Source organism: Macrotis lagotis, chromosome 5 (assembly GCF_037893015.1).
Source record: "Macrotis lagotis isolate mMagLag1 chromosome 5, bilby.v1.9.chrom.fasta, whole genome shotgun sequence".
Taxonomy (NCBI): Eukaryota; Metazoa; Chordata; class Mammalia; order Peramelemorphia; family Peramelidae; genus Macrotis; species Macrotis lagotis.
In genome coordinates, this window is record NC_133662.1 from 10,222,312 (window position 1) to 10,294,400 (window position 72,089).

Genomic DNA, 72,089 nt, shown 5'->3' on the forward strand with positions numbered 1-72,089 from the left:
AATTCTATTTATCACTAAACTTTCTAATATTTTAATAAGAATGGATGTTGTATTTTATCAAAGGATTTTTCCAGCATCTATTGAGATAATCATATGATTTCTGTTGGTTTTGCTATTGATATGGTTAATTATGTTGAGTGGTTTCCTAATGTTGAAACATCCCTGCCTGCCTGGCATAAATCCAATCTGATCATAGTGTATTATTCTGTTAATAACCTGCTCATTGCTAAAATTTTATTTAAGATTTTTCCATCAATATTCATTAGGGAGATTGGTCTATAATTTTCTTGTTCTGTTTTGGTTCTTCCTGGTTTAGAGTTTCTCAAAACTCCCTTTTCTCCTATTTTTAAAAATAGTTTATGTAGAATAAGAATTAATTGTTCCTTAAAAATGTTTGGTAGAATTCACTTGTAAATATATCTGGGCCTGGAGACTTTTTCTTAGAGTGTTTAGTGATGGTTTCTTCAATTTAAGTAATTTATTTCCTTTTCTGTTAATCTGGGCATTTTGTATTTGTGTAAATATTCATCCATTTCACTCAATTTGTCCAATTTATTGGCATGTAGTTCAGCTAAGTAGCTCCAGATTATCTCTTTAATTTCCTCCTCATTGGAGGTTAATTCACCCTTTTCATTTATGATACTGGTAATTTGATTATCTTCTTTCTTTTTTAAAATCAGTTTAGCCAGAGGTTTGTATGTTTTATTGGCTTTTTTTCATAAAACCAACTCTTAGTTTTATTTATGAGAGCAAATGTTTTCTTGCTTTCCATTTTATTAATGGATTTTCAGAATTTCCAATTTGGTATTTGTTGGGGTCGTCCAATTTGTTCTTTTTATAGCTTTTTTTAGTTGCATACCCAATTCATTGATCTCCTCTTTCTCTATCATCTTATTCATATAGACATTTAGAGATACAAAGTTTCCCCTCAAAACCACTTTTGCTATATCTCACAGATTTTGGTATGATGTCTCATTATTATCATTTTTTTTGGATATAATATTATTTCAATTTTTTGCTGTTTGATCCACCCATTATTTAAGTTAAAGCTATTTAATTTTCAGTTAGTTCTTGGTTTGTTTTTCCCTGACCCTTCATTACATATAAATTTTATGGCATCATGATCTGAAAAGTGTGTGTTTATTATTTCTGCCTTTCTGCATTTGATTTTAAAATTTTTGGGCCCTTGTGCATGGTCAGTTTTGGTGAAGGTGCCATGTACTGGTGAGAAAAAAGGAATATTCTTTTCTATCCCCATTAAGTTTTCTCCAGCATTATATCATATCTAAGTTTTCTAAGATTTCATTCACCTTTTTAACTTCCTTTTTGTTTATTTTCCTGTTAGATTTTTCTAGTCCTGAGAAAGGGAGATTGAGATCTCCCATTATTAAATTTTTCTTTTTATTTCTCCTTGTAATTCGCTCAGTTTTTCCTCTAGGCATCTGGATGCTATATCACTTGGTGCATACATGTTTAGTAATGATATAGTTTTATTAACAATGGTGTCTTTTAAGAAGATGTATCCTTATCCCTTTTAACGAGATTGATTTTTACTTTTACTTTTACTTTGCCTGAGGTTTGGATCATTACCCCAGATTTTTTTTTACTTCTGCTGAGGCATAATATATTTTGCTCCAACCTTTTACCTTTACCCTGTATGTATCTCTCTGCTTCAAATGTGCTTCTTGTAACCAACATTTTATAGGATTCTGGTTTTTAATCCATTTTGCTGCTATCCACTTATATTTTATGGGACAGTTTAGCCCATTCACATTTACAGTTAAGATTACTAATTCTGTATTTCCCTCCATGCTATTTCTCCACATTTATTTATCTCTATCCTTTTCTCTTAGTCTTCCTCACCAAAATTTTAGTACTTATCCCCTTTGACTTTTCTTTTAGGAATTTAACTTTCAGTTTATTTTCACTTATACCTTCCCTTTTATCAGTCTCTTCTTCCCTTATCTTTCTCATTCCTTGTCCCCCTCCTTTCCTATAGATTAAGTTAGGTTTTTAAACCCAAATAGGACTGTATCTTATTTTCTCACTGGGCCAAATCTATTGAATAGAATTTACTCAGCATTTGCATTCTCCCTTCTTTTCCTCTAAAATTATAAATCTTTGTGTCTCTTCCCTTGGTATCATCAATCTCAGTTTGATTATTTGATTGCTTGATAAACTATTGTTATCAAAATATCATCACAAATTGTTTACTTGATTGCTTGATAAGCAGCATTGACTCAAATTGCATCAAATTGTAATTATAGCCATTTTTATCTAATCCCCTTTTCAAGTATCTTTCAAGTAAACAGCACTCCTATTCATGAGTCTAAGTATCATCCAAAGCCATATCATTTCTAGATCTATTTGTTCCCCTTCCCCTATTTTCTTTCACACTTTTCCCATCTCTCCCAGGGCATTTAACACATTGTTAAGTGAAACACCAGATGTTGATCTAATTAAGTGTAAGAATCTTGCAAATCTCTTAAGTACTGAGAGGCTCTGGAGGTCTCACTGAGAACTTTATGAATGATTTTAAATAAGAGACAATGTCTCAGATCTTTGCAGTTTATGATGCCCTCATTAGACAAGGTGCTTAGCCTCTTGTGATTAAAGTGAGCCATAGTATAATGAGATAATTTGAAGTTAATACACCTGCTTATTTTTCAGGGCTTTTTGTCTCAATATCGTGATGTGATCCTGGACCTCTTTAATTGAGAGATAAGACCCCATTGTACCTCTATTCTTTAGATTAACTCTTATCAATTAAATTCCACTTTTTTAATTTTCCTTACAGAAGTAAAGTTCTAAAGAATTAGAATTGTTATATCTTCCCTTTTAGGGAACAACATTTTTTTTAAAACAATTTTGTTTTTTGTTCCCTTTTTCATTTACCTTTTTTAATACAACTCTTCAGTTGTATGTTTGGTGATTGAATTCTCTGTCCAGTTCTGGTCTTTGCGTCAGGAAGTTCTGGAAGTCCTGTATTTCATTTAACATCCATTTTTTCCCCCTGACAGTATATACTGAATTTTGCAGGGAAGTACATTCTGGGCTATAATCACAGTTCCTTAGCTCTCTGAAATATGTTGTTCCAGTTCTTCCAATCCTTCATTGTTGTGGATGTTAGGTCCTGTGTTAGTCTTATTGTGTTCCCTTTGTGTTAGAATTCTTTTTTCCTGCTTGCAATATTCTCTCTCTTTTATTTGAAGGTTCTGAAATTTGGCTATTCCAGCCCTTTGCGTTTTTCTCCTGGGGCCTCTTTCTGGAGGGGTTATGTGGATTCTTTCAATTCTTATATTGTTATCTTGTTCTAGTATACTGGGGCAGTTTTTCCTTATAATTTCCTGCATGATGTTTTCCAGGTTCTTCTGTTGGGCCAGAATTTTTAGTATTCCAATGATTGGTGGATTGTCTTTCCTAAATCTGTTTTCCAGTTCATTCATTTTCCCTAGAAGGTACTTTACATTTTCTTCAATTTTTTCAACCTTTTTATTTTGTTTGATGCAAACTTCTAGTCTTGTAGATTCATTAGTTTCTAACTGTTCAATTCTAATTTTAGGTTATTTTTTCAATTATCTTCTGTCTTTCCTTTTCCAGTTGGTTAATTTTACTTTTAATGGAGTTGATTTCTTTGGTCAACATGTCACAATTTTCCTGCATGACTTTCATTTCTTTTTTCCATTTTTCTTCTTCCTCTCTTCTTTGGTTTTTGAATTTTTTTTGAGTTCTTTTATGAGCTTTTGCATATGAGCCCAATTTATAGATTTTTGATACTTCTGTGAGTAATTTTTCTGTTTTCTTCTTCATACATGGCATTGCTGTCATCTTTATCTGTGAAGTATTTTTCTATAGTGAGCAATCTTTTAGCTTTTTTGTTCATTTTTGTTTTTTTTATCTCTGCTGCTGGGGTATATTCAAGCTTTTATTTTGCTGGAGCTGGGTCTGATCCCTGTTAAGGGAGCAAAGATGTTGTTGGCAAAGATGTTACCTATGCAGTACAGGCCTTGTCTTTGCAGAAGTTTGTTTCTGTCATTATGTTCAGGTTCTTACTTAACAGAGTATAGTTCCCAACCCAGTCCTGCCTTTTCCCCTGGTGCTCTCAGACTTTGGGGTTGGAATCCTTCCTGCTGGCTTGCTATCTAGCTACCAGAACCTCAGCTATTATTAAGCTGTTGAGACCTGGATTGCTCTGTGGCTAAAAGCCTCCTGCTGGCTTTATCTGTTCTCCCATCTCCTGGACTTTACTTACCCTTTTCCTCCAAAGAGACAGGCCTTCACTGAAGATCCTCCACAATGTCTACAGTTAAAAATTTCTTTGAATCTCCTCTTTTTCTTGGTGGGATCAGTAGCATGAATGTCAGAGTAGACGCTTCATTTATCTTTGGTAGGGAAAGGCTCCAGGAGCAGGTTAGCTTCACACCACATGGGACATCTGAAATTCCTCATTTTTTTGATATTCCTTCTATGGTTTCCTTTCCTGTAATATCCTTATATGCAAGTCCCTGCCTCAATCCACTTTGCAGGTGAAAAAATTGCCACTTTCAGTACTCTGGCAAGAGTTTAGAAGGGATTCAGTATGGGATTCAAACCTTTTGTTCTCATGCTTAGCCTTTCCCTGGCAACTAATTGCTCTTAGGGGGTCATACTTCAGACCAAATCCTGTCCCCAGTATCTGTATACCTATATCTGTGTCCCTATGCTGAGCTGAATTGGTCAAAGAATTCACTGTGACTTTTTCTGAATTTCTTTTCTAAGGCTGCTTCTGAATTTGTTTTCTAAGGTTGCTTGGAGGAGTTTGGGAAATAGAACTTGTGATATTCCTATTACTTGGCATTCTTGGCTATCCTCACTTATATTTCTGGAATTAAGTAATTAATTAATAGTTGGGATATTGTTTGCTTTCTCCCTGTATTTATTAGGAACATGCTGAAAATGGAGAGATTTTCTTGGTCACATGATTGCCCAACTTGTACATTTTTTTGGCAAGGCAATGGGGTTAAGTGACTTGCCCAAGGTCACACAGCTAAGTAATATTAAGTGTCTGAAGTTGAATTTGAACTTAGGTACTCCTGACTCCAGGGCAGGTGCTGTATTCATGTAGCTCCCTCCTTCTATTTTGACTGAATTATATAACATCAAAGTTGGATGGAATCTTAAAATTTACTTAATCTAACCCATGCCTGAAGCACAAATCCTCAATATAACTTTCAAAGAAATTAACAAACATTTGTGTCATAATATTCAATAGAATGTAAGCTCCTTCAGGACAGATTTTTTGTGCCTAGCAGAGTGGATAGATACAGAGTAGATACTAAATAAATGACAGTAATAATTGTTTAAAAATAATTTTCAAGGGGCAGTTAGGTGGCATAGTGGATAAAGCACTTGCCCTGGAGTCAGGAGTACCTGGGTTCAAATCCAGTCTCAGACACTTAATAATTACCTAGCTGTGTGGCCTTGGGCAAGCCACTTAACCCCGTTTGCCTTGCAAAAACCTAAAAAAATCATTTTAAAAATGGAGACAAAAGGCTTAACTAAGTAGAATTGCAGGCACATTTTATCAAAAATAGTAAAACACAAATTCTTTAAAAATATTTTGTCCAGCATATATGTAAGATAAATTGATATATTCATATTATATATGTAAGAACTTAAACATTAAGAAAACAATTTATATCATTACTCAAATTAAAGCTACAAATTAAATTATTTGATTATCAAAGACAGACTGAGACTTGGAAAAACTACACTTCTAATTTATGTTAGTCTAAGGACATGGTTAAGGAAGCATCATTACACATAATAAAAACATACCTCTAAATTTGAATGATGCAAAAGGTAGGTATTTTCCTAATAAATAATAAATTAATAAATAAGTCATTAAAAACAAAAATAAACTTTTCAAAAAAGAGATGACAGATGACAGTAAATAAAATGGCAGTTTAATTAGAAAACGCCAAAGCATCAACAAAAGGAATAACTAAAATAAGTAGTTATTTTGGTGATGAAATGGGATACATAATAATCCTCCAAATCATCAGTATTTCTGTGTAATAAAAATAAAATTCAAAAGAAAGCAATAAAAGGGACTTTCTATGAAGAATAGTTACATAATATATAAAATACATAGGTTTGACTTACCAAGAGAAATCAAGATTTTTGCAAGTGCAATTACAAAATACTCTTTAAAGAAACGATATCTTCCCTATACCAAGATAAGATCCAAATGGATACAGGATTTAGACATAAAAACCAATACTATAATCAAATTAGAAGATCAAGGACTAGTTTACCTGTCGGATCTATTGAAAGGGAAGCAGTTTATGACTAAGGAAGAGATGGAAAACATCACTAAAAACAAACTAGATGATTTCAATTACATTAAATTAAAAAGCTTTTGCACAGACAAAACCACTGTAGCCAACATAAAAAGAAATGTAGTAAACTGGGAAACAATCTTTACAACTAATGTTTCTGACAAAGGACTCATTTCTAAAATATACAGAGAACTGAGTCATATTTTTATTTTTTATTATTTATTTTTTATTTTTTAATTTAATTTTATTTTTTTGCCAAGGCAGTGGCCACCTAACCACTCCATGAGTCATATTTTTTTTTAAAAGCCATTCCCCAATTGACAAATGGTCAAAGGATATGCAAAGGCAATTTACAGATGAGGTGATCACAGCAATCCATAATCATATGCAAAATTGCTCTAAATCATTACTTATTAGAGAAATGCAAATTAAAGTTTCTCTGAGGTACCACCTCATACCTCTCAGACTGGCCAATATGACCAGAAAGGATAATGATCATTGTTGGAAGGGTTGTGGGAAATCTGGGACACTATTACATTGTTGGTAGAGCTGTGAACTCATCCAACTTTTCTGGAGAGAAATTTGGAACTACACCCAAAAGGCAACAAAAATGTGCATACCCTTTGATCTAGTAATACCACTACTGGGTCTATACCCTGAAGAGATGATGAAAAAAGCATAAAAACATCATGTGTACAAAAATATTCATAGCAGTCCTGGTGGCAAAGAACTGGAAATCAAATAAACATCCTTCAATTGGGGAATGGCTTAGCAAACTGTGATATATGTATACACCATGGGACACTATTGTTCTATTAGAAACCAGGAGGGATGGGAATTCAGGTAAGCCTTCTATTAGAAGCCAGGAGGGATTTGCATGAACTGATGCTAATTATAGCAGGAGGCAAGAATGTTACATTTATGAGTCATTTGCTTCTATATAGGGTACTGAAAGTGAGGAGGGAGAATGGAACATTGAGGAAACAAGGGAATAACAAGTGATAAACTCAGGAGAGAGATCCCTAAGGATGTTTTACTTCTGTATCAATATGGATAAGAAACATTTTAGTCCTCCCCACTGGATTAGCTGCTATCCTGGGGCTATATTATTTAAGATTCTTCCTATTCTTTTAAACTGCATTACTTTTACCAAGGCCACCACCAGACAGATAAAACATTGCTGAGAATGGGAAGGTCTGTAGGTTTCCCAGCACCCTGCAATCTTTGCCACACCTCTTAACATTGAGTACTTTTCTAATACCTGGATCAAAACATATGATCTGGTGGGAGGAAGATGTAGGAAGATCACCTTTTCTAATTTAATACTTCAAGACTTGAGTGCTAGACCAAAAGATCCTGCTGATAATTCACTTGGTTCTAGTAGGAAGGCCTACACTTTAATCTTTCTTTACTTTTTAATAGATATAAAAGGAGTATATAATTTCTTTTCTATTATTGCAATATGCTTGGACCTACAGGTTTAGAATAAGGTCCATTACATTGTTTAAAAATTTCAGAGGATCATAACTTCTGATATCGTCCCTCATTATCTCTACAAAACTATAATTCTAGGCTTAGATATTATTAACTCTTAACCTATGTGAAACATAAGATTCCCAGATTGACATTTCATTCTCTTAAAGCAAAAACAAAACAAAACAAGTTCTCTTAAAGTTAACCTTAGGTCTCAATATCTTTTACACAAATTTCTTTCACATCTCTGTATTATAAGCTTATTTTCCTTTTATTAATTTCTAAAAGGAAATAAGATTCTATGAATTTTGTTTTAATATATATATATATATATATATATATATATATATGTATATATGTATATATGTTTTTTTGCAAGGCAATGGGGTTAAGTGGCTTGCCCAAGACCACACAGCTAGGTAATTAAGTGTCTGAGGCTGGATTTGAACCCAGGTACTCCTGACTCCAGGGCTGGTGCTCTATCCATTGCATCACCTAGCTGCCCCTAATATATATATATACATATATATGTATATATATATTTAATTAAAAAAACTCAATGTAAAATTTTTTCCAAAGTCAGTGTTAAAAGATACATATATAATTTTTAATAGATATAATTTCATAAACATGAGATGGAAAAACTTTTTACAAACTCTCTGGACCAAAAAACCTTGAGCAATATAATCTGTTGGCAATGATTTCTCTAATTTTCTTATAACAAATCTTTACAAATGTAAACCTTTACTTAATTTATTCATATTTTGTTATTGTAACACAAGTTTACATTTTCAAAAAGTTGTTTGAATCTGTTCTTATACAGTTTACTAATTATACATAATCACATTTTCAATTTAAAGTATATTCCCTTTACTCCCTAAAACTTTGAAATAAAAAATTCTTAAGACCAGCTGTTTCTAAAAATTTTTATGATTACAAGATTTTCTTTATAGTGCTCTTAATCTTATAAATTCCAAAACTCATATTCAAAATTACCTTAAATCATTTTCTTTTTCAATATATAAAAGTTTTCAAATTCTTTTTATCTATGTCAGTGCTATTCTGATTTCTCAGAGTCTGTGCTAAACAAAGGTTTTAGCAGAGTCCTGATCCTCTATCAAGGCCATTTTTGACTCTTTCTATTGTAGTATTCCCAATAGTTCTTTTTCCACCTTATAACTCTGGAGGAGCCAAAATATATTATAACCAAAAATATTACTATTATTTTTACAAATCCTTAATTCAGTTACATGTATTTTCAGATAACTGTGTCCACTGGATCGCACATTATAGATTTAACCAATTTGAAGAAACAGTTAATATTTATTTAGCAATTGCTTTCATATCAAAAATTTTCACTTTATGGGGATTATCAGTTTTCCATTCAATTCACTGCCAGATATTGCAAAAGTGGTGGTTTAATACAATTTTCAGATTATTCCAATCTCATTTAAACACATATCTCCATTTACTTTCTCTTCTTCCTATTTGATTTTGAAATGATTTTCTGAAAGATCCCCATATTGTTAATATACTATGTTGAACATATCCCCATATTGTTAATATACTGTTCCATTATTCTTTATCATAAATTCCTTTATTAAGACCAGTAAAGAAAAATAATTTTAAGGACAATTTCAATTTCTACTAGATTCCTTATAAGTATAATTTGCCAAATCAGTAAGTAAAACTCTGTTAGACAATCAGATCAAAAACAAAAAATAGAAAATAAGGCAAATTAATAGAACACCTTCTCTCCCCCCCCCCAAAAACATTATTTCCAGGAAAATCTCCTGTGGGCCCAAATCATGGGTTTTTGGGAAAAGGAAAAGATCCAAATTTGAAAAGAGAGAAAGGAAAGAGAATTGGCCAATCAGAACACAAAGATATGACCACAAGTCTGACCATGCAGAGAGAGCTAAGAGCTTTCCTCTGCCTAGATTTTAAAACAAACACATAGGAAACACATAAACAGAATCAGAGCACATTAAACCAGAGAGCCCCCAAACTCCAGGGAAAGCCCCACCTAATTCTCACAGTAAAGAAAATGCATAGAACATTTAATATATCATAATACATTTTTTCATAAAAGGCTATTAATATTTTTGATACTTCTGGATTATAACTAGTATAACTTTTGAGAGGGCAAAACAGTCATTTAAAAATTTCTCAGCGTAATAGAAATACCCCTGTCCCCCTTCTTATTTTAGAGTAACCTAAATAACTTCTTTCTAAGGGGACAAGTCTTAAGTTTTTTTCTGGGGAGGGGGCTGGAATCTTTTGTTCTTAAATCCTCACCTGACCCATAATTTTCTGTAATAGCTAACATTATCAGAATCTATATTGATAAATTCCTGAAACTATAATGTGATGATATCATCTTGGTAAAAGATTAACTATTTAGTTTCCCCTTATTTCTTTTATTAATTTATTTTTGGCATTACTTAGTACCCAAATTATGTACTTTAGAATTAATCTGAACTCTCTTGTCTTTTTGGAACATTTATTTCCCCCAAACTTTATCAAATTAAAAATAGTATTTCTATATATACATATGTGTCTGTCTGTCTGTCTGTCTGTCTGTCTGTCTGTCTCTCTCTCTGTGTGTGTGTGTGTGTGTGTGTGTGTGTGTAAAACATATTTGGTAATAAACACTGTCTTTTCTGATTCTTTTAACTACAAATAAATTTTCTTTTTTGACATTTGTTTATCCAAATCTTCATGAAGCAATTCTCTCTTTCTCTGGCTCTCTGGCTAGTAACTCCAAGGTCACAAGGTAAGAGCCAGATTGCAAAAACAGAGAAGTCACAGAGAGGGAGAAGGAGTGGGGAAACATTCTGGCAGAATTACAGTGAAGAAGCGGGGAAGAGAAAAATTCAACAGTATTTTATCATATTGATATTCATTTATCTGTTCGATTCAAAGTACCTTCTAAGCTCAATTCTCCTTTCTTTAGGAACCATGGAGAACATCATAAACAGTCTGTAAAGACTTATTTGTTTTTTGATAATTTCTAAGCCCTTCTCTTTAGCCAGTTTCTTTAAGATTTTTACATCCTGTCCTGGCTTTTTTTAGTTCCTTGGAAAATTCCTTCCCTTTTACACCCATGTACCTGCTTGGAAACAGAAAGTAAAGAGCTGAGCTGCCCATGGCCCCACTCAAAGCCTTCCTCTCACCTCAATCCTGGGATTCCTTGAAGCTTAACCAGGGAGGTTTCTTCTTCTGAAGGACTATCTCAGTCTCTGCACGACTTCAAGTCCCACACTTACCCCATGTAAGGATGCCAAATGTGATCCCCAGACCAGCAGGTGATCCATTCAGCTCAGGAGAGAAAAGAAAACATGTATACACCTGGGTGGGGAATACCAGAAGGACAACTGACAGAACTGGTTTATTGAAAACATCTAACAGTTCTTGTAGAAGAAAACCACAAAATTAGCATACAGGATGAAAGCAATGATGTAACTTTGTTATGGGCAGGAATTAACCCAGCAGGATGTGAACCAGGTGAAGAAGTTTAGAAACAGGGCTTATCAATGAATGATGCAGTTGAGTTATCAAATCAGAGCTCCATGGAAGCTCTCAACTCAAGGGCCACCAGAGTTTAGGTTTTCCAGCCTCTTGACCCCATAGTTGCTTGAGCGGCCTCTACAATCTTTAAAATGCACTTTCCATAATAGAACAAAAAGTAAGTCTCTTGTTTTCTATACCTACTGAGAAGTAGTTTTATACTCTAAATCTCATTTTTTGAGGGGGAGAACTTTTCTTCTTTCTCTAGATAATGGAGTTAGGTTTACTCCAAGAGTTAGGATTTGGATCATAAATGATAATCCAAATTCCTATTTGAAAGTTTCTATACTATAATTATTTATATTTATTGATCATTTTTATGGCTCACATATGCCTCACTTTATATGAAAACAAACATGTGTGTGTGTGTGTGTGTGTGTATGTCAGTATGCACTCATACATATATAATTTTCTTCCTCAGAACAACACCAAAAGGTAGTGTGGTCACTTAGTCCATAGCATTTCTTTAGTACCTATTATATTATAGGCAGTCTTTCAGGCATTGTTCTCTAGGAGCTCATTGTCTAATGAGTGACATAATGTGTAAACAGCTCTATACAAACAAGACCCACCTGGGGTAAATAGTCTCATAGGAATGACACTAAGATTCAGGAGAGTGTAGAATCATTTGTTTGGCACAGAGGAGTCAAAACACCTTATTTCAAAGATGAATAAATTGAGAGTTTAAGTGATCTGCTCAGTTCACTTGGACCCAGGGGTATGTCACAGAACTAGGATTTGAACTCAAATGATGCCAAATGTGACATTCTTTCTACTGTAGCCTGTTTTTCTTCAGTACCCTCAACAAACTATTGCATGTATTTTCTCTCTTATTTTCTTGACCAGCAGTTTTAGAATCAGTCAGATCATTAGTGATCACCTAGGCAATACCCTGATTTTACAAATGAGATTAAGACCCAGAGAATTTAAATGACTATTTCAAAGCATTATAGGTAGTAAATAGAAATATCTTCATTTGAATCTTTCACCCCTTATCCCCAAAATCCAGGGATATTTCCAAATACTCCCCCCTTATAGAGTCAGAAAGGTGTAAAATGACCTGAAAATGTCTATTAAGGAGCAGAAGTAGGATTTGCTCCTTAGTTCTTCATCTCCAGTGCTTTTGTAGTATATTGGATGATATCTTTTCATGCTTTATAGACTAGTTTTGAGCAGCTAGGTGGTGCAGTGGATAGAGCACTGTCTTGTAGTCAGAAGGACAGGAGTTTGAATCCAACCTTCAACACTTAACACCTGCTGGTAGTGTGACCTTGGGCAAGTCATTTAACCCTGACTGCCTCACATCCAAAACCATCTCTAATGGCCCTGATTCATATCTGGCCACTGGACCCAGATGACTCTGAAGGAGAATCTGAGGCTGGTGTCTTAGCACACTACTTATCCCCTCACTCAAATCCAATTCATGTGCTTGTCATGGCATCACTTCCTTTTTGTCAAGGATATCTTTGAAAACATAGGACAAAAATCATCAAATTAGTTAATTTGAGAAAATTTCAAAAATATTTATTAAGCTTTATTGCAAGGAGAAGTCTGAGGCAGGTACTGGAAGAGGCCTAAAGTTTAGATGAGTAATGAACCCTGCTCTTATGAGGTTTACGGACTCTTACCGATACTATTTAGAGGTCAATGTCATGGAGAACAAGAATCACTTTACCATATGTTGGTGCCATTTTTAGCAGTAGAATTCCAAGCTGGATCAGTCAAGGGTACATTATAGGATAGCACTTATCTTTTTCATGTTCTTTTGCAGCAACCTTTTGCAGTACCTCTGTGAATGAGTTCCTTTTCCTGGGAATAACAGACATTCAGGAACTGGAACCTTTCCTCTTTCTAGTTTTCCTCATCATCTACATCCTCATCCTCACTGGAAATGGTGCCATCCTAGTGACTGTCATCTCTGAGCCTCAATGCCATTCTCCCATGTATTTCTTCTTGGGTAACTTCTCATCTGGATATCTGCTATTCTATAGTAACATTACCCAAAGTGCTTGAAGACTTCCTTTCCAACCGTAAAATCATCCCCTTTGTGGGCTGAATTACTTAGCTTAAGTTCTTCCATTTCTTTAGTAGCACAGTGGCCATCCTTCTGGGTGTTTTTTATTACTTCATGGCCATCTGTAATCCCCTTCACTACATGCTTCTTATGAACCACCAAGTGTTCCTCTGCTTGGCTAGTGTAACCTGGATCATTGGTTTCTTCCATGCTTTGCTCCATTCCATTATGTCTTCCAGTTTGACATTCTGTGGATCCAATTATTTCTACTACTTCTTCTGTGACATTAAGCCTCTACTGAAACTGGCTTGTGGGAGCACTGAACTCAATCAGTAATGCTTGAAATAGTCTTCTTTATACTCCTCTCCTACTTCTATATTATGTTTCCTCCTTTTCAACAGTTGGTCATGTACAATGCTTCAGAAAGTACTGCCAACCTGCGCTTCCCACTTAATGGTGGTCATTTTGTTCTATGTGCTTGTTGCTTTCACCTACATTCATTACACCTCAGACAGTCCCATGGATCAGGACTGAATAGTGGCCATCATGTACAGTGTTGTCACTCCAGTTCTGAATCCATTGATCTATACCTTTAGGAACAATGATGTGAAAGGCGCATTAAACAAATCCATTAGAAATAAACTGTGGTCTGAATATCTTTTAGAAGGAATATTTTCTGAGAAAGTATAACAAGGTTAGAAGTTACCAAAAAAATCCACCAAACCAGTGATAGCATCCCCTTTAACATTCACATGTACTCTGGAGAGAATGGATTCAAGATTAAAGTAGTAAAGGACACAAGTATCATAAGTCCATAGAACCAAAGGATACCCTGAAACTCCCAACCATGGGAGCACTGGTATCCCTTCATAGAGTCCCCAATGAGTTTGTTTTCAGACATAACATTTGTAATAATAGTCTTTCTTGCCAGGTTGACTAACTCCTTTTAGGATATGGTATCTCAAACAATGGATCAATTCAAGCAGATTTTGGCTCCTTGAGAGATTCAGGTACTGCTGCTGGTCTCTGAGACTGACTCAGATTGCTGAAAAAAGAGAAGAGCAAAAAAAAGGACCAAGGACAGAATCTATTATCATCTTGTATGGCAAACAAAAGCAAAATTAGAATTGAAAATCTGTCAAGAAAAAAGTCCATTTATATCTATTAGGTATTGTATTTTTAATGTTTTTTGTCAGAGTCATAGTTAGAAACTAAAAAGAAAAACTCCCTAAAAGGTGTTTTTAGAGTTGAAAAGACTAGGACAAAGGTTAAATAATTTGTCCAAGATCATACAGTTGAGTCTGAAGTCAGATTTGAATTTGTTTTCCTTCCTCCAAGGCCCAGCACTTTATCTGCTTTGCAACTTAGCTGCCTCAGAATTATAAAGATGGGGAACTATTAGTAATATTAAAAACCACAATCTCTCAATATTATTTCAACAACCCTGAGGCAATGAGTGTTTGTTCTTTCTGGGGACCTAACATCATTTTGAGTGTGAGTGAGAAGAATGAACTTAGAGTGGGTGCTAGGAGTGAAAACCCCAAAACCAAAAATATCTCGATCAAACTATGATACTTTTATTATAAGATCATTCACATGAGTGACCAATAATTTTTCTTTGTACCCACATCTTATTGCACAAAGACTCCATTTTCATTAAATATTCCCAATCATGTTAAAAATTGACTTTCACCTTTTTAAAATTTGAGTTTCAAATTCTCTTCTTCCCTTCAGTACATCCCCTGAGAATGCAAGCAATATTATTCGGATCATTCATACAAATAGATTTTTAATAAATGTTTTTTGAATTGACTGTTGAATTTCTCTAAATACCAGGAACCTCCACTAGATTCCTATGCCAATATTTCAAGTTGAGATCAAGGTGACAATTGGTTCTTGAAAATGAAAGCCCTGCCAAACTCAAAAGACTCTGAAAATGCTTTTACTAAACAGAAGTTTGTGTTTCAGTTCTCTGAAACAAATCAACTCCAGCTCATAGAGCTTTATAAATGGAATATTGATGAATTTTAATAATAATAATTTATGAAGGTATGATAATAAGGTATTGTAAAGTCAGTGGGGAAGTTTCCACAAAAACTGAACATAGATCTTGAAATATTAAAGGGAGTGATAGTTTTATATATTAACTATAACAATGTTGGATGCCCCATTAAAGAGAATAGGCAGGCATGTAAGGAAGAGCCATGAAACATTTGATGTTAGACTTGGTCATGCGGTCAGTGAAAGTACATCAGATTCAGATTTGTTGGCATCGCACTTATTGATTTCTTTTTCCAAAGGCACTATGTTTGGTACTAGATAATACTGGAATATCAATGAGTGAAGACTGGAAGAATAGTCAGTATATAAGTATTATACTAGATTGAAATTAGTATTGTATAGTAGATCTCTCAAGCAAGGGCTTTTGTTCATTAACTGTTGTTCTTCCATTATACTCGAGATCCTTAGACACATACCTAGTAAGTCTAATATAAGGTTTAGCATGAGCTTTGACTTTTTTTTGCCTTGGATCCATATTGAAACCAGTATTAGCTGCTGCTTGATATGTTTGTGGTTTCTTCTTGGTCCTCTTTCAATCTGGTACCCCAGAATCCCTAATTCCATTAATAAGCACTAGAGGATTCAAAATGATTTGGCTACCCTCCTAAGGGACTTTCAGATAGTGTATTATATAACACTGGGTTTAATACAGTAACTCCTACATTCACTCTTCTAAACAATACATAAGGGGTTTTAAATAGGAATATAGTGATCTTTTATTCTCTCTATAAATAATCAAACAAGAAGTTAAAACAGGCAAGAATGAGATTAAATAAATTGATTATGGGACATAAAAATAAAGTCTAAAATCATTGAGTTCATCTTTTCTTATAGCACAGTAGTATTATATTATATAACATCCCACAATTTGTTCAACCATTATCCAAATGATAGGCATCTCCACAGTTTCAGGTTTTTATCCCCCAAAAGAGAGCTTCTATAACTATTTTAAAACATAGAGGTTTGAAACTTCCTAGGTGGAGCAAAAATGGTGGCATGCACCTGAAGCTTTTATCAAAATAACTTGGGATGAAGTCTCTAAACAGACCCTAAAGTAACAGAATTGACAGAAAAGGACTTTAAAAACCAATGAAAAATTGAGAAAAGAAATGAATCATGCATGAATATTATGAAAAATTGACTGAAGAAAATAAAAGCCATTAAAATTGAAACTGAAAAGAAAAATAACTTAACTAGAAGTAAAATTAACCACTGGAAAGGGAAACACAAAAGCTAACTGAAGAAAATAAAACCCCTAACATTTAGAAGTGGACAAATGGACACTAAAAGATTCCACCAAGCACAATTAAAAGATTGGAAAAATATAAGAAAATGTAAAGTTTCTTTTAGGAAAAGTCATCAACCTGAACATTAGATCCAGAAGAGTAAATGAATTATTGATCTACTTGAAAGTCACAATCAGAAAAATAGCCTGAACAATATCATCCAGAAAATTTTCATGAAAATTGCCCTAGAACAAGAAGATTAAAATGGTCCTTGAAAGAAATCATCAGTCATCCCTAGAAAGATTCCCAAATAAAAACTCTAAAGAATATTGAAGTCTAATTTCAGAATTCTCAGTTAAAGAAGAAAATAATACAAGTGAGAAAAAGTAGCAATTTAAATACCAGACAGCTACAATCAGGATTACATAGGACTTACCAGCTTCAACATTAAAGGATTGGAGAGCCTGAAATATTATTTTCTAGAGAGAAAGGAACTTGGATTGCAACCAAGAATCAATTACGCTGAAAATTCAGGATATTCTTTCAGGGAAAACGATGAACTTTCTTTTTTTTTTTTTGCAAGGCAAATGGGGCTAAGTGGCTTGCCAAAGGTCACACATCTAGGTAATTATTAAGTGTCTGAGGCCAGATTTGAACTCAGGTACTCCTGTCTCCAGGGCCGGTGCTCTATCTACTGCACCACCTAGCTGCCCCCAAAAAGATGAACTTTCAAAAGTTAACTGATAAAAAGACCAGAACTGAACAGAAAATTTGACTTCAAATACAAGACTCAAGAGATGTGGAAGATGGTAAATGGAAAGGAAAACATATTTATCAGTAAGACAAAATTGTCTACATCCCTGCACAGGAAGACATGACTGGTCACTTGAGGATTGTATTTCTCTTAGGCTATGAAAAGGACCATATAAGAAAGAGGATGTGGGTATAAATTGATCATGATGTAATTATACTATGACAGGAGAATTATACATGTATCAGAACAGTTAATAGGAGTATACTTCAACAAAGGGTATGGGTACAAGATAGGTATAAAAAATTAAGACATAAAAAATGATTATACTGGGAGATGGAAATTAACATCAAATAAAAAGGTCCAAAGAGAACCTATATGATATAGAGGTATGGATATAGATGATATAGATATAGGGGTGTGTGTGTGTGTGTGTGTGTGTGTGTGTGTGTGTGTGTGTGTGTGTAGTAGAGGAAAAGAAGGAAGAGTGTGAAAAGATTTAGCTCACAGAGGGAATAACATAACCCAGTTACATTTAGACAGTTATCCTACTGTACAGAGTCATAGCAGGGAAAATGGAAAAGGCAAATTATAGGAGGCAGTCAGAACTCTGACAAAGTGAAAAAATACAAACAGAAGTTGTTAGAATGGTAGGAAATGTAGAGCTAGTTCAATACAGTAAACCTTTATTAAGTAGTTATTATGTTCCAGATTCTGTACTAAGTGTTGTAGTTACAAATAACTCCTTACAGTCAAGGACTTTACCATTTTAGGGGAGGAGAGAGCACACAAAAAGAAATGGGGAAAGTATGTGTGGGGGAATACCAAAGGTCATCTTTGGAGTTCCTGCCACAACTTCTGCAGCAAATTCAAGCAAAAAATCTTGAAATCAGAATCCCACCTCAGACAACCACAAGTCATATATATAACCCTATACAAGTTTCCTGAACACTTTTAGCATCAATTTCCTAAAAAATAAATCATCTGCTCTACAGGGATTATTATAGGGATCAAATGGGACACCATTTTAAAACCACATTTTGAATAAAAAGCAATATATAAATATGGATTATACAGCGGATAGGAGAGATATCAAGAAAATGACTTAGGCCTGTGATATGTGGTGGAGGTGGAGTTGGAAACGTCTATGGCATGAGCCAGATGGGAAGAGGTAAGATGTGCTGCTTCTGGATCACATGATCCTATATTTTCCCATTCTACATATTCAGCTATTCCTGTAGGACACAGCAGGCCACATTCCACCTCCAAGGTGGGAAAATCTATTGAGGCTGCAACTGGGCAAGTCATTATGCATAAGAGAGCTGATTGCAGAGGGAAGTGAACTGCAACAAGAAAATAATAGACTCAGGGAGGCTTAATCAGACCCTATGCCAATACTGCTGACTCTCAGTCTCATTTGGCTCACAGGAAGACAGGAAGGAAGATTGCAGAGAAATCTATTGAAATCTAGTTAATTCCAATCCATCTCTTTGGAATCTTTGTCTCATCTTTCTGTGTCTCCTTCTCTAAATTCCTATTCATACTATATAACTCTCCATGTCCTCTGTCTCTGGAGATTTGTCACAACCATTGAATCAAAATCGGAAGGGGCCTCAGAGACCAATCTTAACTTAGCCAAAGTACCTCTTCTAATGCAGTTTACTTCTTGACCAATCTATGTGACTTTGAGGTCACGAGATAAATTGATGCTGTGAATTCTCACCCATTCCCCCCCAAAATGGTATTTATAAAGATTTACAATTAGAATGAATCAATTACATGAATGATCCTCCCTGTAGTTTCTCCACCTTTGTACTCTGTGATCCCATTATCACCTGGTGGAGGCAAGTGCCAAGATCCCAATGTTCTTGTACCCTTCATGAGAGTGGGATAATTTCATGGAAAGAAATTTGAAACAGTTCTGAGAAAAGGTGCATCATAGGTACCTAATTTGCTTTAGATTAAGATTCTGAAATTGAGGAAGAGTGAAACATGAAGGAAACAAGGGGGAAAGATAAGAAAAACTTGAGAGGAAATTCCTAAGAATATTCACTATTGAATATACCCAAAGAAGCACTTTTTAAAATCTCCCATCAAGATTTTCTGGTATTCCAGGGACTTCTTTTTTTAAGGAGCAATAAATTTAGAATCCACTGATCACCTCCTGAGAGAGATTCCCAAAATGAAAACTCCAAGGAATGTTGTAGTCAAATTATCAGGTCCTGGAGAAAATACTAGAAGAGGAAAGAAACAATTCAAATACCAAGTAACCACTGGATTATACAGAATTTAGTAGCTTCCACATTAAAGGATTGGGGACCTGAAATATGCTATTCAGGAAAGCAAAGGATCTTGGTTTGCAAACAATCAATTATCCTGTAAACTGAGCACGATCTTGTAGGGAGAAATGAATAAAGATATTTACTAGATGGAGCTCTCTCAAAGAACTCCTTCTGGTCTTTGGCTCTTTTATTTCCTTATGGAGCCAAAGAATTATCACCATTTGCAGGTATGCAAGGAATGGAGTAGAGTTAATCCAAATAGATTTAGATGGCAGCAGGTAGGATTAAATTAATTTAGAATAAACTCCTCTTAAAGAGAAGGGTAAGAGTCATTAGAAAGCTGTTACCCTTTTTTTTTTTGAGAATTTCCTTAGTTGTGATACACAGACAGACAGATTCGGAAGCCCAGTGCTGGACAGAGGAACATTAGAGTGTTTCCTTTTCTATCCATGTTATACAAATTTAAACTATAAAGTGTGTGTATATGTGTGTTTTTGTGCATGTATGTGTGTTTTGGGTATGTAAAGGTGGGAGGGAGGGAGGAAGTGAGTAAGAAAGGAAAAGAGTCCTCACCATTTCCTTTTTAGGAACTGTATATATTAGATATAAATGTAGTTGTGAGAGAAGTCTTAATTCATGATGGTAATTATTAAAATTTTTATTCTTTATAAGAATTTGACAAGTACCAATTAATGAAGAATGAAGTCACTGATAAAAGAAAGTTTATTTCTGATTTAGAGCAGGAAAACTGTTAAAGTCTTTTGGAGATTAGCTTACTTACATTATGTGGGGGGCTTCCAGCCAAGATGGAGGAAAGACAGGCAGAGTTCTAAAGTCTTCTGATCTTTCCCCATCTATGATATGAAACAAACTTCTTAACAGAAATCTGATCCACAAAACCTAGAAAGAAAAGCCAGGAGAAAGAACATCTACTTCCAGATTTGTTTTCCATGGTCCTGGGTGAGATTAGGGCTAGAGTGTTGGTGACCACTGGGACTTGGGTCAACTAGGGAGCAGAGGCATTGGTGTTGGGGCTGATCTTCTGAAGCTTGCTGAAAGGGCTGGGTGGTGGGGAGAGTTCCAGTGCAGGAGAGCTGCAGATACCATCCCTGGGCTCCTCTGGTCTGAGGAACTTCGAGCCCACACCTTCACTGCAGCTGAGACCTCTTCCCAGAACAAACACAATTACAGACTACTTCTGCACCAGGCACAGGGGTGTGAGCAGAAGAACCAGCCCAGCTGACAATAGAGAGAGGGATGACCTCACCCCAGGGTAGAGCCCACCATTGATTGAAGACAAAAGTATTTAATAGCGTCAATCAAGCCCTCCAGGCTAAGGGAGTAGGCCTCAATCAAGGTCACAGACTTCAGAGAAAGCACCTCCTACTGGCCAGCTGGAGAAATTGTACTTAGTGAGTAAAGCCTCTAGGGATCCCAACACCAACCTCCTGTGAACCAGCCCCTCCCCAACTCAAGGTTTTAGCAAAATGAAGAAAGGTCAGAGGAAATGTGGATCCATAGAAAAATTCTTGGAAGGAAAAGACCCTAACTAGAACCTCTGAGGAGACTATGATCTGGTCTCCAGCACAGAAAGACTTCCTTGAAGAAATAAGGAAGGAGTTTAAAAATCAATTGGAAAATTTGGGAGAGTCAATTAACACCTTACATTATCAGGATTACTGCATAGTAGAAAAAGCAGCATATACAGGAAGGGCACTCAAGAAGATTTGGATTTCAGTCCTTATAGTGTGACTTTAGGTAAGTGATTTAACTGTTCTAGGTCTCACTTTCTAAAGGGAAGAGATGATGATGATTCTAAAATTTTATGCTTCAGGATTTAATGTTTAGAAATTATTTTCTGTATTTTCTTTTTTTTTTTTTTGGTTAGTCAATGGAGTTAAGTAACTTGACCAAGGTCACAGTAAGAGTCTGAGGTCACATTTGAACTCAGGTCCTCCTGACTCCAGGGTAGGTGCTCTATCCACTGCACCACCTAGATGCCCCTAACGTTTAGAATTTTTAATAAAATGAACTAGGTTTGAATTTTAGTGTATGACCTAGGTTCAAGTTCTTACTTTGACACAAACTAGCTGTGTGAGTATGCCATTTAAAGTTACATTGCCCAGGCTACTCTCTGAGATCATATCCTAGGGTAAAAATTTAGATAGTATCAACAGCACTATCCCAGAGTTCACTTATCCTTAAATCCTTAAGTCCCACCTCAGATAATCTCCTCTTCTGCCTGGCCCCAGTCTAGCCCCAATTTAATTTAATCCAGACCAGAGAACCTTAACTTTTCCATAACTGTGTTTAACTATTTGCATTTCATTTTATGCACTTTAGAATAGTATTTTAAGAAAGGGTTCTTTAGCTAAGAATAGGTCTTAATGCCTACTAAATAAACTACAGGAGCTCAAATAAAAATCCTCTATTTTGCAGACAAAATCCTTCATAATCTTTCTCCACCAATCTTATATCCTATGACCTACTATGTATTCTTTGACCCAGTGATACTGACTTCCTTTTTCCATGAGTAACACATTATAGATCTTGGATCTAACATTTTCTCTACTATTCCCATGCTTGTAATGCTCCCCTCCTCATTTCTACCTACTGCCTTCCTTTAGTTCCTTCAAGTCCCAATTAAAATCTCATCTTCCTAACCCCTCTTAATTCTATTGCTTTCCTACTGTTAATTAATTATTTCTTGTTTATGTTGTATATGTCCTTAAGTGCTGGTGATTTGAGTTCATTTCACTGAGTCCAATACTTGCAGGGCTTCCTCTTGAAAGATGATCAATTCCCAATGGAAAAACCAAGTGGAAGAATGCTAACTATTCACAATTTGGTTTGTTATTCAGAGGGTGTTAGTCCATCAATATTTCAATATAGTAATCTCATAAATATAAGAATTACTTTCAATAGAGCAGATATTTTCAAGTCTCCTTCAGTGTAAGTCATTCATTTCCTCCTATATCTCATCTACATAATGAGGACCACTCTTTAGATGACCTGATGTTATATGAATATCAGTGTAGCATTCAACTACCAATCTGTCATTCCTCATTTTTACTACTTGTTTGATATCTTTTTTGGCATTTTAGATATGCAATCATTGCTCATAATATCCTTTAATCTGCTAGGGAGTTTTCATAGACTGTTACAGAACATGTGTAGATCTACATCAAAAGAGAGAATTTTCTCATTGCTGGTTCACTTTAGCCATACTCTAAATAAAAAAAAAATGTCTTTTTACTGCCTTTTTAGTGATCAATCATTTTAATTTCTTGGAGACTAAGATTCTACAAGTAGCAAGAATTGAATAAACAAACAAATATGTATGTGTTGTGTTTATAGGTATGTGTGTGTATGTTTATGTTGTGACTTAGTTTCAGGGAAAAGTTTGTTATTGAAACCCAGCTTCTAACACGCTTTTCCACATATAATATCTAAAAACATACATGCTGATTGATCTCCTTTGCAAGTTACTTAGTTGCTACAAATCATTAAGAATTCTTCATCCTTTCTTTTTGTTTTGTGAAAAAGGGCAGACCAGACACACTTGAATCATTTTGTACCTGATTTTGGAAGTTTTTTTCCAACTTGTGGTTAAGTAATTTATTTTGAAGGAAAAGGAGACAGGAGTGTGTTATAATAGAAAGAGGGCTTTATGTAAACTCAGAAGACCAGGACATGAATGTTGTCACTGACACTTATTAGCTGATACAACTCCTTTAACCTCAATTCACCAACTATCATCTAAATGCTAAGCACTGGGGACGGCATGTATTTGTAAGTGAAAGCATTTTGTAAACTGCAAAGCTTTGTTGGGTTAGGCAGTTGTGGACTTGATTATAAATTATAAAGAAAAACAACTATTAAATCATGAAGTTTAGTCTGTTCCATGTTCATGCATTTTAAAATCAAAATTGCTATTCTTGCTGAGGGTTCTGTATATATTTTTTTCATATGCAGGACTTCTCTTTCACAAAAGGATCTTTTGTATGAATAAGCAATCCACAGAAGTCAGAAGAGAATATGAATCTGGTTATATTTAAAGCCCTCAAATGCAAATCTGACTTAAATATGGAAAATATTAAAACATTTTAATCAGAAGCTGGGCAGTGGTTCAAGTGAAAAAGATTCAAAAACATAAAATTCCAGAATTCAGTCAGTGGGCCTATTTTTCCATCTAATCTCCAAGTTACTCCTTAAATGAATATAATTAGGATCTGACTGACAAAGAAGAGTCAAGATTTCTGTGAAATGACTTAAATGTCCTGTAACTTCAATTAGATCATAGCCACATCTCTAATGCACAGAGGGACTGAGGTTTGTTTTGTGAGAAGTTTTTGTTGTCTAAATCAGAAGACTTGAATTTCATGTAAGCGAGTATTTCAGTGTTCACGTGATTCTCAAGATTAATTTGCCAATCTAACTAGGAAACAACTGAATACACAAACACCTTCAGGTTCTTTTTCACTGCCACAACACCTCCCAATAGCAATATAAAATCCAACTATTATTATCATAAATTATATCAAAGCTTCTAAGGAGAGTAGGATTAGGCAAGATAGTCATATGCAGAAGAATAACAAAGGGCAATATTTTTATTAGTACTTTCCACAAATACACACATTTTTAGTGACAGAAAAGACTGAATTTCCATAGGCATTAATGAAGGTCAAAGTCTTCTGTAAATTATAAAATACAGTATAATTTCCAAGCTGAAACATATTGTCCTTGCTCTGTGCTAATGTACCTACAAGTATTTGAATATGAACATTTACTGGGTTTCCACCCTTATTATTAGCTAATTAATGCCAAAGATCAGTTGGCATTATATTATACACTATCATAATTCCAGAATTACCAAAACAAGCTTTCTAAGACTTAAAACTGTCGAATTCAATAACATTCCACTCCAAAGGCATCTCACTAAATCTGTTGAGTCCAACAGGAGGGAACTCAGTGACGACACCAATATGATACATAAGCTGGTTCATTTATTGATCACAGGATACATGCTTTTATACTCTACATTTATGTAACCAAGTACATAAACGTTTTAGCAAGCATTTTTTTTTTCACATGCATACCTTGTGTATGTCTTAGGTGAATGTTTTGAGAGCCAAACAGTGTTTTGATAAACAGAGTGCAGATTGTTTTGAGAACCAAACAGTGTTTTGATAAACAGAGTGCAGAAGGTAATTATCTCAGAATGTGCTTTCTATCTGAGCCTGGGAATACATCTTGTTAGCTCAGACATGCAGCTACTCCCTTATGTAAGTTCTGAAGTACATCTTGCTTGTTAAAGCACATAGCTGTTTCTATGTTAACCCTTCATAGCTCTTAGCCTGGAATACATATGACACCACACCTGTTCTTATTATTGTGTAAGTTGTTGTTTAGTCTTTTAAAAACTGAAATCTCTGGGTCAAAGGGTATGTACAATTCTGCAACTTTTTGATCATAAGTCCAAGTTACTTCCCAGGATGGCTTGATCAATTCATAACTGCTGATGGTGGTTATGGTGGTGGTGGTAGTATTCAGGGTCTCCCTATCCTCCCTTATCTTTTTCTTTCAATTGCCTTCAAGTTTCCTCTATCATCAAACCTTCCCTAGATAGACTTCATTATTTCAAGCTATTGTCTTACATCTCTCCTCCATTTATCAAACTTCTGCAAAAAGTTACCTTTGCTATTTTTTTTTTCATTTTCACTCTTATCACAAATTCCTAAATGTTTTCGCAATCTAACTACCAGCCTGATTGCTCAACCAAAGATATCTTGATTGCCAGGTCAAGATGGTTTTTTCCTTGGTCCTCTCTGCTACAGTAGCACTGGTTTATAGCCTTTCCTCATGAATGAATATTCTCTCTTTGGGTTTTTAAATGGCAGTACTCTCTTGTATTGATTTTAAGTCATTGTTTCTTCTCAGTCTCTGGTTTGCTCATCATCCATGTCATGCCCTCCACTTGTGACCATTTCCTAAAGCTCGGACTCTCTCTTTTTGGATATTTAAACATTTATAAATCCTTAAGTCACTGTTTCTTCTCAGTCTCTGGTTTGCTCATCATTCATGTCATGCCCTCTACCTGTGACCATTTCCTAAAGCTTGGACCCTCTCTTTTTGGTTATTTAAACATTTATAAATCCTTTCCTCAGTTTCACTTATGAACTTGAATTCCACATCACCACGTGCCTTTTGGACCTTTCAAATAATACTTCCCAGGGGCATCTCATAATTAAAGTATCCAAAATAGAATTTGTCTCCTCCCCCCCAAACTATTCCTTTTTCAAATTTCCCTATGAATATTCCCATCATTTTTCCAGTACGTCAAGTTCACAAACCCAGAATTATTCTAGACTCCTCACTCTCCCTCAACCCAGCCAGACATCCCATCTGTCGGCATTCCTTGCCGTTTCTCCCTCTACAGTGAACTCTCGGCGATGCCCTCTTCCCTGTGCTCCCATGGCCACCACTGTACTTCAGGCTCTCACGCCTCTTGCTGGGAATGCTGCAAGGGGCTCCTATTTGGTCTCACTCCCCAATACAATGCCACCTTACAAACAGCTGCACGATGATTTTCCTAAGAGGTGATGTGACTAGCTGATCCCTTTCTCAGTGAACTCCAGGGGCCTGGCCGCCCCAGCTCACAACCCAGCCTTTTGGCGGCTGACTCTGCCACCTCCCCGGCTTCACTGCCCGTTCCCCCGGTGAGCTGGCCTCAGGGGCAGGTCTCGAGGTGCCACCCCGAGCCCAAGCTCGCCCCCTTCCCCGGCTCAGCCTCCCCACTACCTTTCACAGAGCGGCGGCGGAGGCCCCGCGAGCCTCGCTTTACGGGCCGGGGGCACTTCGGGATGGGGCACTCGGGGGACCCGGAGGCGCCTGCAGCCCGGCCCCGGGGTGGGCCCCCATGACTCACTCTGCCCTGTTTGACTCAGTTTCCCCATCTGTGAACCGTCTCTCCGAGGGGAGCCGGAGCACGCATGGGCCCGGCTGCGGGTGGCTGCCCAGAGGACAGCTTTCTGGACTTCTGGGAGGGCCCGGGGCCACAGCCGGCCTCGGCCCGAGGCTCTGCCCGGCCCCGGACGCCCCTCACCCGCCCGCTCCCCCCTCCGCGGCTCCTCGTGGGGGCCCCGCGGCCCGGGGGTCCCGGAACGGCCCAGGGAGGCACAAGTAACGCATCGGCCGGACCGAGACTCGGCCCCGGGCCGGCGGCCTCCCTTCCCCGGCCTCAGCCCCCGTCTCCACCTGCCCCCGGCCCGGTGCCGCTGCCCCCTCCCCCCGACCTGGCATCCGCCGGAGGCTCCGGGGCGCTCCTCGGAGCCGGGCCGGGCCGGGCCGGGCTGAGCTAGTCGGGGGGAGGGGAGGGGAGCGTCAGCCGCTCGGCGCCTCGGCCGCCCGCCGGGGGACCAGGCAGCATCTAATTTTGCAAGTTTTACAGTATTTTGAGACTTAACACATTAAGTCTAAGTGAACAGGAGCAATAGGAGGACCATGAGAAGTTCTAGGGAATTTCTCTTTGAATTGGATACTTTTCTGGTAGTCAAAGACGAATATTTTTTGTAAGCAAACATTTTTATATTTCATTGGATATTAATATCAAGGAATTATTTATGATCTTGACATATCCTAAAACTTGTCAAAGAAGAGCCTTTGAGGGGACATTTTACTTTGCCAGTACAATAACATTTTGAAGTTGGCAAATGATATAGTGGGATCTAGTTTTCTTTGTACTTCTAAACAAATTTTGTGATTATAAATATGCAATCTATAAAACAATGTTGTTTGTGAAAGTCTATATGTACCCTTCAGATATTTTCATCAAAGATGCACTTAATTAATATGAATTATTCTTGCAAATACTTTCTAAAATGGAAAAAAGATAATTTCATCTGCAATATTTGATATCCTTTCAGTTCCCTTGATGAGATCTCAAAAATATCTGTGACTTCTTTTGTCCTGTAAACATGCATTCATATGTTAATCATTTAGTTGAACTCCTTCATTTTAATGTGAATAAAGTGAGGCTTAGGGTTATTGAGTGATTGAAAATATTTTAAGCACCATGCTATGTGCAAAAACCACTGCTAAATGTTTTGGACAAAAAGATAATAGCAAAGCTTTGTGCACAGACCTCATATTTTAATAGGGAGAATAATATATATAAAGTTTCAGACCCAAATTAGATGGAAGAGTCCAGTGATCCCTAGTGCACTCTCAACAGAATTAATTTCCATAATATTGACTATAGGGGAGTAGCTGAAAGCAGAGTTAGTGATCTGGAGCTCCTTGGACCCATCAGTTATATTTGTTAGAGTTTTTTGTGGTAACGGGGACTTTGATGCCCTATTACATACAAAACTAGAGTGACTTGCCCAAGGTCACATATACAGTAAGTCTCAGAACTGACTGGTGATGAATCATGCATACTATTTATTGATTGAGAAGCAATGGATGCGATGATCCAGACACACATTTTCAGAAAAAAAAAACGTATTTTGCTTGAATATACTTTTTTTGCAAGGAAGAACTTTTTTTTGGGGGGGGGGGAAGAGTTGACAGGGAGTGATATTGTGTAAAAAAAAGAGAAATGAATGGAGTGAAATAGTTAAAATCACCCATAATAAGCAAAAGGAAGTTTTGTGGAGGCATGAAGAAACAGTAAAAATTGTTACAATCATACTAAATTGAATATACATTTCAAAACAGACTTCAACAGTTCACAATTTTATATATTTCTTTGTTTTTTATATTTTGAAATATCCATGTTTGTTGATATTTTTCACAAAAAAAACAAAAACTTGAGTTTTCATTATAACCCAGTTAATCTCTACAACTGTTTATGCTTCCAACAAAATAGAACAATTAGGGATAACTACATTTTAAAACATGGAATTATTAAAGATTACTCACTCACAAGAAGTGGTTATTAAATTTAAGATCATTGCATCTTAATTTAAAGATGCCCTGCCTTTAAGTTTCCAAACTTCATACAACTTTTGACAAATAATACCAATCTTATTTCAAAGTATGTGAAATTCTCTGAGAGTATTACATAAGTTCAAGTATAAGTAAATAATGCTAAGGTATTAAAACTTTAAAGTATTTATTGGAGCAATAAAAAATTGAGGAAGTGAGAATTCTCAGGTGATTGATATTATGCTAAAATTTAGAGAATAATGTCTATATACCATGATAAACACACACACACACACACACACACACACACACACAAAATACATCCTGTTTCAAAGAAATAAAGGAGAAGGAACATTATTTAACCTTAGGACTCACAATCTAAGTCTACCATATAATGAGAATTGGAATGAGGAAAGTGACATCACTTGTGAAATTGAGTTCTTAGAAAACATGCAAACATTACAACAATAAATTCTAGTGTTCCTTTTGGGCATCAAAACTTGGCTGACTTTTTATTGCTACCAGATCTTTTTGAGAAGAAAGGATAAGATGCCCATTGAGAATGGATGGGTAAATAGTTCAACATAAATAGTATTTGTCTTCTCTGCAGAGAGAGAGTTGCAAAGTTGAAGCTTATTTATCAGACATATTATATCAACCCAAATCTTTAGATCATCCACAGAAGGCACATGAGATAATTTCACTTTCCTGTAGTTTTAAAGACCCAAACCTTCTCTGAGGGTATGGAAAGTATGTAAAGAAATCAGATTTAGCAACCTGTGATAACCAAGTGTTTCTTACAGATGATCCACTCAGCTCCACTCTCCCCCTAACAGTTTAGGAATACTTCTTAAACTGTCTTTCCTTCAAGGGGTATCACTCTCTTATCCCTTCCTTTGCAATATAAATGCTGGACTGGTAACATGCTGTGGCTCTCTGAATCCCAGACCAAGAAAAGATTTATTCAAATAGTACAAAGCAACAGAGAACTCTTGGCTTCTCCAGAGCCATCAGTTTGTGGTTTCCATGTAAATAAAAGTCTCCTTGAGAATCAGCCAATTCATTTTTGCTAATAGGTCACTCAGGGGTTCATTAAAATGTGAACAGGTAATTGTGTTATTAAAAAGTTCCTAACTTGCTATGATAAAAGGGATATATCTAAATATACATATTAATTAGCTTGCATGGAGACTTTTTCCTCTGAAGAATAGTATGGCCTGACAGAGTAGGACAAATTTTCAACCTTGTCTCCAGAGGTACCTCCCTTGTTAGGAGATGTTTCTAACTGAACTTTTCCTGTTGTTCTTAACAGCTGTTACCTGCTGTGGCCTCTGGAGTCAGTCACATAATAAGCAAAGATGAGGGAAACTTTTGTGCAAAATTTTAGACTTCCCCAGAGTAAGGGAGATTGCTCCTCATTGATATCCCTTGAAGGAAAGACAGTTTAGGAAGTATTCCTAAATTGTAATTTTTGAATGAATAATTTAGAGTTTTCTCTGGAGAGAGAGAGAGAGAGAGAGAGAGAGAGAGAGAGAGAGAGAGAGAGAACTAGAAAGAAAGGGAAAGAGAGTAGGAAGAGGGAGGAAGAGTGAAAAACAGAGAAGAGAGAGAGAAAAGTACCTACCTCCACTGATACTGGTTGGAAACTTTTTATGACTTAGAAACTTGCATGGAGCATTATGATGTTAAGTAATTCATTATCACAGTCACTGCCAGAGGAAAGTCTTTGAATCTAAATTTTTCCTGACTCTAAATTTTTCCATGCAATGATCTTAAATTTAATAACCACTTTTTTGTGAGTGAGTAATCTTTAAGTATACTAAGTCATAATATAATGCCTCTTGTATTATTTCATAAATTATTTCTTTCATTATTTCAAATATAAATGTATGTGTATATATGTAAGTATATATATATATATATATATATATATATATATATATATATATGTATATATAACTACCTTAATCAGGATTCCATTCATCATCCCCAACAACCATTCCCCAATAATTGGGCACAAAACTTCATAGCTTGTTTTTAAATGTCAAACAATTCTAAAAATGTTGCTACAAATCTCTATGAATATAAAATATAATTTTTTCTTTTGATAACATGTTTAATTTAGTAATCTAATAATGTTCCTATAATTCACTTCATTATTGTTTACTCACTTTCCACAAAGGCAGGTATTTTATATATTTGCATACACTCTATCATATTGCTCATCCTTTGTTTTTTCAGAGACCAATCAATAACATTGTAAATGATTGATATTTTGACTTGTATATGAATTGGATTTAAATTAGGTCTTCAGCTTCACTCTCTCTGCAAGAGAGCCTAGTGGTGAGACAAAAGTCAAAAAGATGGGCAATCCAAAGGGCAACAAAAATGTGCATACCCTTTGATCCAGCAATACCACTACTGGGTCTTTACACTGAAGAGATGATGAAAAAGAGTAAAAACATCACTTGTGCACAAATATTCATAGCAGCCCTGTTTTTGGTGGCAAAGAATTGGAGATCAAGTAAATGTCCTTCAATTGACTTAGCAAACTGTGGTATATGTATGTCATGGAACACTATTGTTCTATTAGAAACCAGGAGGGATGGGAATTCAGGGAAGCCTAGAGGGATTTGCATGAAGTGATGCTGAGTGAGATGAGCAGAACCAGAAAAACACTGAACACCCTAACAGCAACATGGGGGTGATGATTAACCTTGATGGACACGCTTATTTCATCAGTGCAACAATCAGGCACAATTTGGGGCTGTCTGCAATGGAGAATACCATCTGTATCCAGATAAAGGACCGTAGAGTTTGAACAAAGTTCAAGGATTATTTCCTTTAATTTAGAAAAAAAACTATCTTATTGTCTGATCTTGTTATCTCTTAGACTTTATATTTCTTCTTTAAGGATATGATTTCTTTCTCATCACACTCAATTTGGATCAATGTACAACATGGAAACAATGTAAAGGCTGACAAATTGCTTTCTGTGGGGGTGGGGGTAGGGAAGTAAGATTGGGGGAAAAGTTGTAAAACTCAAAATAAATAAAATCATTAATTATTCAAAAAAAGAAAGATGAACAATGACCTGGGATGCAGTAGAGAACCCTGGTGGACTATAAATGAGGGCAATGATACAAATCATTCTTATTTTACTTGAGGAATATATTTTATGATAATCTTTTATTTTATTTTTTAACTCCTCAAAGCCAAATTCCTCTTGCTAATTTTGCATGGTTTACAGAAGGAATTATTTTCTCTGAGATCAGTGATAGAGAGTTGAGAAGAAGAATGAGTTAGCTGGAATATACCCCTATTTAATAGTTCTGTCACTGAGAAATTGTCTACTATATGCCATATGCATGACATTGGGGGATACAAAGAAAGAAAAGCAAAACAGTCTCTTAACTTAAGAAACTCACATCAGTCTGAAGAGGGAGACAAATAAGATATATATATATATATATATATATATATATATATATATATATATACATATATATACAAGATAAATTGAAGATTTTAACAGAGAGTAGGTATTTGGTTTTCTAATTTGCAAAAGAAAGGATTGCAAGAACAAAATATATTGGGAGAAAGAAATAAAGATTCCTTTTGGATAAGAACAAAATTATCATATAGTTTGTTATAAACTAGATTTAGATAAACATCTAGCTCCATGCTTCATTCTTCTTATTTAGTCATTTAGTCACATATAACTCTTTGTGACTCTGTGACTATAGTATTCAATATAGTCCATGGATTTTTTTTTTTGCAAAGATTGGTTTAAAATTTCTTTCTCCAGTGGATTAAGACAAACAAATAAAATGATCAGGATCAAACAGGTGGTAAATGTCTGAAGCCTGATTGGGTACTTATGCCATCCTGATTCCAGATCAAATGCTCTCTCTATTCATTCAATCTTCTTGATGCTCCAAATATTTTACCATAAGCTTCAAATGGACATGTGGCTTAAAAAAAGCTAAATCAAAAGAAAATTAGAGATAAAATATGGAAGACATGTCTTTAAAAACTACAAGATAGGGAGATAACTTTTTTAATAAAATATTTTATTATTTCCCAATTAAGTATTAAAGCAAATTTTAAACTGTTTTGAGTTTTGAGATGGTAAGCAATTCAATATAGTCTATATATGTACAATCCTATAAAACATTTACATTTTAGAACAACCAGACTCAAATTTAAAAAAAAAGGTTGACCAAGCTTCAGTTTGTGTTCAGAAAGCATTAATTTTCTGGATGCAGATAGTATGCTTCATCATTAGTCCTTTGGGATTCACTTGGATCATTGCATTGCTGTCATTCACACCTCTTCATAAGATATTAATACAAAAGTACAAAGTATGGGTTAAAAAATAAAATCAAGAGACAAATTTTACCTCATAGGTATCCATGAAACTTGATGATCCTAGATGAAGTAAATCTTATTCAGAATGAAAAGGAAAGATAATAATTGGGATCATAGGGTGAATAATTTGGTATAAGATAATTTACTCATATAAGGAAATATAAGTACCACAAATTTGGTATAGTGAATTTGGATTAAGATCAACTGAGGGAGAAAAAAATATTGCCAACAAAATTTACTACAAGCCTCTTGATCAGAAAGAAGAAATAGCTAATGAGATAGGGAAAAATTTTATAAGACTTTCATGAATGAATGATAGTGAAATTACAGAAGGGAAGAATCTTAAACTTTTCAGGCATCTACTAAAACTACCAAAGGTAGAGAAACTAATAATTTACTGACTTGACTCAATAATTTTATGCTTCAAAAGGTGGAGGAAAAATTGAAGGTATATGTGGAGTCAATGAAGTATAGTGGAAAGAAAGATGAACTTGGAATCATAGGATATAAGTCCTAGTTCTACTTTTGGCACTTACCTAATAAGTGAGATGGGCAAATTGCTTTATTTTTCTAGATTTCATGTCACTAATTCGTAAATACCTTATTTGTAAATACCAGGTTATTTGTAAAACCTGGAGGTTTAAATGAGATTACTTCTAAGAGTCCTTCTATTTCTAGAGCTATGCTCCCGTATTAATACTTTCTGTGGAAGAAAGAGGGGTGGTGGTATTTGGGAATGACTTCTAAAAATGAAAAGAAATCAATAAACTTAAAAAAATAAGACTGATACATTTAATCACTAGTATCACAGTTTCCTTTCTCTTCGTAAATATAAAGTTAATATGCTATAGTTGAACAATGGTTCATATATTTTCAAACATGAACTATATCTTTATTTATCTTTGGTAGCTTTATTTCTTTGCTGGAAGGGAAGCTTCTGAGATTCACTGGAAAATGAGGTTTTTTAAAATCAATAAAATATTTTAGTTAACTAAAAATTTAAAATGTCTATTTGGTTAAATGATTTCTAAAATTTCTTCAGCTATAGATATAAGATATAATAGATATATTTAATCTTAAATCCACAGATAATTATAGCCCCTTTTAATCTTGGTAGAAAAAAATCATTCCTAATGGTGGTTAGTAAGAACTGAATCAATCTAGGCAGATCCTCAGAAACCAGATCCAATAGTTCATTGGTAGAGTAGGAAGGGGAATGAGGAAAATAATAAAAAAGAAAAAAAATAGTAACACAATTCATTAAAGGTACATTTATTAAACTCCTATAATGTATAGGACACTATGCTAAACCATAAGGATATAAAATCAAAATGAAGCATTATCCATGTTTTCAAGGAGTTTATATTGTATTGGAGGAAACAACTTGAACATAGATTAATATATATAGGGTAATTTGAGAAGAGTATAAACAATCAGTTAGATGAGGATAGAATATATTTGAGTTGAACTAAGTTTTGAAGGAAGTTTAGGATTCTAAGAGGCAGAGTTGAAAAGGAAATGAATTTCAGGTATGAACTTGGGAGATGAATTGTTGACTTGCATGCATATTTAGTAGGTCTATTTTCCTGAAGTACAGAAGTTGGAAAGAAAGATTGGCTTTAGTTAATAGACTCTTAATTTTATTCTAAACTCAATGGGAAGACACTAAAGACACTTGGGCAGAGCACATGGTCATATCCAATGCTTCCTTTGGAAGTTGTGTGAAGTGATTGGTGAGGGGAATGATTTGTTAAAGAAGTACCAATTAGGATTAAAATGTAAAGAGGAACTGATATAAACTTGTAGTTCTCTAAGTCTCCTATCAGAAGATGAATATTGTGGAGAAAAATAGATTGGATTTGTCAGTTAGTTGAATCATAGGTATGATATTTAGGGTGAAATATCAAGGATGGCTATGAAATTGTTTACAAAAATTTCCTTTTACTGAAAGGATACTAGTATTTCAAACATAGTAAATTGGGGGTAGGGCAGGTGAGAAGATGATGCATTCAGGTTTAGAAAGGTTAGATCTATGGTTCTAGTCAGGCATCTCCATGGAATTATCATTCTGTTTTTGAAGAGAATGATTACGACAGAATATACAGGATATAAAGATTTGGAAAGTCTTCTTCAACCTATAGTAGTAGATGAGATTTTAAGGGAGATAGTATTAAAGAGTATTGAAAACATGACCCTAAGGAACACCATTATTCTGGGGTTGGAAGATGATATGGACAGAAAGGAAAACTGTAGGAACACAGGCTATTCTAACAGACCGCCACCTGGATAGTCTCAGGAGCTGGCACGCTGCCCTGAGAGATAAGGTGTGCTGGAGTCCTTGGGAGCTAGACATTCTGCCCCACTGACTAAGGGCACTAGACACAGCTGTGCCTTATCACCTCCTCCCTAACATACCCCCTATCCTGTAATGAAAGATGCTGCACGTACACAATGCTTTCACCTCCATTCCCTCATTATTCTTTGTTCTACCCTGGAAGACCTAACAGTATATATGTAATAGCTAAACAGTAACAAAACTGAGCTGGAGGCATAAGGCAGTAGTGGCTTGACTCCTTATTCTCAGCTTGCCTCTGGGAGGGAGGTTGCTGCTGTGGGCCCCAAGGAAGCAAGCCACAACAGAAAACTAGGATAAGTGTAAAGAAGGCACAGAAGAGAAAGCATATCCAATGGGATGGATTAATCAACAAAGAAAGAAAGGTAAAGGAATATGAGGACTGAGAAAGAATTTAGGTAACTGATAACCTTAGAGAATACATTTTCGGTGAGGTGAAGGAATTAGAAGCTAGTCTATGATGAGCCTAGAGGTGAATTTATGGCATGAAAGTACAGCATGAGAATAAAGATGACTTTTTTGGGAAATTTATGAGTGAAGAAAAAGTTATAAAGAATAATAACGAAGGTTTTGCAGTCAATGAATAAGGTTGGGATTTTGTTGCTGTTATTATTGAGTATCTATTAACCTGAGTGTAAAGAGCCAGTAGAGAAAAACAAATGAAGATGAAGTGGAGGGAATCATCAATAGAACAAGATCTTGGAGGATCTTTGAAGTAATTTTATGAATTATGATCTCTTCTTTCTCAGATACTGGAGCAAAATGCAAATTGGATAAAGGACTTTAAATACATGGAGGATAGGAGATATGAACCCATGATGAATAACCTCATTCTTTTTTTTTTAATTTTTAAATTTTACAATTTTTCCCCTAATCTCGCTTCCTTCCCCCCACCCCCCACAGAAGGCAATCTGATAGTCTTTACATTGCTTCCATGCTACATATTGATCTAAATTGAATGTGTTGAGAGAGAAATCATATTCCTAAGGAAAAAATTAAAATATAAGAGATAACAAAATTACATAATATGATGACAGAGTTTTTTTTTTTTTAAATTGAAGGTAAAAGTTTTTGGCCTTTGTTCAAACTCCACAATTCTTTGTCTTTATTTCAAAAAATTCAAAATCCAAGACCACCAAAATAATTGTGATATTGATAAGATGATGAAAATTATATAGCTCTTGAAGACTATAGTAGCATATATAATCAGATAGCAAAATCACACTTTCCAAAAACATTAGATTCTCCAAAAACTGAAAAGTTAGAACTAGAATGCAACAATATAGAAACTAAAGGAATATTAAACTAAGGAAAAAAAGGCTTATAATATTGAAAGGCGGAAGCAATGCTAATCTAAAGGGTATATAGATCATCTAGGAAGAAAAACACAGGAGAAGCATCAGGAAAAATACAAGAAAATTAACTACAAAAATTGGAAGCAAAGCACATATCCAAAGTACACAGAAAACATCAACAGAAAGAAGCTATAAGTTCAGCTCACTAAGGACTTTATGGTCAGACATCATAATGAAGATCAAATAAAATCATAAAGAGTTTGACTTGATTGCAAAACCAAAAATCCTATGCTTGGGCTAAAAGGAATTCTAAATAAATGTAAGAAGACATAAACAACCAACATATTCTTTGTAGAATCGTATACAATGAAACAATACAATAAAAAGAGTCAAAATAAAAGAAGAATAAGACAAAAAGGCAAGTAGAAATAAATTTTTAAAATCATGAATAATTTTTGATCAAAGATCAAATAATAGAAACTAAATAATTATATTCAAAACCATGAAAAAATAAAGACAAAACATTAACACTTGGAGTTCTAGGCATGGAGTCAGGACCCAACTTTCTGAGATCAAATCTAGCCTTAGATCTATTAACTGTATCACTCTGGACAAGTCACACAAGAAAGCCTGTTGCTTCAATTATTAATCTATGAATTGAACTGTTGAAGAAACTCTACCAAACTCTTTTTTGAAATAAATATGGTCTTGATACCCAACTAGGGAAAGAAGAATCAGATAGAGAACTATGAAAAAAACTTATAAATGGCTAGTGATGATAATTTTTATGAAATCCTTACAAGTAGACTTTACTACAATATCTATATAATCATTCACTAGGTTCAATTTGGGTCCATGCCAAGGTTACAAAGACAGTTCTATAGTTTTTAATCAGTATAATTAATCAGATAAATAATAGAGATAACAAAAACTTTGTCATTATTTCAATAAAAAAATCCTTAGACAAATATGTCTAATTTATTTAACTCTCACCCAATTAATTAGGAATAGAACATCTCTTCTTACTTTTTATTAAAATTTTCTTTTTTTTTAGTAAATCGTATTTTCAATTACATGTAAAGATAATTTTCACATTTTTTTTTGCTTTTTGTTTGCAAGGCAATAGAGTTTAGTGACTTGTCCAAGGTAACACAGCAAAAAAGTATTAGGTGTCTGAGGCCAAATTTGGACTCAGATTCTCCTGACTCTAGGAATGGTGCTCTATTCACTGCATCACCTAAACTTCCCCCTAGATTAATTGATTTTTTTTTTTTTGCTTCAAGGCCATGAAGTTAAGTGACTTGCCCATGGTCACATAGCTAGGTAATTATTAAGTGTCTGAGGTCACATTTGAATTCAGGTCCTCCTGACTTGAGTGCTCATGCTCTATCTACTATGCCACCTAACTGCCCCCCCCACATTAATTTTATATAAGAATTTGAATTTCAAATTTTTCTCCCTGCTCTACTCCTTAACAAAGATAGCAAGTAATCCATGTGCAATCATGCAAAATATATTCACATTTTGCAAAATATATTCACATTTTAGTCATCTTGTAAAAGAAGAAACAAGAAGGGGAAAGGTCACAAAAAATTTAAAAGGTGAAAAAGATTTTCTTCAATCTGTATTCAGATTCCATAGGCCTTTTTCTGGATGTGGATAGCCCTTTATGTCAAAGAATCTTTTGAAATTGTCCTACAATATTAGAATTCTGGGAAGAGATCAGTCAATCATTGCTGTTCATCTCACAATGTTGCTATTACTGTATAAGTTTTCCTGATTCTTGTCACTTCACTTTGTTATCGGTTCATATAATTCTATTCAGGTTTTGCTTTGTATGCTCTATTTACCATTTCTATTAGCACAAAAGTATTCTATTACATCCATATACCACAACTTGTTCAAGGCATTCCATAATTAATGGACATTTCATTATTTTCCAATTATTTGCCACTACAAAAAGATCTGCCATAAAATATTTTTACATGAAGGTCATTTTTGCTTTTTTATGCTCTCTTTGGGATCCAGTCCTATTAGTAGTATTTCTGAGTCAAAAGGTATACAATACAAGTTTGATTCCCTTTTAACTCCAATTTGTTTCCCAATTTTGTCTCATCTACTTCAACATTTATTATTTTCCTTTGTTGTCATATTAGTTAATCTGATGAGAATGAAGTAGTGCCTCAGGCTGTGGGAACACAGGCTATTCTAATGGACCACCACCTGGCAGGAGCTGGTTTGCCACCCTGAAAGATAAGGGGCACCAGAGTCCTTGGGAGCTGGACATTCTGCCCTACAGACCAAGGGCACTAGACACAGCTGTGTTTTACCACCTCCTCCCTAATGTACCCCCTTATCCTTTAATGCAAGATGCTGCATGTACCCCACTTGTGCACTCCCCTAATTACCTCATTATTCTTTGTTCTACCCAGGAAGACCTAAAAGTATATATATGTAGAAGCTAAACAGTTATAAAATTGAGCTGGAGGCATAAGGCAGTGGTGGCTTGACTCCTTATTCTCAGCTCCCCTCTGGAGGGGAGGTCGCCACTGTGGGCCCCAAGGTGAAGTAAGTCACAACATCAGACATTGTTTTAATTTTCATTTCTCTAATTAATAGTGACTTAGAACATCTTTTCATATGACAATAAATAGCTTTAATTTATTTTCTTGAAAACCACCTGTTTATATCCTTTGATCAACATTTATTAAGTAGCAAAAGACATCTAAGCTTATAAATTTGACTCAGTTCTCCATATTTTTGAGAAATGAAGTCTATCAGAAACACTTGTTGAAAAGATTGTTTCCCCATCTTTCTGTTTCCCTTTAACCTTGGTTGCACTGGTTTTGTTTATGCAAAACCTTTTAAATTTAATATAATCAGAATTATTCAACTTTACATTTCATAACGTTCTCTATCTCTTTACATATAAATTTAGAAATAATAATTAAAAACAATGATTTATAAATTGATATTGTATTCTATTATAAATTATCAATAATGAAATCTATTAAAAAATTTAAAATTGAACTTTTCCCTTTTCTATAAATTTGACAGGTAAACTCTTTTGTGCTCTCACAGTTTGCTCAGGTTTATCATCCTACATTTCTAAATTATGTATCCATTTTGACTTTGTCTTGGCATACAGTACGAAATATTGGTCTCTACCTCTTTTCTGACATATTATTTTTCAATTTTCCCAGCATTTTTGTCAAATAGTGAGTTTTTATCCCATAAGGTGGAATGCCAAAAACTTGCAATGTTTTCAGTAAATAGACAGTAGAAAATTTCCCAATATAAATACGAATAAAACAATCAATAAATAAAGTTTAAAAGAAGACAAAAATGGTCCATCCAACATATAACTATGTAAAATATTTATGAAATATATAGAAAACAATCTCAAAGTGAAAACACTGGTATCAGGGGGAGAGAACAAGACTTCCTGAATCTCAAAAGAATAAGAAATAGAAGTGAGAAGAACATTCTTGATTTGAGAGAAGGCACAGAGATAAGGAACTACAGGTTGTTTGTGAGGAACTACTGACCCACATTGCAAGATCAAAGGTATGTGAAGGGTGGTAAAGTATAAAATTGGAAAGGGTGAAAGAAAGATTACAAAGAACTTTAAATGCCAAACAAGATAAAAAATGATAACCAAGAGAGTTAATGGGATATGGAGAAAGATGAAATGTGATTTGGTCTTTGCTTTGGCAGCTTAATGGCGAATAGAATAGAGTGGGGAGAAGCTTAAAAATGCTAAGGAGATCAATTAGAAGATTATGACAGTAGAAGAGGGGAAAAGAGATAAAGGACTCATCTGGCTTTGTAAAGAGGACAAATATGGAAGATGGTATAAAGGTAGAAACAATATGATTTAGCAATGGAATGATATGTATTGAATATGATTAAGAAATCAAAGATTACACCAAGGTTCTTGAAATGGAAAATATTTCTGTGGCTTGTACTCTGCACTGATCTTCTTCTTTTTTCCTAATGTTTGTAATATAAGGGTCATTAAATTTATCTTTGTTTTATATTTCAAAGAATCTTGAATGATTTTGATGTATGGATGGAAGACAACATGGTGAAAGAAAGCCTTTTAGGTAACATTGTGTAGTCTGAATGAAATATTTTTTCCCCCCAATCAACAAACAATGAGCAAACTCTGGTTTGTAATATGAGATGACTTTCACTGAAAAGAGGAGCTAATGAAAACAGGGAGAAATTTTGTAAAAACAAAAGATATCAATAAAAATTTATCCAAATTAAACCATAAGCAGAATGAAGCCTTGAATTATCTATATAATGTAATAATCTGTACAGTGCTAAATATTTGATCTACTGTAAAATATTAATAGCTTATAAATTCATACACAATTCTTTTTAATGCTTTCAATTTGTATGTTAGAAATTATTGTGCAGAAAATTCAAAAAAAATTTTATATAGATGAGAAAGTAAGTATATAGGTCATTCTGTCACTTTATTTTGGTATTAATAAAAACTGAAATTTGTTTTTTCCTCCTGAAATAACAAATTCAAGACTGTTACAGTGGAAGCTCTTGTATTTGGTTTTGTTTTGTTTTGATGTGGAATATTTTTGTATGTTGTAACCACTGGGGAGGGTGAGGGGAAGGAAAGAGGGAACTTGAAGCTCAAAATTTAAGAAACAAGTATTAAAATATTTAGTTGTAATTATTAGAAATAAAATGCTAAATAAATAATTTTTAAAAGAAAAAGTCAAATAAATCATTATAGAAAATCAGTTAATTTTTATCAAAGAAAATCACTATGAGACAGTTTGTAAAATCTTATGAGATGATGCCACAACAATCCTTAAGTAAAGGTTTTATATCTCTAATTATTTTCATCAATAAGAGGGAAAACACAGAACAATGAATTGATCTTTAGCAACAACAACAAAAATCAGAAAAAGGAAAAAAGTCACCATTCTGACTGCTTATTATATTAATCAGGGAATGTCCCTGATGCTTAACTACCCCAAGGCCTTTATAACTGTACATAAATTCTTTAACTAAGCCTGGTAGACTTCCTATCACACTTTCCAAATATGATCTTCCAAAACATTGATTTGCTCAAACTTACTGAGAACCTTCTCAGAAAATTACTGATTCAGTTTTAAGAAGGAAGTTATCCATCACTTGGACAAAAATATTCATAGCAGCTCTGTTTGTGGTGGCAAAGAATTGGAAATTGGAAATTGATTGAAGGTCCATCAATTGGGGAATGGCTAAACAATTTGTGGTATATGTATGTTATGGAACTCTCTTGTTCTATTAGAAACCAGGAGGTATGGGAATTCAGAGAAACCTGGAAAGACTTACATGAACTGATGCTGAGTGAGATGAACAGAGCCAGAAGAACATTGTACACCATAAACAGCAACTTGTGATTGATGATATATCTTAATGGACCTGTTCATTCCAACAGGACAACAATCAGGGACAATTTTGGGGTATCTGCAATGGAGAATATCAAATATATATATTCAGAGATTGCCATTTCATTGGATTTGTTGAAATAATTTCTCCATCCTCAGGGAACTGTTGTTAAAATCCTTTCTAACAATGTATCTTTTCATTGCCATAATTCTTCTCTTCAATTGTTTGTTCATTTCTTCTCAGCTTTTACCTATCACTTACTGTCCTGATTTTTCTATGGTGTCTTAGTAGTAAAAGTGAGTACAGGACAATAGGATCACATATTTGAAATTATCAGGCCTTAGGAGATTGGCCTTCATATTACAGATAAAGAAACTGATGGCCAGAGAGATGAAATGATTTTCCCTGTCAGACAAAGAGTAAGTTCTGTAACTTGATTTGAATCTATTTCTTTTTAGTTTATTTCCACCATGTCATAGATATAAGAAAAACCTAGAGGTATTGTGCTCTTCTCTAGTCTCTGTTGTTTATAATTTATTTTTTCACAATTCTGGTACTGGAGAGATTTGTGACTCTCAAAAGCTAAAGTTGACTAGTTGGATATTTGCTACAAGAAGAATTTGAAGTTAATTCTATTCTTCCTATTCCTATTCCTCTTTATGAAGTCCAGGTTCTTCTCAGTTACTGACTGTTTTCATCTTCTAGGTTGACACAAAGTCTTATTGAATTTGAAGGGGATTAAACTATGAAGAAATGGAGATGAGTCCTCTGGGATGTTGCTGAAAAAAAAATTCCAAGAAGCTTTCAAAATTGTTTCTCTTTCCAATTTTCTCATATTGTTACTTGCTGCCTATTCCCTTTCAAAGGGTCAATCTATATCAACTAATTGACTTATTTTCTCTATAAAGCAAAAAAAAAATTAGAAGCACTAGAATGAAAATATTTATTTCAGAATAAAATCAGCACATCTTCTTGTAATTTTTATTTTAGTATATTTATATAGGTAAAAAATTTATTAGTAATCTTTAAAAAATAATCATCAGTTGATGTACTTAGTCATTCAAGTGTGAAATTCTAATAATTCTTCAACTATCTAATGCAACCTCTGTGTGGTGTGGTGGAAAAATTTTTGACTATGATGACAAAGGACCTAGGTTCAAATCATACCTCTGATAGTTACCTTCTATATGACCTTCCTGAACCTTAGTTTTCTCCTTTCTAAATTAAGGCATTGAAGTAGATGTCCTCTGATCTTTTCAATCATTATCTCTCATTCCATGCAGTTGTCCCTGATAACCCAAATCTGAAATCTTTCCTTCCACAGAATTATCATTGTATGTTGTTTGTATGTACACTCACTATTTAACGTGTTTTATTTATTATTTATGTATTATTTCTCTTATTGTAATGAATGGTTACTTTCTTACCTTATTATCTTGGATTACATGAAACATGTAGGAATTTTATAAATATTTATTGCTTTTGTTGCTGTTTATCCTTTGTTCTTGAGAGGGCCAAAGTCATCAGGAAGATGATATCCTGACTTGAAAATGAATTGAATTTAAGTGGTTTAGGTCTGTACAAAGTCACCAGCCTTATCTCTCTCTACCAGAACCATCTAACTCCAGGGGTAAAATATAATCAGAATAATTAGAGATGTCCCAGATGCAATGGAGAATTAATATTGAATGCCTGTATCTCAGTACCAAAGGCAGTCCTAGGACAGTATCTTGTATGTAGCACATGCTTTAAAATAATAATAGAAATTCTAGATATCATTTATAATAGCACTTTGAGATTTGCAAACCACTTTACATATATTATCATTTTAATTTTCACAATAATCCTGTGAAGTAGGTGTTATTAATATATCCATTTTACTTATAAGGATTAGCATCTAGTCACAGTAAGTGTCATAGCCAAGCTCTTAAGATTCAATCTCCATTAAGGGCTCTGTGTGACATAATCAGTAACCAGTTAAATTCCTCAAGGATACTAATGGTGAAATGTCCAGTGGTGGAGTGGGGGAAGGTACTCAGACACAAACCTAGGACCTAGGACCTAGGACCATAAAACTATATTGAAATTAAAGAACAAGTACAAATTACCTCCCAACATTATCTATATATGCATTCTCTCAAGGATTATTTCTCTTTATTCTCCTATTCTTTGGACCTTAATATTTGTGATCTTATCTCTTATCCCTCAATTCCATGCATATGCTTTAAAAGACAAAAATGTTCTATATTTTCCTTAAATTCTACTCATTGTATTTATCTTGTCTTGACCCAAAATTCCTTTGTTAGTGCCCTCCGTAGGGCAGTTTTGACATCCTTGTTTCTCAAAGTATAAATGAAAGGATTGAGGGTGGGTGTGACAATTCCATAAAAGAGGGCCATAACCTTGCCCCGATCATGGGAGTAACTAGAGGGAGGTTGAACATACATGCTTATGGCTGTGAAGTAAAACATGGAGACTACCAGTAGGTGAGAGGCACAAGTATTAAAAGCCTTCCAGCGGCTTTCAGATGAACGAATCCTCATCACTGCTTGTGCAATGAAGCCATAGGTACCTAAGATAAAGGTAAGGGGCACCAAGAGGAGCAGAGCACCAAGCACATTGAGTTCAGCCTCATTTACATGGGTGTCAGTGCAGGCTAATTTCAGCAGGGCAGGTACCTCACAGAAGAAGTGGTCCACAATTTTCCTGCCACACCTTGGAGCCACCATTGTAAGTGTTGATTGGATCAGGGAATTAGCAAACCCACTAAACCATGTTCCAGTTGCTATGTGCATGCAACGCCTCTGGTTCATGATGACTGGATAGTGGAGAGGTTTGCAAATGGCAGCATAGCGGTCAAAGGCCATTATGGCCAGTAGGATACATTCAGTTGAGCCCAAGGCCAAGAAAATATAGAGCTGAGCAACACAACCACCATAGCTTATGGTTTTCTCTGAACCCCAGAGATTACCAAGCATCTGTGGAACAGTGCTAGTAGTATAGCAGAGGTCCAAGAGGGAAAGATTGGAGACAAAGAAGTACATTGGACTGCTAAGCTGAGGATCTAGGCGAGAGACAAGTATTATGGAGATGTTGCCAAAGAGAGCAAATATATAGGCCACTAGAAAGATAACAAATAATGGCTTCTCCAGCCAAGGGTGGTCAGAAAAGCCCAGGAGAACAAAGCCTTCCAAGGAGCTCTGGTTGCTGGTCCACATTTTGGTACTTTCAAGGATACTTTTCAGTTGAGATCTAGAGGAATGACATGTTAGATGATTTTTTACCATGGGGGAAAGGCAATGAGAAAAATAAAAACTGGAAGGCTCTAAGTTCAATTCCAATTAGAGGTGTCATTTCAGTAGATTTATATTATTGCTTCTTCCTGTATACTTAATGTGATGAAACAGTGAATGAAAATTTTTTATTATTATATTAAATAATCATCCTTGGGAAGAGAAGACAAAAGCCTAGCCATAGAACATCAGAGCAGTATGTAGGAGACCTGGTTTTGATAGTTCCTTGCTGCATGTTAGTTACTTAAATTGTCTGAACTTTCATTTCTTTGATTATGAAATTGAGATGTTCCTCTACTGATTCCTTCCTGCTTTCTTTATGAGGTTGTGGTTGCATAAAATGAAGTAAGGGTAGGCAAATTAAGAGTCTGGATAGATGTCAGACATGGCCTGAAGAAAGGAGGTGAATCATCAGAAAGGGAGACATAAATTGGATCCCATGGTTTTAGTAATTGCTTCTGAAGGTATCAGGGTCATTGGAGTTCCACTGATAATCCACCTCCTGTGACACTGGACTTTGTGGATTCCGAAAATTCTTTCCCAACAGTTAACAAGTTTCTGGAACATAAAATAATAAATGGTCAGACCCTGGATTTTTCTTTCATGAAAAAATGATCTCATTATAACAGAATTTGAGAAATCTAAACTAAATTCTATTTCCTTTTATCCCTTCAAAGTTAAATAACTAGAAGTAATCCTTCAGTATTTTTTCAAGAAGACCAACAGACACTTAGGCCTAAAATCAGCACTCTGATATAGTGGAACTGCTCTTCTAATGACCTTTTCTCAATTCTTTTTCTTTATTCCTCTATATATGAGACTCTTTTTCTCTCGATTTTCATGTCACCATACTCTCCTGACTACTCATTATCATGCTTCTTTGCTGAATCTCCATTAACAACACTCTCTGAGTATTTCTTTCCTAGGTCCTCTTTTCTTCTCTCTTTATTAATTCTCCTGGTTTTCTCATCACCTCTGTTGGAGTCAATGATTTCTTTTATAAATATGATTCTCAGATATATTTGTCCACTCCTACATTTCTCCTAAGTTCCAGGTTTACATTTCTAACTACCTAGTGGATTCTTCAATTGGATATCCCTAATCAGTATATTAAAATAAGTAGCTTCAAAATAGAGTTCATTATCTTTTTCCTACAACTTTTCCCTCCTCTAAACATCCTTGTTTATGTCAAGGTACCACTTTCTTCCCATTTATTAAGCCTGGAAACTTAGGTTCTGGTTTCCTCTCTCACCACCCCCACCTAATCCAACCTTTTATTACATCTTATCAATTCAGCCATCAAAAAATCACTTAAACATACCTCCCTTTTACAAATCAGCACATTTCATTAAGTACCTTCTATGTGCCAGACATGGCACTAACTCCAAGGAAAAAAAAGCAGAAAACAAACCCAGTCAGTCCCTGCACTCAAGGTGGTTAAAATCTAAGGTGGAGCCAACATGTAAACAATGTAAATTGCATCCAGGATTAAATGATAGGATTTTGAGACCTAAAGGAAGTCAGAGAAGTAAGTAGTTGAGTTTAAGAGGGAGAGTATTCTTGGCATGAAGGAAAGGTAAAGCAAATATCAGAAAACAATGGATAGAGGGCCTTGTTCAAATAGCCAGGAAGCTAGTGTTAACTGAATCAAAGAGTACAGAGTGACAAATTCAACATTTGTATTTGATTCTGAAGGCAATAGAGAGTCACTGAAATTTATTGAGTATTGGGGAGACAAGAGTAGTCCTAGGTAAAATCACTTTAGTGGCTAAATGGGGAGCTACTTGAAGCAGGCTAACCCTCCAGTAGGGAGTAAATAGTCTGCTCTTCTCTTGGCATGAATTAATGAGGATCTACATTAGAGTTGTGGAAGTGTCAAAGTAGGCATATTAGAAAGGTATTGCAAAGTTGAACTCAACAGGCCTTGGCAACAGAGTGGAGATGTGGGGTGAGAGAGTGAAAAGTCTAGAATGACTTCTAGGTTGTGAATCTAAGGGATTGGGGGGGGGATATTGCCCTCTACAGTAATATGGGAAGTATGTATGGGGAGAGGATTTGAGGATAAAGATAATGGACTTGTTAAGTTTTGAACATGTTAAGTTCAATATGTCTACTGAGTATCCAGGTTGAGATATATTAAGGGCAGTTAGAGATGTAAGATTAGAGATTAGAGGAGAGTTTGAAACATGACATATTTAAGAATCATCAGCAAAGAAATGGTAATTAAATTCATAGGAACTGATGAGTTGGTTAAATGAAGTAGAATAAAGGGAGATACAATAAATAGGACCTAGCACAGAATCTTTAACAACAGTTAAAGGGTATGATCTGGGATAGAGCAAAGAAGAAAGATAAGGAGGAAGAGAAAAGGTAGGAAAGAGTGGTGTTCTGAAGATTCACAGAGACAGGACTACCAAGGAAAGTGTGAAAAGCAATGTCAAAGGCTGCAGAGAGGTCAAGAAAAATGAGGGCTGAGAAAACTGAAGGATCATTAGTTACCATTGAAGAGAGCAGTGTAACAATAGAACTAGAAGCTAAGTTAAATGAGTAGTTAAGGAGAGAATAAAAGAAAGAATGTGGGGAAATATATCATAAATATTCTTTTGGAAGAGGTTATATACAAAAGGAAGAAGAGCATAAAGGTCAATAATAAGTGGGGTTGAAAGGAGCAGGTGAGATTTTTTCTGGATAGAAGAGATGTGGGAATGTTTGTAAGTAACAGGAAATAATATAGAGAAGAAGAGATTGAAAATTAGTGGAATAGTGGGATTGACGAACCTACACACTGGAACAAGTTAGGCTTGGTAAGGAGTAAGATCTGTTCATCATGGCAGATGGGATAGTGGAGATAGTGAAGAGTGTGAAGATGAGTGAAGAAGAAAGAGATTAAAAGAAGGATCACACAGTGAGTGGTTTCATTTTTTTTTCTGTAAAATCGAGATAAAGTTCTCAGTTAACATTGTGGGGTGGAAAGTTGTGGAAGGTATGAAGAAGGATGAAATAGTTTAGATGAGCAATTTGGAGAGAGAAATAATGAGTAGCTCACAGAACTGAAAGCCCAGCTAAAGTTATGTAACAAAAATTTATAGTGGATTCAGTAAGGAAAGATATGTGATCTTGTCCTTCATTCTCTCTTCTGATATTGCTACTACTGTGAAACACGTACATGAACATGATATTGACAAAACAGTGAAATAGACATAATAGCATGTTGGTTCCTGTCTCAGTTCTCTCCCCCACTCCAGTCCATGGTCCACTTAGCTATAAAATAATGATCCTGAGGTACAGGTCTGAATGAGCATGTCACATATGCAATAAACTGCAATGGTTCTCTAATGTTTCTACATCAAATATTACACCCCATCTCCCTGTCTAGTCTTCTCATACCTCACTGCTATGTATACTGTGGTCCAAAACATTACATTTCCTGACATTTTCACTGGTTGTTCCCTTTATCTGGAATGTGCTCCTTCCTTGTTTCTACCTCCTGGCTTCTCTGGGTTTTTTAAAGTCTCAACTAAAATCTGCTTTTCTATAAGAAGCTTTTCTTCTACTTCTCTTAATGCAAATCCAGTCTTTTCCTTGAGATTTTCCCCAATATACCTGCATATATTTTGTTTGTACATAGCTGCTTCTTGTAACTATGAACTTCTTGAGGTCAGGGACTATTGTTGACTTTATTTGTATTTACAGCACTAAATATAATACCTGACATATAATGGTTGCTTTAATAAATGCCTATTGACTTAATTATTGGAAGTGAGGAATATCAGAAGTGAGGAGACCCATATTTGAGACCTGATTCTATGATTATCATACTATATGTGATTTGGACTGGCTCTTTACTTCAGACACAGTTTCCTCATTTGAAAAAAGAGTAAACAGTACTACATAACCTTTTATGGTCTTTTGAATTCCAATAACTGACATACAAATGACTCTAATGAACTGAGTGTGGTTTTTCTTACACATTAGATCAAATTCAAACATCACTTTCCTGTGCAAGGTGCCTTCAGCAAAAATGCATTGTTCAATTCTCATCTCCAAAAATTTTGCAATATGGTTCTCATACTCCAGTCTGAAGGGTTTCCTCACAACTATCAACTTACCTTATTTTGTTGCTCATATCCATCCTTTTTCCATCTCCCTTTAATAAAGCCATTTCCATATTTCCATCCTCACCCTGAATAGAATGTTTCCAATTCTCTTCTATATGAAATAGTTTCTGTTACTGAGATCTCCTTTTCTCTAGGAAATATTTCCTTAATTAACCCTGATAAATCTGCTTAATTATTTCCCCCTCTGAAAGTGCAAATTTACTCAGTATGCACACATTTCAATTCTAAAGCAACACTTCAGTTTATAGCAACACAACATTTTCTAGTGTTGTATAGTTATCTAAATATCTTTTCAGTCATAATTTTGTCTTAGGATCTTGTTAGGAACAAAACAAATGCTAATGTCAGTCTACATGCCCCTTGATAAGCACCTTCACTTTCTTCATGTGAAAAGAGAGAGGGAATTTGTCCTATGACACAGTAGATATAGAACTTGGGATCAGTAAGATTAGGATTTAAAACTTGTTATATTTTCTACATTTAGCTTTCATTTCAAACTTTCTCATGATAGATTTGAGAATGGCAACAGGCATTTATATGAAATATATTAAAAAAAGCAAAGGAGTAAATGGACTTTGCACTGTCTGGGATGCACATTCTCTTCTGTAAAATAATACTTGTAGAATTTTACATAATTCTATTAGAATCCTACAAGAGAGGGAAGAAGGAAAAATGGCTTTCTTTTGGAATTTCTCAAAGTCACTAGGTCACAGAAGCTCTGACTAGGAAAAGAAATCATCAGACACCATCTCCTATAAGTTCTCCCAAGGGAATAGACAGTGAAAAATAGAATGACCACTGCAAGTGTAAAGTGTAAGGAAACTAGAAGATGGGAAGAATCCAAATTTCAAGACACAACTTTCTCATCTGTGACTCCTTTCTTTTCTTTTCGAATTCCCTAGTATTGATTACATTCTTCCTCATAAAAAGAAAGTTTCTTGAAATCAGGCCTGGTTTTATTTTTGTTTTTATATCCTCAGTGCCTTGTACAGTGCCTGGCAGACAATAACTTCATATTGATTGATTGATGAAATTCAGAGATGATATAAACTGGAACTCATTTTCAGGGCTCCATGAATATTTTGATATCTTCTCCAAGTTTCTTTATTCTTTGATACTGTTTCCTCATCTTTAAGGTGGAGATTAATACCTATCAGGATTTTTGTGAATATCACTTGAAACCCTAGATGAGAAAGCAATTTATGAAGTTAAAAACTCTGTACAACTATAAGATATAATTGCTTTTTACTATTACTAGTTGTGGATAATATTTCTAGTTATATTAGTAGTGATAGCATTTCTAATAATGGTAATAGTAATAGATTTACCATGACAACATTAAAATACCTATTATTATTAGAAGTTAACAGAGATAGCTTTAATTGCCCAAAGTATGTGCTTACAAATGTTTTACAATTTGTTTTTTAGGAGGAAAAGTGCACTGGAAATTGAAGTTTAGTCAATATTAACATTTTCTCCATCACTTTTCTAAAGTCTAGAAAATTAAAAATAACTAATCTATTCCCAATTTAACATTTGCTAAATTATCCTGAAATTTGCTAATTTCCAAGTTATAAATGATTACACTGAAAATTTAGCAACTAATTCAGTTAATGAGCTGCTTCCAATACATTCTGATATCCCAACTGTGGAAGATGATGAAATAGAAAAAGCTTGAAAATCCGAACTTCAAAACACTTGCACAATGGAGTATTAATTTCCAATGGATCTCTATGGCAAAGTAAATTGACTCCATATCTAAAGCCTTTTTTTGATACCTGGTTTATTTTTTATCTCTCCCACTTTCATTTTTCATCTAAAATAATTTTATTCATTATATCTTTATTCTTTAACATATCTTCCTTTCTCCTTCTTCATGCCTACAAAACAGTACAATGAAGTGAAGAATATATGACTAGGATTTTTATATATTTTAGCTAATGTTTTATAGGAAAAGTAAGATAAATAAGAATATAGGAGTAAATATATGAGTGTGTTTGTGTGTATGTGTTTCTTGTATTTCCGAAAGTCTGTCAAAGCTTAACTTTTGTGATAACTGGTATAATTAAAATATTTAGAGAAAGTTACAATTATGGTTTGGCATAAAGGATTCTTAGAGCAAGGAACAATGATCGTTAGTGTGTGTGGTGTGTTAATGTGTGTGTGTGTGTGTGTGTGTATACACATGTGAAAGACAAAGATAGAAACACAGAAAGAGATAAAAAGACAATCTGTTCCCTGCCCCACATCAAACTCCATGCTTCTGCCATACTGGCAAAATGCAGAAGGACATACCCTTACAATGGTCAAGTGTTTCAGTCTCTTCATATTGTCTTACAAATCAGGAAGTTCTATGTTATTGAATAAAATTTGAACAAACTGCAATTTCACATTATGTTTTTTTTACTCTTGGATGTCTAGAATAGGGAGTAGGTGAACTTAATAGAATATAAGTTAACTGAGGTCAGTTACTATTTCATTGTTTTAAAAATATCATGTACATGTTCATGTCATGTTTAGTATCTTGTATCTGTGTGATCCAGACCTGTGTTGACGTTTATCAGGAACTCACCATCTCCCTCCAAGCAGTAGAAAGTACTACTGATGCATATCTAGATTGACAACTGTTCTATAATTTGTGATCTTAGATAAATGGGACACAGAGTTTAAGTGACTTGTACATGATTATAAAACTGTTATTTGACAGAAGTAAGATTAGGATATAAATCTTCCTGAACCCAAGAATATTCCACTCTACCTCTGCATGAATACAAATATTTCATACAATCCAGCATTTAGTATACATTTGTCAGGATTCCAGAGATATTAACTTTAGCAAATTTATTATTAATTCCCCTACTTTTAGACTTAGAGCTAAAAAATTACCAACTGTTTTCACTGGATCTCAGATTTCTATTCTTTTCTCTATTTCTTTATTTTTCCTATGGCCTTTCTCAAAAACACTGGGTCACAAAAATTCTGACTTGGAAAAAAATCATCAGCCAGTATATGATGATGTTAGGAAGTAGATCTTCCTAAGAATAATTTCCACTATACATACCTAACAAGTGATCAGAGATAAATGACCAGTGAGGTCACTTCATTTTGCTTTTATGTAACTCTGATATTAGTAAGTTTCTTCTTATATCAAACTTTATATTTTTAGTTCCTCTTTGTCTACCACAAAAGACTCAAGATCATGTTCCTTCCAACTCTCAAATTATATTTAAGAATCATAGTAATTAGTTCTCTATAATAGTTTGAGACTTGCAAAGTGTTTCCCATTTATCAACTCATTTGATCCCTATTTCAACTCTAAGTCATATGTGCTATTTTTTATCCGCATTTAATAGATGAAGAAAATGAGTCACAAAGAAGTTAATGACTTACCCAGGATCACACAGCTAGTAAGTACAATAAAATTTTAAGATTCAATTTAAACTTAGGTCTTCCTGACATAGGAAACTCAGGGAGTTATCTACTATACTAGTTAACATATTCTTATTTGTCATAATCTTGAGGTTTTTCATTACCCAGGCTGTCCTCTTCTATATTCTCTTCAATCCATTAATGTCCCTTCTAAATCTGGTTCCTAGGACAGAATATCAAACATTACACAGGGAAGAATGTGGAGGAAACATCAACTTCATTCTACAAAAAGGAGTGGTATAAATGAGAGTAAAAGTGTGGACATGCACTTAAAATAGATGAAATTTTTGAGGTTGCCATAGTCCTGACTCATTGAGCTTGTAGTCTGCTCAATCCAACTGGGTAAAATGCTCTCTTCTGATTTTATTTATAGAGACCACAATTCCATTCCATAGACTTTGTGAAAAAAGTAGAGGGAACCAGGAGGAGATATTGAGAGCGAGGGCATACTTGAGAAAGGCAGATCATGATGAGATGATGTATTGATCCTTGGTCTTAGGAGAAAGGGAAAATTATTAAAAGAGAGTATATACCACCATCCCCCAGGCTTGTAACTATTTAAGTGCTATTTTTACTCTCTAAAAAAAGATTTATAGGTATGGGGGAAAGAAATAAAATAGAGGAAGGGAGAATGAAAATGATAGACTAATAATAAAGTTTATAGGGCTAGAGACTGTATAATCAGATAATTCTGTATGGGAGACATTAAAGAGAAAGAAAATGAGACAGAGATAACACAGGCATATACAAAATAACAGAGACAAGACTAAGTAGAATATGTAAAAATAAGCAAGTCTAAGAAAAGAAATGAAAATATAGAAACTTAGAAAGAAATAGAAAATATATTAATAAACCCCCCAAAATGGAGGAAAGAGGGCAAGAAAAGAGAAAAAAAGGAGAGAACTGTAGAAAAGGGATAGGTAGGATAATGGGTAGATGAAAGGAGAAGGAAAAAAACACAGTATAAAATCAAAGATATAAGAATAAATAAAGGTAAATGTAGAAAACCTTTAAAACTTGAACAAATTGATGGAAAAACTTTACAACACAACAGAGAGATAGCATACAACTGAGAATTTGCAGTTAACTAGGATGGAAAGGGCTGTGGGTGCATCTGATTTGATCTCTGCAGGGAGGATTAAAACATTGTCTAGTTTAATTTACCTATGTCATTGTGATGGTGAGAAACAAAGTTATGGAGATTGTGGGTTTTGTGTCTATTAGGGGAGTAAGGAAAGTGAAGGAATGAATCAGGCTTGGAAAAAGTATAAGAGGCAATATATGAGACTGGTTCTGGGAATAGAAGAAAATTGAAACTCTCAACCTTGGACACTTCCAAGGATGCCTTCCTCTCAAAGATGTAACAATCATTTGCATATAAAGATTCCTTGCATATTCTGATATTTGCTTAGAAAGGACTCTGAAAAGCAATCTACTACATTCTTCTGACCTTTCCAGTAATATTAGTGTTTAGCATTCTTGAGTGGAAAGCTCTTTCTCAAGTGTTACCTAATTTTTTTATGTTGCAAGCTTGCTTATGCTTTTCGTCTAGATTTTAAACTACAGAAGAAACAAGGTTTTAGCAGCTTGGCTAGATGAAGTTTTCAATAATAGACATGAAATTGACAATTCCTGTTTTCCTGAGCAAATCTATTCCTATTATATTCCACCCTAAGTCTCTGTTTTTCTTAAAGATGGTTGAATTGAACCTTGGGGAAGAGGAAGAAAAACTCTCACTTTCAAACACAGTAAAAGGCAGAAATATGGAGTTAGGGACAAATTTTTGAGATCAGTATTTCTACAGTACAGAAAAAATTACATTTTGGGGTGGCTAGGTGGCACAGTGGATAGAGCACCGGTCCTGCAGTCAGGAGTACCTGAGTTGAAATTTGACCTCAGACACTTAATAATCACCTAGCTGTGTGGCCTTGGGCAAGCTACTTAACCCCATTGCCTTGGAAAAAAGAAAAACCTAGAAAAATTACATTTACCCCCTACTTTTGAAGTAAGAGAGGAGGAAGAACAGGAGTATAATGAGGATAAAAGTGTGGACCCACCCCAGTAACATGCAACTAGAATTCCTATAGGCTGAATTTACTTTTGGGAAGCTTAACCTTTTTTTTTTTTTTTTTTTTAGTATAGCAAGATCCATATTATTTCAAATAAGGGTAATGAAAAGAATCTCCAGAGGATGTTAGTGCATAAATTGTGACCATACATTGAAAAATCCTTCATTAAAAATTATAAATTGGACATATGGCTATCATTATGTCCAATATCTATTCCACATGTGACACAACTGCTATTCTCATGAAGAACAAAACAAGAATTAGACTTACCATTTTCCCCCATCTGGCATCTCTTAGTGCCTCATTCTAGGACTTATTTGACAAATTGTTCAAATGAGCAGCATTCAAATGGAGAAACCTGGGCCCTAAACCAAGACTAGTATTCCACTAAGCCACAGAGGAGTCCTATCTCCCCATTGTACATCTACCCTTTCTCTGTACCTACAATTCATATCATTGTCACTTGGTGAAAGGTCAACTCTAGAATCTCTAAACCAATTTATGACTATCAAAGTAAATTGAGACTCCATGGAGAATTGTGCCAAAATAATGGCACAATTAAGAACTTCAGCTTTTTCCTCTATGGAGGTATTTGATATTCCATGTAATTAGCATCTTCTGCCAATGTGGGTGTAACAGAAAATCAAGGTGATTAGATGGTGAGACAGTCTCAGGAGCAATGATGAAGTGTTCTTGGTCAGTCAATTGGGAATTTTTAGAGGATTGTACAAAATTCATTCAGGAAGTTGAGCAAACTACCATAATGTCAAGAGACATCAGTCTAATATCTGAAGAACAAGTAGCATAAGTAAAATTCTTTCTATCACTACTTCCTGCTTTGGAAAAGTATGTTTTACATACTTTGGGAAATAAATTTTTAAAAGATCTCAGTAGCAATTTATTCAAACCTAAAATTGAACAGAAATACTTTCTATAACATCCACAAAAATGTTTGTCTAGATTCTATGTGAAGAATTTGAAAGAAAGGGAAGCTATTACCGTGTAACTTTTTGAACAAGTCTAATATTAGAAAGAAGATTACGTGGAAGTGAAATGTGCATCTTGGCATCATCCATTCTTTTCTTTTTTTAAACTTTGGAGACCAGTTTTGCAAAGAAAATAACTTCCCATACAATAGGTCTACTTGAAGGCAGTTTTATTTGCTGTGCACGACCATGTTTTTTTAATATTCTAAGTTATTTCAACTTACTGAACAGATGTGATCTATTGTTCCCTTGACAAGTTGGTTACTCTTCTCTGGACTTGTTCTTTAGTCCATAATATATTTAAAATGCAATACTTATAACTAAATATAAAATTTTAGCTATGGTCTGATCACAGCATAGCAAGGCTAATCACCTTGTCTCAGGTTTCATTTAAAAATTAAGGTCAGAAGGAGAGCTTGCTTTCATCTCACATTACACAGATATTTTCTAACATCATTTCCTCCAATATTCTTGACATATATAGAAAGATATATTCAGACACAAATTATTTCATTCCATCTAGTCTCCAGCATTCTACCCCCTCTATCTTCATTATTTTCTCACAACTCTTATAATCTCTCATGATCTTTTTACTATTAGGAGAAAATTCTGTTTTCTAGAGTTAAGGTTCGACAATCAAGTCATACCCTAAAACTTGTCATAATAAGAATTCTTTGCATTCATCCTCAGATGAACTCTGGCACAGCACCATATTCTGATCATGAAGCCCTGTTATAAATCAAACTTGTCTTTGTTTTTATTTTGTTCTCATTTTATTTTATTTCTTAAAATTACCTGTGGTTGTGATGATCTGTGTGGCATTTTAGGTTAACAAAAAGGTGCATTGTATCTATAACTCTTTGGCCATTTGTTTTCAGATTTTTCAATATTAATTTTTCTTTCATCTTTAAACAATCCTCACGTGATCCACCCATCCATTCCTGCTAGCTATGTGTTTAAATCTCTCTTCTTATTGTGCAAAAACTTATATCTTCATTTCCTTTTCTCTCTCTTTCAACTTTCCTACTTCCTAGTGATGACCAGATCTTTCTTCTATAGAGATCTTGTTTTTAACAAAGTTTTCATGTTGTTCCCTCTGTTAGACTGGGGGCAGTTTGAAAACAGGGACTGTCTTTTATCTTCCTTTTTAACCATCATCCATCTCCCCCTCTCCCCAATATTAGCGCTTATCACAATCTCTGGAACATTCTATTTTTTTTAGATTCTTTTCCAAGGCAATGGGGTTAAAGTGGCTTGCCCAAGGCCACACAGCTAGGTAATTATTAAGTGTCTGAGACTCGATTTGAACCCAGGTACTCCTGACTCCAGAGCCGGTGCTTTATCCAGTTCGGCACCTAGCTGCCCCCTCTATAAAATATTCATTGACACAATAAAACAGATATCTAGATGCAGAGATGGGTCATTGCACAATTGTAAAGCAAGTCACATACAATGTGTTAAGGCTGAACACTTGGTGCAGAGGACAGATTTCCAGTAGTAGAGCATGGCCTGTATACTGCAGTATCATGGTCTAGATTACTTTCTTTCTGATGCTTCAATGTGCAGGTACGTAAATTTTCCATAGAAGTGAAGAAGGGGTTTTCAGTTGCTTAATTAAAGATCTATGTTTACATAAATAAACCAAAGAGGTATGTAATGATGACCAGATGTGCATTTAGCTTGTGGGGAAGTTCGCTTTTAAAAGATGAAAGGTGGTATAACTGTTCTGATCAAAACATTAAAAGTTAAATAAGAAGATTCTGCAGCTCAGAAATCCTTTTTTTTTGAGTTTAGAGTTGTAATGGTGTGGAATTGTGCATTTTCAGTGATGGAAAGATGAAGTCTATGCAGATGGCCAATTTCCTAATATGTAGTTCTCCAGCAGCAACATAGCTGAGAAGATTATTTGGATAGATATACACTTATTTGTCTGTATGTTTGTTACTGCTTTTAAGGATTTTAAGCCAATTTGGATAATTCATCAAACAAAACTGCTAGACACACTTTTTCTTTAACATAAAAAGAGAAAGAGCATAATAAGTTTTACTAAGCAAAATAGGAAGAAAACGGTGAAATAGCAATACATGTAGTTTTGGAAAAAAGTTACACATAAGTGCTTAAAATGCAAGGATTTGAACACAGCTTGACAACAAAGGAAATTACTAACAAATTAGACTTCAAGAACCAGGATTCAGAGAAGATTACTAATTGAAGGAGTTGAAAGGATATATCTATATGAAAATTGAAAAATGATTTGATTTGTTGGATTGAGGCAAGAAAGTGCCACACAGTATGCTGCAGTTCTTAGCATTGCTATTGACTTCTCTAGAATATCCTTCTTAGATGCCGAACTCTTCAAAGTATTCATACAACTCTTTGTATAAGATGATATCCTAGAGAAGTGTTACCTGGTCCAGCATAGAACACATTAAAGAATCGTGGTTATATTAAACAAATAATATTTTGCTCCAATTGAACTAAGAAATTTAAGCCAATTTTGTTAATTCATCACCCAAAAGTGCTTGATACACTTTTTCTTTTACATAAAATGAGAAAGAGCATAATAAAATTAATCAAGCAAAAGAGGAAGGAAAGGGAGAAATATCAATACACATACTTTTGGGAAAAGAAACACATACGTGTTTAAAATGGAAGCATTAGAATGCAGCTTGATAATATAGGAAATTATGTACAAATTAGGAAACAAATAAAAAGAAATCAGAGAAGACTAATAATTGAAGGAGCTGAATGCATATATCTATATGAAAAGTGTAAAATGATTAATTTTGTTTGATTGAGGTTTGAAAGTGCCGCACAGAATGCTGCATTTCTTAGCATTACACATGACTTTCTTTTTTTTAGGATTTTTCAAGGCAAATGAGGTTAAGTGGCTTGCCCAAGGCCACATAGCTAGGTAATTATTAAGCCTCTGAGGTCTGATTTGAATCCAGGTACTTCTGACTCCAGGGCTGGTGCTTTATCCACTGCGCCACCTAGCCGCTCCTTACACATGACTTTTCTAGAATATTCTTCTTAGATGCGGAACTATTCAAAAAATTCATACAGCTCTCTGTATAAGATGATTTCCTAGAGAAATATGACCTGGGAGTTGTGTTTATATTAAAGAAATACAATTGAGGTCCAATTAAATTAAGAAATTTAAGCCAATTTGGTTCATTCATAAACCAAAACAGCTTGATACACTTTTTCTTTTAAATAAAATGAGAAAGAGCATGATAACCTTTACCAAGCAAAATGGAAAAAAATAGGGAGAAAAAGCAATGAATGTAGTTTTAGGGAAAGGAAACACATAAATGTTTAAAAAGCAAGCATTAGAATGAAGCTTGACAATATAGGAAATTGCTTACAAATTAAACATCAAAGAACTAGAAATCAGAGATTACTAATTGAAGGAGTTGAACATGTATAACTACATGAAAAAGGGCAAAATGATTAGATTTGTTGGATTGAGGTTTGAAAGCTCCACAAAGAATGGCACATTTCTTAGCATCGCACATGATTTCTCTAGAATATCCTTCTTAGTACCCGAACTCTTCAAAGTATTCATGCTGCTCTCAGTATAAGATGATATCCTAGAGAAGTGTGACCCAGGCCAATGTAGAACACATTAAGGATTCATGGTAATATTAAACAAATACTATTGTGCTCCTATTGAACTCAGGAATTTAAGACAATTTGATTAATTCATCAACCAAAACAGCTTGATACACTTTTTCTTTCATATAGAATGAGAAAGAGCATAATAACCTTTATCATGCAAAAGAGGAAGAAAAGGTAGAAATAACAAAACATGTACATTTGGGGAAAAGAAAAACATAAGTGTCTAAAACGCAAGGTTTGGAATGCAGCTTGACAATAAAGTAAATTATTTACAAATTTAGCATAAAAAATACTAGAAATCATAGAAGACTACTAATCAAAAGAGTAGAATGTGTATATCCATATGAAAAGTGTAAAATGATTTGATTTGTTGGATTGAGGCATGAAAACACTGCGCCGAATGCTGCGTTTCTTAGCATCACACATATGACTTCTTGAGAAGATCCTTCTTAGATGACAAACTATTCAAAGTATTCATACAGCTCCCTGTTTAAGATGATATTCTAGAGAAGTGTGACCCAGTCCAATGTATAACACATTAAGGAATCATGGTTATATTAAACAAATACTAGTGGGCTCCAATGGAACTAAGAAATTTAAGTCAATTCGGTAAATACTTCAATGAAAACTGCTTGATACATTTTTTCTTTTTCATAGAATGACAAAGAGCATAAAAACCTTTGCCAAGAAAAAAAGAATGAAAATGGAGAAATAGCATTAAACACACTTTTGGAGAAAAGAAACACATAAGTGTTTAAAAGCAAACATTAGAATGCAGCTTAACAATATAGGAAATGACTTACAAATTAGACATCAAAGAGCTAGGATTCAGAGAAGACTACAAATTGAAGGAATTGAAAGTGAATATGTATAAGAAAAGTGTAAAATGATTAGTTTTGTTGGATTGAGCCTTGAAAGTGCCACACAGAATGCTGCATTTCTTAGCATTGCACATGACTTCTCTAGAATATCCTTCTTAGATGCCGAAATCTTCAAACCATTCATACAGCTCTCGGTATAAGATGATATTCCAGAGAAGTGTGACCTGTGCCAATGTAGAACACATTAAGGAATCATGGTTATATTTAAACAAATACAATTGAGCTCCAAATGAACTAAGGAATTTAAGACAATTTGGTTAATTCACAAACCAAATACACTTTTTCTTTTAAATAAAATGAGAAACAGTATAATAACCTTTACCAAGTAAAAGAGGAAGTAAAGGGAGAAATAGCAATACACATACATTTGGGGAAAAGAACCACATAAGTGGTTAAAATTGTAAGGATTTGAATGCAACTTGATAATAAAGGAAATTGCTTTCAAATTAGACATCAAGGTACTAGTAATCAGAGAAGACTAGTAATTGAAGGAGTTGAACATGTATAACTGTACAAAAAGTGTAAAATGATTTGATTTGTTGTATTGAGACTTGATAGTGCCACACGGAGTGCTGCATTTCTTAGAATCGCAATTGACTTTTCTAGAATATCCTTTCTAGATGCCAAACTCTTCAAGGTATTCATACAGTTCTCTGTATTAGATGGTAGTCTACAGAAGAGTGACCAGGTCCAACATAGAACAGATTAAGAAATTGTGCTTATATGAAATGAATAATTTTGTGCACCAATTGTTCTGAGGAATTTAAGCCAATTTGGTTAATTCATCAACCCAAACTTCTTGATACACATTTTCTTTTACTTAAAATGTTGCAGAACATAATAACCTTTACCAAGCCTAAGAGGAAGAAAAGGGAGAAATTGCAAAAGATGTAGTTTTGGGGAAAAGAAACACATAAATGTTTAAAATGCAAGGATTTAAACACAACTTGACAGTAAAGGAAATTACTTACGAATTAGACATCAATGTTCTAGGAATCATAGATGACTACTAACTGAAGGAGTTGAACATGTATATCTATGTGAAAAGTATAAAATGATTTGATTTGTTGCATTGAGGCATGAAAGCGCTGCACAGAATCGTGCATTTCTTATCATCACACATGACATCTCTAGAATATCCTTCGTAGATGCCAAACTCTTAAAAGTATTCATACAGCTCTTTGTATAACTGATAGCCTAGAGTAGAGTGACCAAGTCCAATGTAGAACACATCAAGAAATCGTGGTTATATAAAACAAATAATATTGTATGCTAGCTGAATTAAGCAAATTAGGCAAATTTGATTAATTCGTCAAGCAAAACTGCTTGATACATTTTTTCTTTTACATAAATGAGAAAGAGCATAATAACCTTTTCCAAGCAAAACAGAAGAAAAGGTAGAAATAGTAATACACATTGTTTTGGGGAAAATGACACATAAGTGTTTAAAAAGCAAGGATTTGAATGCAGATTGACAATAAAGGAAATTACTGACAAATTAGAAATCAAAGAACTAGGAATGAGAGAAGATTACTAACTGAAGGAGTTAAAGGTGTATATCAATGCGTAAAGTGTAAATTGATTAGTTTTCTTGTATTGAAGCTTGAAAGCGCCACAAAGAATACTGTATTTCTTAGCATCACACTTGTGGCCTCTAGAAAATCCTTTGTAGATGCTGAACTCTTCAAAAGATTCATACAGCTCTCTGTATAAGATGCTAGCCTACAGAACAGTGACCAGGTCCAACATAGAACAGATTAAAATGATTTGATTTGGTGGATTTAGGCATGAGAGCACCACACAGAATGCTGCGGTTCTTAGCATCACACATGACTTTTCTAGAGTATCCTTCTTAGATGCCGAACTCTTCAAAGAATTCATACAGTTCTCTTTACAAGATGATATCCTATAGAAGTGTGACCCAGTCCAATGTACAACACATTAAGGAATCGTGGTTATATTAAACAAATGTCATTGTGCTCCTATGGATTTAAGAAATTTAGGTCAATTTGGTGAATTCGTCAAACAAAATTGCTTGATACACTTTTTCTTTTATATAGAATGAGAAACAGCATATTATCCTTTACCAAGCAAAGCAGGATGAAAAAGGAGAAATACCAATAAATGTACTTTTGAGGAAAGAAAACACATCTGTGTTTAAAAAAGCAAGCATTAGAACACAGCTTGACAATTAAAGACATTACTTACCAATTAGACACCAAAGAACTAGGATTCAGAGAAGGCTACTAATTGAAGGAGTTGAATGCTTATAACTATATGAATAGTGAAAAATGATTTGATTTGTAGGATTGAGGTTTGAAATCACCACACAGAATGCTGCATTTCTTAGCATCACACATGACTTCTCTAGAACATCCTTCTTAGATGCTGAACTTTCAAAGTACTCATACAGCTCTCTGTATAAGTTGATATCCTAGAGAAGTGTGACCCAGTCTGTTGTATAACACATTGTAGAATTGTGGTTATATTAAACAAATGCTATTGTTCTCCAATGGAATTAAGAAATTTAAGTTAATTTGGTTAATTAATCAAACAAATTTGTTTGATACACTTTTTCTTTTATATAGAATGAGAAAAACAAAACAGGAAGAATAGGGAGAAATAGCAATAAATGTGCTTTTGAGGAAAGGAAACACATAAGTGTTTAAAAAGCAAGCATTAGAACACAGCTTGACAATTAAAGACATTACTTACAAATTAGACACCAAAAAACTAGGATTCAGAGAAGACTACTAATTGAAGGAGTTGAATGTCTATATCTATAAGAAAAGTGTAAAATGATTAGTTTTGTTGGAAGGAAGCTTGAAAGCACCACACAGAATGCTGTGTTTCTTAGCATCTCACGTAACTTCTCCAGAACATCCTTCTTAGGTGCCGAACTCTTCAAAGCATTCAAACAGCTCGCTCTATAAGATGATATCCTAGACAAATGTGACCCAGGGCAATGTAGAACACATTAAGGAATCCTGGTTATATTAAACAAATACAATTGAACTCCAATTGAACTAAGAAATTTAAGAAAATTTGGTCAATTTGAAAACCAAAACAGTTTGATAAACTTTTTGTTTTAAATAAAATGAGAAAGGGCATAATAACCTTTACCAAGCAAAAGAGGACAAAAAGGGAGAAATAGCAATACATGTACCTTTGGGGAAAAGAAACACATAAGTGCTGAAAAGACAAGGATAGGAACGCCGCTTGGCAATAAAGTAAATTATTTACAAATTTAACGTCAAAGTACTAGAAATTATAGAAGAGTACTAATTAAAAGAGTTGAATGTGTATATCCATATGAAAAGTGTGAAATGATTTGATTTGTTGGATTGAGGCATGAAAATGCCATGTAGAATGCTGCATTTCTTAGAATTGCACATGACTTCTATAGAATATCCTTCTTAGATGATGAACTATTCAAAGTATTCATACAACTCCCTGTTTAATATGATATTCTAGAGAAGTGTGACCCAGTCCAATGTATAACACATTAAGGAATTGTGGTTATATTAAACAAATACTATTGTGCTCCATTGGAACTAAGAAATTTAAGTCAGCTTGGTAATTTCTTCAACAAAAACTGCTTCATACACTTTTTCTTTTTCATAGAATGACAAAGAGCATAAAAACCTTTAACAAGAAAATAAAAGATAAAAAAAGGGAGAAATAGCAATACACCTACTTTTAGGGAAAAGGAACACATAAGTGTTTAAAACACAAGGATTAGAACAGGGCTTGACAATAAAGGAAATGACTTACAAAATAGACATCAAAGCACTAGGAATCATAGAAGAGTACTTATTGAAGGAGTTGAATGGTATATCTACATGAAAAGTGTAAAAAGATTAGTATTGTTGGATTGAAGCTTGAAAGTGGCGCACAGAATGCTGCATTTCTTAGCATTGCACATGACTTCTCTAGAATATCCTTCTAAGACACCAAACTCTTCAAAGTATTCATACTGCTCTCTGTATAAGATGATATACTAGAGAAATGTGACCTGGTCCAACATAGAACACTTTAAGGATTCGTGGTAATATTAAACAAATACTATTGTGCTCCTATTGAACTAAGGAATTTAATACAATTTGGTTAATATGTCATCCAAAACTGCTTGATACACTTTTTCTTTTACATAAAATGAGAAAGAGAAAAATAACCTTTAACAAGCAAAAGAGGAAGAAAATGGAGAAATAGCATTATATGTACTTTGGGGAAAAAGTAACACATAAGTGTTTAAAATGCAAGGATTTGAACACAACTTGACAATTAAAGAAATTACTTACAAATTAGACATCAAAGTACTAGGAATCAGAGAAGACTACTAATTGAAGGAGTTGAATGAGTGTATCTATATGAAAAGTGCAAAGTGAATTGATTTGTTGGTTTGAGACTTGAAGGGGCTGCACATAATGTTGTGTTGCTTAGCATTGGACATGACTTCTCTAGAACATCCTTCTTAGGTGTCAAACTCCTCGAAGAATTCATACAGCTCTCTGTATAAGATGATATCCTAGAGAAGTGAGACCTGGGCCAGTGTAGAATGCATTAAGGAATCATGGTTATATTAAACAACTATAATTGAGTTCTAATTGAACTAAGAAATTTAAGACAATTTGATTAATTTGCAAACCAAAATGGCATGATACACTTTTTCTTTTAAATAAAATGAGAAAGAGCATAATAACCTGTACCAAATAAAAAAGGAAGAAAAGGGAGAAGTAACAATACACATACATTTGGGGGAAAGAACCACATAAGTGGTTAAAATGCAAGGATTTGAATCCAGCATGACAATAAAGGAAATTGCTTTCAAATTAGACATCAAAGTACTAGTAATCTGAGAAGACTACTAATTGAAGGAGCTGAACATGTATAACTGTATGGAAAGTGTAAAATGATTTGATTTGTTGGATTGAGGCTTGCCTGTACCACACAGAATGCTGCGTTTCTTAGCATCACACTTGATTCTTCCAGAATATACTTCCTAGATGCCAAACTCTTCAAGGTATTCATACAGTTCTCTGTATTAGATGATAGCCTACAGAAGAGTCACCAGGTCCAACGTAGAATAGATTAAGAAATCATCCTTATATGAAACAAACAATATTGTGCACCAATTGTTCTGAGGAATTTAAAACAATTTGGTTAATTCATCAAGCAAAACTACTTGATACATTTTTTCTTTTACATAAAATTATGAAGAACACAATGTCCTTTACCGAGCATAAGAGGAAGAAAAGGGAGAAATAGCAATACATGTAGTTTTGAGAAAAAGTAACACCTAAATGTTTAAAAGGCAAGGATTTGAACACAGCTTGACAAGAAAAGAAATTTCTTACAAATTAGACATCAAAGAAGTAACAATCAGAGAAGACTACTAATTGAAGGATTGAACGTGTATATCTATAAGAAAAGCGTAAAATGATTTGATTTGTTGTATTGAGGCTGGAAAGCAACTCAGAAAATGCTGCATTTCTAAGCAGTGCAATTGACTTCTCTAGAATATTCTTCGCAGATCCTGAAATCTTCAAATAATTCATACTGCTCTCTCTATATAATATGATATTGTAGAGGACTGTGACCAGGTATAATGTAGAAGACATTAAGGGATCATGGGTATATTAAGCAAAATCAATTTTGCTCCAATTGAACTAAGGAGTTTAAGAAATTTTGGTTAATTCATTAGCCAAAACTGTTCAATAAACTTTTTCATTTATATATAATGAGAAAGATTATAATAACCTTTACCAAGCAGAAGAGGAAAAAAAGGGAAAAATAGCAAAACATAGTTTTGGGAAAAAGTAACATGTAAGTGTTTAAAATGCAAGAATTTGAACGCAGCTTGACAATAAAGGAAATTGCTTACAAATTAGACATCAAAGAACTAGGAATCAGAGAAGACTATTAATTGAAGGAGTTGAATGTATATATCTGAATGAAAAGTGTAAAATGCCTTGAATAGTTTTTTGTGGTTAAAAGCACCACACAGAATGCTGTGTTTCTGAGCATTGCACTTGGCTCCTCTAGAATATTCTTTGCAGATGCCAAACTCTTTAAAGTATTCATAAAGCCCTCTGTATAATATGATAGCCTAGAGGACTGTGATCTGGTCCAACGTAGAACACAGTAAAGAATTGTGGTCATAATAAGCAAATAAAATTGTGCTTCAATTGAACTCAGGAATTTAAGCCAATTTAGTTAATATGTCATCCAAAACTGCTTGATACACTTTTCCTTTTACATAAAATGATTAAAAACATAATAACATTTACCAAGTATAAAAGGAAGAAAATGGAGAAATAGCAATACATGTAGTTTTTGGGAAAAGAAACACATAAGTGTTTAAAACAACAGGATTTTAAACACAGCTTGACAGTAATGAAATTACTTCCAAATTAGACATCAAGGTTCTAAGGAATCATAGAAGACTACTAATTGAAGTAGTTGAATCTGTATATCTATATGAAAAGTGTAAAATGATTTGATTTGTTGCATTGAGGCATGAAAGCATTGCACAGAATGCTTGTTTTTTAGCATCGCACATGACTTCTTTAGAATAGCCTTCTTAGATGCCAAACTCTTCAAAGCATTCATACAGCTCTCTGTATAAGATGATATCCTAGAGAAGTGTGACCTGGGCCAATGTAGAACATATTAAGGAATCGTGGTTATATTAAACAAATACAATTGAGCTCCAATTGAACTAAGAAATTTAAGATAATTTGGTTAATTCACAAACCAAATGGCTTGATACACTTTTTCTTCTAAATAAAATGAGAAAGAGCATCAAAGCCATTACCAAGTAAAAGAGGAAAAAAGGGAGAAATAGCAATACATGTACATTTGGGGAAAAGAACCACACAAGTGGATAAAATGCAAGGATTTGAATGCAGCTTGTCAATAAAGGAAAGTGCTTTCAAATTAGACATCAAAGTAAAACTAATCAGAGAAGACTACTAACTGAAGGAGTTGAGCATGTATAACTACATGAAAAGTGTAAAATGATTTGATTTGTTGGATTAAGGCTTGACAGCACCACACAGAATGTTGCATTTCTTAGCATCACACTTCACTTTGCTAGAATATCCTTCCTAGATGCCAAACTCTTCCAGGTATTCTTACAGTTCTCTGCATTAGATGGTAGCCTATGGAAGAGTGACCAGGTCCAACATAGAACAGATTAAGAAATCATGCTTATATGAAACAAATAATATTGTGCACCAATTGATCTGAGGAATTAAAGCCAATTTGGTTAATTCATCAAGCAAAACTGCCTGATGTACATTTTCTTTTACATAGAATGCTGAAGAACATAATAACCTTTACCAAGAATAAGAGGAAGAAAAGGGAGAAAAAGTAATACATGTAGTTTTGGGGAAAAGAAACATGTAAGTGTTTAAAAACACAAGGATTTAAACACAGCTTGAGAATAAAGGAAATAACTTACAAATTAGGCACCATAGTTCTTGGAATTATAGAAGATTACTAATAGAAGGAGTTGAACATGTATATCTATATGAAAAGTATAAAATGATTTGATTTGTTGCATTGAGGTTTGAAAGTGCCACACAGAATGCTGCATTTCTTAGCATCACACATGACTTCTCTAGAATATCTTTTGAAGCTACTGAATTCTTCAAATAATTCATACAACTTTCAATATAAGATGATATGCTAGAGGACTGTGACCAGGTATAATGTAGAAGACATTAAGGAATCATGGTTATATTAGGCAAAATAAATTATGCTCCAATTGAACTAAGGTATTTAAGACAATTTGGTTAATTCATTAGCCAAAACTGCTTGATAAACTTTTTCTTTTACATAAAATGAGAAATAGTATAATAACCTTTCCCAAGCAGAAGAGGAAGAAAGGGGAGAAATATATCTTTATGAAAAGTGTAAAATGATTTGATTTGTTGGATTGAGGCTTGAAAAAGCCTCTTACTTTTGCACATGACTTCTCTAGAATATCCTGCTTTGATTCTGAATTCTTCTAAGTATTCATTCAGCTCTCTGTATAAGATGATATCCTAGAGAAGTGTGACCTGGTCCAATGTAGAACACATTAAGGAATCATGGTTATATTAAGCAAAAATAATTGTGCTCCAATTGAACTAAGGAATTTAAGCCAATTTGATTAATTCATCAACCAAAATTGCTTGATGCACTTTTTCTTTTACATAAAATTAGAAAAAGCATATTAACCTTTACCAAGCACAAGAGTAAGAAAAGGGAGAAACAACAATACATGTAGTTTTGGGGGAAAGTAACACATAAGAGTTTAAAACTCAAGGATTTGAATGAAGCTTGACAAAGTAAATTTCTTACAAATTAGACATCAAAGATCTAGGAATCAGAGAAGACTACTAATTGAAGGAGTTGAATGCATATATTTACATGAAAAGTGTAAAATGATTTAATTTGTTGGATCGAGGCTTGAAAACACCACACAGGAGGCTGGGATTCTTTTTTCTTAGGTTTTTGCAAGGCAGATGAGGTTAAGTGGCTTGCCCAAGGCCACACAGCTAGGTAATTGTTAAGTGTGTGAGACCAGATTTGAACCCAGGTACTGGTGACTACAAGGCTGGTGCTTTATCCACTACGCCACCTAGCTGCCCCCAAAGAGGCTGGAATTCTTAACATCGCTCTTGACTTCTGGAGAATATCCTTCATAGATTCCGGTCTCTTCAAAGAATTCAAACAGCTCTCTGTATAAGCTGATAGCCTAGACAAGAGTGACCAGGTCCAACGTAGAACATATTAAGAAATCATTGTTATATAAAAGAAATAGTATTGTGTGCCAATTAAACTAAGGAAATCAAGCCAATTTGTTTCATTCATCAAACAAAACTCCTTGATAGACAATTACTTTTACATTAAATGAGAAAGAGCATAATAACCTTTACTAAGAACAAGAGGAAGAAAAGGGAGAGATAGCAATAAACATACTTTTGGGGAAAAGAAACACAAAAGTGTTTAAAATGCAAGGATTTTAATGCAGCTTGAAAATAAAGGAAATTACTTACAAATTAGACATCAAAGAACTAGGAATCAGAGAACACTACTAATTGAAGGAGTTGAATGCATATATCCATATGAAAAGTGTAAAATGCTTTGATTTGTTGGAGTGAGGCTTGAAAGCTCCACACTGAATGCTGCATTTCTTTGCATTGCACTTGACTTCTCTAGAATATTCTCTATAGATGTGGAAAACATCAAAGACCTCATACAGCATTCTGTATAAGTTGACAACCTAGAGAAGAGTGATCAGGTGCAACATAGAACACATCAATAAATCATGGTAATATAAAACAAATAGTATTGTGCACCAATTGAACTAAGGAAATTAAGAAAATTTATTTATTTCATCAACCAGAACTGCTTGATACTCTTTTACTTTTACATAAAATGAGAAACAGTATAATAACGTTTACCAAACAAAAGAGGAAGAAAAAGGAGAAATAGCATTACACATAGTTTTGGGAAAAAGTAACAAATAAATTTTTAAAATGCAAGGATTTGAATGCATCTTGACAATAAAGGAAATTTCTTACAAATTAGACATCAAAGATCTAGGAATCAGAGAAGACTACTAATTGAAGGAGTTGAATCCATATATTTACATGAAAAATGTAAAATGATTTGATTTGTTGGATTGAGGCTTGAAAACACCTCTAAGAATCCTGTGTTTCTTAGCATCCCACTTGACTTCTCTAGAATATCCTGGGTAGATGCCAAACTCTTGAAAGAATTCATACAACTCTCTGTATAACAAATTAGACACCAAAGAACTAGTAATCAGAGAACACTACTAAATGAAGGAGTTGAATGCATATATCCATATGAAAATCGTAAAATGATTCGATTTGTTGGATTGAGGCTTGAAAGTGCTGCACAGAATGCTGCATTTCTTAGTATCGCACTTGACTTCTCTAGAATATCCTTCGTTGATGCTGAACTCTTTAAAGTATTCATAAAGCTCTCTGTATGATTATGTAGAGAGAAGTGACCAAGTCCAAAGCAGAGCACATCAAGAAGTCATGGTTATAAAAAACAAATAGTATTGTGTACCAATTAAACTAAGGATTTTAAGCCAATTTGATTAATTCATCAACCAAAACTGCTTCATTCACTTTGACTTTAACATAAAATGAGAAAGAGCATAATAAGGTTTTCCAAGTAAAAGCTGAAGAAAAGGGAGAAATATCAATACATGTAGTTTTGTGAAAAAAGTAACACATAAGTCTTCAAAACGGACGGATTTTAAAGCTGCTTGACAATAAAGGAAATTACTTACAAATTAGGCATGAACACTACTAACTGAAATAGTGGAACATTTATATCTATATGAAAAGTGTAAAATTATTTGACTTGTTGGAGTGAGGCTTGAAAAAGCCACCAGGATTCTGCGGTTCTTATTATTGCACATGGCTTCTCAAGAATATCATTGTTACATGCTGAAATTTTCAAAGTATTCATAAAGCTCACTTTATAAAATGATACCCTAAAGGAGTGTGATCTGGTGGAACATAGAACACAATGAGGAATCGTGGTTATAATAAGCCAATACCATTGAACTAAGGAATTTAAGACAATTTGGTACATTTGTCAACCAAAACTGCTTGATACCTTTTTTCTTTTACATATAATGTGAAAGATAATAATAACCTTTACCAACAAAAAGAGGAAGAAAAGGGAGAAATAGCAATACAGGTAGTTTTTGGGAAAAAGTAACATGTAAGTGTTTCAAAAGCAAGGATTTGAACTCAGCTTGACAAAAAAAGGGAATTTCCTACAAATTAGGAATCAGAGAACTAGGGATCAGAAAAGACTATGGATTGAAGGAGTTGAACATGTATATTTATATTAAAAGTGTAAAATGATTTGATTTGTTAGATTCAGGCTTGAAAGTGCCGCAAAGAATGCTGCATTTTTTTTAGCATTGCACTCGACTTCTTTAGAACATCCTTGGTAGGTGCCCAACTGTTCAAAGCATTCATATAACTCTCTGTATAAGATGATATCCTAGAGAAGTGTGACCAGGTCCAACGTAGAACACATTAAGGAATTGTGATTATATAAAGAAAATGCATTTGTGCTCCAATTGACCTAAGGAATTTAAGCCTATTTGTTTAATTTGACAAACAAAAGTGCTTGAAACTATTTTCTTTACATAAAATTAGGAAAAATCATAATAATGTTTCCCAAGCAAAAGTGGAAGAAAAGGGAGTAATAGCAATACATGCACTTTTGGGGAAAAGTAACACATAAATGTATAAAATGCAAGCATTTGAATGTAGCTTGACAATAAAGGAAAATTCTTACAAGTTAGAAATCAAAGAACTAGGAATCCGAGAAGACTATTAATTGAAGGAGTTGAAAGCACATATCTATATGAAAAGTGTAAAGTGATTACATTCCTTGGATTGAGGCTTGAAAGTGCCTCACAGATTGCTGTGTTTCTTAGCATCACACTTGAGTGCAATAGAATATCCTTCGTAGATGCCGAAGTCTTCAAAGAATTCATACAGCTCTCTGTATCAGCTGACAGCCTAGAGAAGAGTGACCAGGTGCAACATAGAACACATCAAGAAATCATGGTTACATTAAAAAAATAGTATTGT

General features: G+C 34.4%; 2 protein-coding genes across 2 annotated transcripts; one reads left to right on the forward strand and one right to left on the reverse strand.

Annotated features, from left to right (window-relative positions):
• The first annotated feature begins 12,955 nt into the window (after nucleotides 1-12,955).
• On the forward strand, nucleotides 12,956-14,067 carry OR12D2 (olfactory receptor family 12 subfamily D member 2). The gene is given in 5 exon segments (XM_074189798.1): nucleotides 12,956-13,043; nucleotides 13,135-13,330; nucleotides 13,332-13,708; nucleotides 13,711-13,759; nucleotides 13,761-14,067. Coding segments are annotated over 5 exon segments (1,017 nt in total).
• Nucleotides 14,068-44,320: 30,253 nt separating this feature from the next.
• Nucleotides 44,321-45,265, reverse strand: LOC141489611 (olfactory receptor 2B2-like). Its single transcript, XM_074190151.1, has one exon. The coding sequence runs from the start codon at nucleotides 45,263-45,265 to the stop codon at nucleotides 44,321-44,323; it is 945 nt and encodes a 314-aa protein (XP_074046252.1).
• Nucleotides 45,266-72,089: the final 26,824 nt, after the last annotated feature.

Bases quoted from the DNA above. Each gene is read 5' to 3' on its own strand.
- LOC141489611 (XM_074190151.1), bottom strand. From the start codon at position 45,265: ATGTGGACCAGCAACCAGAGCTCCTTGGAAGGCTTTGTTCTCCTGGGC.